Source organism: Oncorhynchus keta, chromosome 8 (assembly GCF_023373465.1).
Source record: "Oncorhynchus keta strain PuntledgeMale-10-30-2019 chromosome 8, Oket_V2, whole genome shotgun sequence".
Lineage (NCBI taxonomy): Eukaryota > Metazoa > Chordata > Actinopteri > Salmoniformes > Salmonidae > Oncorhynchus > Oncorhynchus keta.
This window is the reverse complement of record NC_068428.1, coordinates 37,696,884-37,768,972: the sequence shown is the minus strand read 5'-3', so window position 1 is coordinate 37,768,972 and position 72,089 is coordinate 37,696,884. Positions and strand designations below refer to the sequence as shown.

General features: G+C 47.0%; 1 protein-coding gene across 1 annotated transcript; it reads left to right on the top strand.

The window, feature by feature from the left end:
* Positions 1–25,902: 25,902 nt before the first annotated feature.
* LOC127931302 (keratin-associated protein 10-4-like) lies at positions 25,903–54,975 on the top strand (the record flags this gene model as incomplete). Its single annotated transcript, XM_052523332.1, has 5 exons — positions 25,903–26,056; positions 34,416–34,552; positions 42,762–42,894; positions 53,695–53,816; positions 54,838–54,975. Coding segments are annotated over 5 exons (684 nt in total), but the record flags the coding sequence as incomplete, so codon positions are not given.
* Positions 54,976–72,089: the final 17,114 nt, after the last annotated feature.

Below are 72,089 nucleotides of genomic sequence, written 5' to 3'. Positions count from 1 at the left end.
CGTATTGTTGAAAAGGAAGAAGGCATCTCAGCCTCTCAGTTTAGTCAAAGCAGCCATTTTGTGTATTTTTGGTGGCTAAATTGGTAAAAGTGTTGTGCTAGCAACTCCAAGGATGTGGGTTCAATATCCCACATTGATCACATACCTATACTAATAATGAATACACCCACTGTACTTTAAGTTCCTCTGGATAAAACTGTCTGTTAACTTGTCTGGCAGGCATACCCAGTGCTGTGACCTTGAGCTCAGGGCCATGTAATCCAACCCAGCGGGTGGTTAACTGTTGTGATTGACAGACTGTTTCCTCTTTTAGTCAAATATGCAGAAATAGATTACATAAATCTGCCCAAACAGATTGGATAATTATTATCTTAATTGACAGAAAATAACTATTTACATTCGCTAATGGTTTAAAAAAATATATTATAATAATAATTTACGACTGTGTAAACTCACTTGGCTCCCTGAATATGGAGGAATCTCTCCACAAACTTAATTCTACTTTAAGATGTATCCTCTCTTCTTCTCTTCTTCTCTTCTCTTCGCTCTTCTTCTCTCCTCTCCACTCCTTTCTTCTTCTCTTCTCTTTTCTTCTCTTCTTCTCCCCTCTCTTCTTCTCTCCTCTTTTCTTCTCTTCTCTTCTCTCATCTCCTCTCTTCTTCCCTTTTCTTTTCTTCTCTCCCCTCTTCTTCTCTTCTCTCCTCTTCTCTCCTCTCCTCTCTTCTTCTCTTCTCTCTTCTTCTCTCCTCTCTTCTGTCCTCCTCTCCTCTCTTCTTCTCTCCTCTTTTCTTCTCTTCTTCTCTACTCTTTTATTTTCTTATTTTCTCCTCTTCTCTCTCTCTTCCTCTCTCCTCTCCTCTCTTCTTCTCTTCTTTCCTCTTTTCTTCTATTTTCTTCTCTCCTCTCCTCTTTTCTTCTCTTCTTCTATCCTCTCTTTTCTTCTCTCCTCTCTTCTTCTCTTCTCTCCTCTCCCCTCCTCTCTTCTTCTCTTCTCTCCTCTCTTCTTCTCTTCTCTCCGCTCTTCTTCTCTTCTCTTTCTCTTCTTCTCTTCTCTCCTCTCTTCTCCTCTTCTCTCCTCTCCTCTCTTCTTCTCTTCTCTCTTCATCTCTTCTCTCCTCTCTTCTTCTCTTCTCTTCGTTCTTCTTCTCTCTTCTCCAATGCTCTCTTCTTCTCTTTTCTCCTTTCTTCTCTCCTCTTTTCTTCTCTTCTTCTCCCCTCTCTTCTTCTCTCCTCTTTTCTTCTCTTCTCTCATCTCCTCTCTTCTTCCCTTTTCTTTTCTTCTCTCCCCTCTTCTTCTCTTCTCTCCTCTTCTCTCTTCTCTTCTCTCTTCTTCTCATCTCTCCTCTCCACTCCTCTCCTCTTTTCTTCTCTTCTTCTATCCTCTCTTTTCTTCGCTCCTCTCTTCTTCTCTTCTCTCCTCTCCCCTCCTCTCTTCTTCTCTCCTCTCTTCTTCTCTTCTCTCCGCTCTCCTTCTCTTCTCTCCGCTCTTCTTCTCTTCTCTCCTCTCTTCTCCTCTTCTCTCCTCACTTCTTCTCTTCTCTCCGCTCTTCTTCTCTTCTCTCCTCTCTTCTCCTCTTCTCTCCTCACTTCTTCTCTTCTCTCCTCTCGTCTCTTCCTCTCTCGTCTCTTCTTCTCTCCTCTTTTCTCCTCTCCTCTCTTCTCTCCGCTCTTCTTCTCTTCTCTCCTCTCTTCTCCTCTTCTCTCCTCACTTCTTCTCTTCTCTCCTCTCGTCTCTTCTTCTCTCCTTTTTTCTTCTCTCCCCTCTTCTCTCTTCTTCTCTCTCTTCTCCTCTTCACACCTCTCTTCTTCTCTCCTCTCTTCTTCTCTCCTCTTTTCTTTTCTCCTCTTCTCTCTTCTCTCCTCTCTTGTTCTCTCCTCTCCTCTCTCTTCTCTCCTCTCTTGTTCTCTCCTCTCTTCTTCTCTTCTCTCCTCTCCTTCTCTCCTCTTTTCTTTTCATCTCTCCTGTCCTCTCTTTTTCTCCTCTTCTCCTCTTTACTTCTCTTCTTCTCTCCTCTCCTTCTCTCATCTTTTCTCCTCTTCTCTCTTCTTATCTCCTCTCTTCTCTCTTCTTCTCTCCTCTCTTCTTCTCTCCTTCTCTCCTCTTTTCTTCTCTTCTCCTCTCCTCTCTATTCCAAATGTCAAATGAAACACCAAATGAAACAAACGTAGTATGACAGCTTCACAGATTAATAAAAACATGACAGGTGATCATTGTAAATCTACAATAGAGTTTGTTCAATGTCTTACCACTACAGCCATACAGTAAAGGCAATCGTTCAACCCATTTGTGTTTTTATATATCCAAGTAGAACGTTTTTTTTTTTTCAGAAGTGATACCTTGAATAAGGAAGAAGGTTTTTTTCACCCCCCTGTACAGCAGTGTCTGGCACCATTCCGTCATAATCACCCAATAATCCCCAAAAAGCTGCTCTGTGGAAGATGATGATTAAACCTGACAAGTAGAATGAGTCGATATGACCTCAACACCTGGTTTAGAAAGGACAAGAGCATGCAATGTTCTGCAGCCAAACTACTGTACGGTATGGTACACGGCCAGGTAGGGTACAGTGTGTGTGTGTGTGTGTGTGTGTGTGTGTGTGTGTGTGTGTGTGTGTGTGTGTGTGTGTGTGTGTGTGTGTGTGTGTGTGTGTGTGTGTGTGTGTGTGTGTGTGTGTGTGGTGCGCGTGTGTGTGCGCTTTTGTTCACAAAAAGGAGATACCCCTCCATGGATCTATTTCCCTCCTGTCCCTCTAAAGCAGTATGGGCTGTAACCACAGCTACGACAGGTGCTGTCACAACAGGAAAATGATCCTGCAGCAACAGGAAATGTGAATTATTACGTGAATAATAATTAATGGACATTTTTTGTTAGGAAAAATCAAGGCCTAGATGAAATCACACCAAGCAACACCCACATGGCTGATGTTTTGAAGGGTCAAATCAGTGTGCAGCTGCTCTTGTGATCATCCTGACAAAGCCACGCCCCTCTCAGCCACATTAGAAGTTCAGAACAACAAAGGGCTATATAGAAATAACGACACTCAAAATGAAAAATCATTAAAAGAAATAATGAGGATTTATATCAGCCTAGTCGAGGTGCAGATTACCTATCAAATTCCAGTGTTACAAATTGTAAACAAGGCTGCATGGGATTTCTCTTAATGCGACTCCATGCAGCCAATGGCAATGTCTGCTTGAGGTATAATGTCAGGAGCCGCTTGTAGATTTGACAGTTGTAAAACAGTTCCAGCTCCAACACATCCGGTAATCAGATGTCAGCTGAAGCGGATCTGGTTGAATAGAGCCCCAAGTCTGACATTTTACAGAGGGAAAACAAATGAGAAGCCCTTTCAAACCTCAAATACACTACAAGCATTTCCTGCAAAACTGGTGTACTGTGTAGTGGCTGGTGGTGGTGTACTGTGTAGTGGCTGGTGGTGGTGTACTGTGTAGTGGCTGGTGGTGGTGTACTGTGTAGTGGCTGGTGGTGGTGTACTGTGTAGTGGCTGGTGGTGGTGTACTGTGTACTGGCTGGTAGTGTACTGTGTAGTGACTGGTGGTGGTGTACTGTGTAGTGGCTGGTGGTGGTGTACTGTGTAGTGGCTGGTGGTGGTGTACTGTGTAGTGGCTGGTGGTGGTGTACTGTGTACTGGCTGGTGGTGGTGTACTATGTAGTGGCTGGTGGTGGTGTACTGTGTACTGGCTGGTGGTGGTGTACTGTGTAGTGGCTGGTGGTGGTGTACTGTGTAGTGGCTGGTGGTGGTGTACTGTGTAATGGCTGGTGGTGGTGTACTGTGTAGTGGCTGGTGGTGGTGTACTGTGTAGTGGCTGGTGGTGGTGTACTGTGTACTGGCTGGTAGTGTACTGTGTAGTGGCTGGTGGTGGTGTACTGTGTAGTGGCTGGTGGTGGTGTACTGTGTAGTGGCTGGTGGTGGTGTACTGTGTAGTGGCTGGTGGTGGTGTACTGTGTACTGGCTGGTGGTGGTGTACTATGTAGTGGCTGGTGGTGGTGTACTGTGTAGTGGCTGGTGGTGGTGTACTGTGTAGTGGCTGGTGGTGGTGTACTGTGTAGTGGCTGGTGGTGGTGTACTGTGTACTGGCTGGTGGTGGTGTACTGTGTAGTGACTGGTGGTGGTGTACTGTGTACTGGCTGGTGGTGGTGTACTGTGTAGTGGATGGTGGTGGTGTACTGTGTAGTGGCTGGTGGTGGTGTACTGTATAATGGCTGGTGGTGGTGTACTGTGTAGTGCCTGGTGGTTTTGTACTGTGTAGTGGCTGGTGGTGGTGTACTGTGTACTGGCTGGTGGTGGTGTACTGTGTAGTGCCTGGTGGTTTTGTACTGTGTAGTGCCTGGTGGTGGTGTACTGTGTAGTGGCTGGTGGTGGTGTACTGTGTAGTGGCTGGTGGTGGTGTACTGTGTACTGGCTGGTAGTGTACTGTGTAATGGCTGGTGGTGGTGTACTGTGTAGTGCTGGTGGTGGTGTACTGTGTAGTGCCTGGTGGTGGTGTACTGTGTACTGGCTGGTGGTGGTGTACTGTGTACTGGCTGGTGGTGGTGTACTGTGTAGTGGCTGGTGGTGGTGTACTGTGTAGTGGCTGGTGGTGGTGTACTGTGTAGTGGCTGGTGGTGGTGTACTGTGTAATGGCTGGTGGTGGTGTACTGTGTAGTGCCTGGTGGTTTTGTACTGTGTAGTGGCTGGTGGTGGTGTACTGTGTACTGGCTGGTGGTGGTGTACTGTGTAGTGCCTGGTGGTTTTGTACTGTGTACTGGCTGGTGGTGGTGTACCTTGTAGTGGCTGGTGTGGTGTACTGTGTACTGGCTGGTGGTGGTGTACTGTGTAGTGCCTGGTGGTGGTGTACTGTGTACTGGCTGGTGGTGGTGTACTTTGTAATGGCTGGTGGTGGTGTACTGTGTAGTGGCTGGTGGTGGTGTACTGTGTACTGGCTGGTGGTGGTGTACTGTGTAGTGGCTGGTGGTGGTGTACTGTGTACTGGCTGGTGGTGGTGTACTGTGTAGTGGCTGGTGGTGGTGTACTGTGTACTGGCTGGTGGTGGTGTACTGTGTAGTGGCTGGTGGTGGTGTACTGTGTACTGGCTGGTGGTGGTGTACTGTGAAGTGGCTGGTGGTGGTGTACTGTGTACAGGCTGGTGGTGGTAATATACTGTGTAGTGGCTGGTGGTGGTGTACTGTGTAGTGGCTGGTGGTGGTGTACTGTGTAGTGGCTGGTGGTGGTGTACTGTGTAGTGGCTGGTGGTGGTGTACTGTGTACAGGCTGGTGGTGGTGTACTGTGTACTGGCTGGTGGTGGTGTACTGTGTAGTGGCTGGTGGTGGTGTACTGTGTAATGGCTGGTGGTGGTGTACTGTGTAGTGCCTGGTGGTGGTGTACTGTGTAGTGCCTGGTGGTGGTGTACTGTGTACTGGCTGGTGGTGGTGTACTGTGTAGTGGCTGGTGGTGGTGTACTGTGTAGTGGCTGGTGGTGGTGTACTGTGTAATGGCTGGTGGTGGTGTACTGTGTAGTGCCTGGTGGTGGTGTACTGTGTAGTGGCTGGTGGTGGTGTACTGTGTAGTGGCTGGTGGTGGTGTACTGTGTACTGGCTGGTAGTGTACTGTGTAGTGGCTGGTGGTGGTGTACTGTGTAGTGGCTGGTGGTGGTGTACTGTGTAGTGGCTGGTGGTGTACTGTGTAGTGGCTGGTGGTGGTGTACTGTGTAGTGGCTGGTGGTGGTGTACTGTGTAGTGGCTGGTGGTGGTGTACTGTGTAGTGGCTGGTGGTGGTGTGCTGTGTAGTGGCTGGTGGTGGGCTGGTGGTGTACTGTGTAGTGGCTGGTGGTGGTGTACTGTGTACTGGCTGGTGGTGGTGTACTGTGTAGTGGCTGGTGGTGGTGTACTGTGTACTGGCTGGTAGTGTACTGTGTAGTGGCTGGTGGTGGTGTACTGTGTAGTGGCTGGTGGTGGTGTACTGTGTAGTGGCTGGTGGTGTACTGTGTAGTGGCTGGTGGTGGTGTACTGTGTACTGGCTGGTGGTGGTGTACTGTGTAGTGGCTGGTGGTGGTGTACTGTGTAGTGGCTGGTGGTGGTGTACTGTGTAGTGGCTGGTGGTGGTGTACTGTGTACTGGCTGGTGGTGGTGTACTGTGAAGTGGCTGGTGGTGGTGTACTGTGAAGTGGCTGGTGGTGGTGTACTGTGTACAGGCTGGTGGTGGTAATATACTGTGTAGTGGCTGTGTACTGGTGGTGGTGTACTGTGTAGTGGCTGGTGGTGGTGTACTGTGTGGTGGCTGGTGGTGGTGTACTGTGTACAGGCTGGTGGTGGTGTACTGTGTAGTGGCTGGTGGTGGTGTACTGTGTACAGGCTGGTGGTGGTGCACTGTGTACAGGCTGGTGGTGGTGTACTGTGTAGTGGCTGGTGGTGGTGTACTGTGTAGTGGCTGGTGGTGGTGTACTGTGTAATGGCTGGTGGTGGTGTACTGTGTAGTGCCTGGTGGTGGTGTACTGTGTAGTGCCTGGTGGTGGTGTACTGTGTAGTGGCTGGTGGTGGTGTACTGTGTAGTGGCTGGTGGTGGTGTACTGTGTAGTGGCTGGTGGTGGTGTACTGTGTAGTGGCTGGTGGTGGTGTACTGTGTAGTGGCTGGTGGTGGTGTACTGTGTATTGGCTGGTAGTGTACTGTGTAGTGGCTGGTGGTGGTGTACTGTGTAGTGGCTGGTGGTGGTGTACTGTGTAGTGGCTGGTGGTGTACTGTGTAGTGGCTGGTGTTGGTGTACTTTGTAGTGGCTGGTGGTGGTGTACTTTGTAGTGGCTGGCTGGTAGTGTACTGTGTAGTGGCTGGTGGTGGTGTACTGTGTAGTGGCTGGTGGTGGTGTACTGTGTAGTGGCTGGTGGTGGTGTACTGTGTAGTGGCTGGTGGTGGTGTACTGTGTAGTGGCTGGTGGTGGTGTACTGTTTAGTGGCTGATGGTGGTGTACTGTGTAATGGCTGGTGGTGGTGTACTTTGTAGTGGCTGGTGGTGGTGTACTGTGTACTGGCTGGCTGGTGTACTGTGTAGTGGCTGGTGGTGGTGTACTGTGTAGTGGCTGGTGGTGGTGTACTGTGTAGTGGCTGGTGGTGGTGTACTGTGTAGTGCCTGGTGGTGGTGTACTGTGTACTGGCTGGTGGTGGTGTACTGTGTAGTGGCTGGTGGTGGTGTACTGTGTAGTGGCTGGTGGTGGTGTACTGTGTAGTGGCTGGTGGTGGTGTACTGTGTAGTGGCTGGTGGTGGTGTACTGTTATTATAGTACTGGTGTAGTGGCTGGTGGTGGTGTACTGTGTAGTGGCTGGTGGTGGTGTACTGTGTAGTGGCTGGTGGTGGTGTACTGTGTAGTGGCTGGTGGTGGTGTACTGTGTACTGGCTGGTAGTGTACTGTGTAGTGGCTGGTGGTGGTGTACTGTGTAGTGGCTGGTGGTGGTGTACTGTGTAGTGGCTGTTGGTGGTGTACTGTGTAGTGGCTGGTGGTGGTGTACTGTGTACTGGCTGGTGGTGGTGTACTATGTAGTGTCTGGTGGTGGTGTACTGTGTAGTGGCTGGTGGTGGTGTACTGTGTAGTGGCTGGTGGTGGTGTACTGTGTACTGGCTGGTGTGTACTGTGTAGTGGCTGGTGGTGGTGTACTGTGTAGTGGCTGGTGGTGGTGTACTGTGTAGTGGCTGGTGGTGGTGTACTGTGTAGTGGCTGGCTGGTAGTGTACTGTGTAGTGGCTGGTGGTGGTGTACTGTGTAGTGCCTGGTGGTGGTATACTGTGTAGTGCCTGGTGGTGGTGTACTGTGTAGTGGCTGGTGGTGGTGTACTGTGTAGTGGCTGGTGGTGGTGTAGTGGCTGTGTAGTGGTTGGTGGTGGTGTACTGTGTAATGGCTGGTGGTGGTGTACTGTGTAGTGGCTGGTGGTGGTGTACTGTGTAGTGGCTGGTGGTGGTGTTCTGTGTAATGGCTGGTGGTGTACTGTTTAGTGGCTGGTGGTGGTGTACTGTGTAGTGCCTGCTGGTGGTGTACTGTGTAGTGGCTGGTGGTGGTGTACTGTGTAGTGGCTGGTGGTGTACTGTGTAGTGGCTGGTGGTGGTGTACTGTGTAGTGGCTGGTGGTGGTGTCCTGTGTACTGGCTGGTGGTGGTGTACTGTGTAGTGGCTGGTGGTGGTGTACTGTGTAGTGGCTGGTGGTGGTGTACTGTGTACTGGCTGGTGGTGGTGTACTGTGTACTGGCTGGTGGTGGTGTACTGTGTAGTGGCTGGTGGTGGTGTACTGTGTGTGGTTGGCTGGTGGTGGTATACTGTGTACTGGCTGGTGGTGGTGTACTGTGTCGTGGCTGGTGGTGGTGTACTGTGGTGGTGTACTGTGTAGTGCCTGGTGGTTTTGTACTGTGTGGCTGGTGGTGGTGTACTGTGTAGTGGCTGGTGGTGGTGTACTGTGTACTGGCTGGTGGTGGTAGTACTGTGTAGTGGCTGGTGGTGGTGTACTGCTGGTAGTGGCTGGTGGTGGTGTACTGTGTACTGGCTGGTGGTGGTGTGGCTGTGTAGTGGCTGGTGGTGGTGTACTGTGTAGTGGCTGGTGGTGGTGTACTGTGTAGTGGCTGGTGGTGGTGTACTGTGTAGTGGCTGGTGGTGGTGTACTGTGTAGTGGCTGGTGGTGGTGTACTGTGTAGTGGCTGGTGGTGGTGTACTGTGTAGTGGCTGGTGGTGGTGTACTGTGTAGTGGCTGGTGGTGGTGTACTGTGTACTGGCTGGTGGTGGTGTACTGTGTAGTGGCTGGTGGTGGTGTACTGTGTAGTGGCTGGTGGTGGTGTACTGTGTAATGGCTGGTGGTGGTGTACTGTGTAGTGCCTGGTGGTTTTGTACTGTGTAGTGGCTGGTGGTGGTGTACTGTGTACTGGCTGGTGGTGGTGTACTGTGTAGTGCCTGGTGGTTTTGTACTGTGTAGTGCCTGGTGGTGGTGTACTGTGTAGTGGCTGGTGGTGGTGTACTGTGTAGTGGCTGGTGGTGGTGTACTGTGTGGCTGGCTGGTAGTGTACTGTGTAATGGCTGGTGGTGGTGTACTGTGTAGTGCCTGGTGGTGGTGTACTGTGTAGTGCCTGGCTGGTGGTGTACTGTGTAGTGGCTGGTGGTGGTGTACTGTGTAGTGGCTGGTGGTGGTGTACTGTGTAGTGGCTGGTGGTGGTGTACTGTGTAGTGGCTGGTGGTGGTGTACTGTGTAATGGCTGGTGGTGGTGTACTGTGTAGTGCCTGGTGGTTTTGTACTGTGTAGTGGCTGGTGGTGGTGTACTGTGTACTGGCTGGTGGTGGTGTACTGTGTAGTGCCTGGTGGTTTTGTACTGTGTACTGGCTGGTGGTGGTGTACCTTGTAGTGGCTGGTGGTGGTGTACTGTGTACTGGCTGGTGGTGGTGTACTGTGTAGTGCCTGGTGGTGGTGTACTGTGTACTGGCTGGTGGTGGTGTACTTTGTAATGGCTGGTGGTGGTGTACTGTGTAGTGGCTGGTGGTGGTGTACTGTGTAATTGCTGGTGGTGGTGTACTGTGTAGTGGCTGGTGGTGGTGTACTGTGTAGTGGCTGGTGGTGGTGTACTGTGAAGTGGCTGGTGGTGGTGTACTGTGTACAGGCTGGTGGTGGTAATATACTGTGTAGTGGCTGGTGGTGGTGTACTGTGTAGTGGCTGGTGGTGGTGTACTGTGTAGTGGCTGGTGGTGGTGTACTGTGTACTGTGTAGTGGCTGGTGGTGGTGTACTGTGTACAGGCTGGTGGTGGTGTACTGTGTAGTGGCTGGTGGTGGTGTAGTGGCTGTGTAATGGCTGGTGGTGGTGTACTGTGTAGTGCCTGGTGGTGGTGTACTGTGTAGTGCCTGGTGGTGGTGTACTGTGTACTGGCTGGTGGTGGTGTACTGTGTAGTGGCTGGTGGTGGTGTACTGTGTAGTGGCTGGTGGTGGTGTACTGTGTAATGGCTGGTGGTGGTGTACTGTGTAGTGGCTGGTGGTGATGTAGTGCCTGGTGGTGTGTACTGTGTAGTGGCTGGTGGTGGTGTACTGTGTAGTGGCTGGTGGTGGTGTACTGTGTACTGGCTGGTAGTGTACTGTGTAGTGGCTGGTGGTGGTGTACTGTGTAGTGGCTGGTGGTGGTGTACTGTGTAGTGGCTGGTGGTGTACTGTGTAGTGGCTGTGGTGGTGTACTGTGTACTGGCTGGTGGTGGTGTACTGTGTAGTGGCTGGTGGTGGTGTACTGTGTAGTGGCTGGTGGTGGTGTACTGTGTAGTGGCTGGTGGTGGTGTACTGTGTAATGGCTGGTGGTGGTGTACTGTGTAGTGGCTGGTGGTGGTGTACTGTGTAATGGCTGGTAGTGTACTGTGTAGTGCCTGGTGGCTTTTGTACTGTGTAGTGGCTGGTGGTGGTGTACTGTGTACTGGCTGGTGGTGGTGTACTGTGTAGTGCCTGGTGGTTTTGTACTGTGTACTGGCTGGTGGTGGTGTACCTTGTAGTGGCTGGTGGTGGTGTACTGTGTAATGGCTGGTGGTGGTGTACTGTGTAGTGCCTGGTGGTGGTGTACTGTGTAGTGCCTGGTGGTGGTGTACTGTGTACTGGCTGGTGGTGGTGTACTGTAGTGGCTGGTGGTGGTGTACTGTGTAGTGGCTGGTGGTGGTGTACTGTGTAGTGGCTGGTGGTGGTGTACTGTGTACTGGCTGGTGGTGGTGTACTGTGTAGTGGCTGGTGGTGGTGTACTTTGTAATGGCTGGTGGTGGTGTACTGTGTATTGGCTGGTGGTGGTGTACTGTGTACTGGCTGGTGGTGGTGTACTGTGAAGTGGCTGGTGGTGGTGTACTGTGAAGTGGCTGGTGGTGGTGTACTGTGTAGTGGCTGGTGGTGGTGTACTGTGTAGTGGCTGGTGGTGGTGTACTGTGTAGTGGCTGGTGGTGGTGTACTGTGTAGTGGCTGGTGGTGGTGTACTGTGTAGTGGCTGGTGGTGGTGTACTGTGTAGTGGCTGGTGGTGGTGTACTGTGTAGTGGCTGGTGGTGGTGTACTGTGTACTGGCTGGTGGTGGTGTACTGTGAAGTGGCTGGTGGTGGTGTACTGTGAAGTGGCTGGTGGTGGTGTACTGTGTACAGGCTGGTGGTGGTAATATACTGTGTAGTGGCTGGTGGTGGTGTACTGTGTAGTGGCTGGTGGTGGTGTACTGTGTAGTGGCTGGTGGTGGTGTACTGTGTACAGGCTGGTGGTGGTGTACTGTGTACAGGCTGGTGGTGGTGTACTGTGTAGTGGCTGGTGGTGGTGTACTGTGTAGTGGCTGGTGGTGGTGTACTGTGTAATGGCTGGTGGTGGTGTACTGTGTAGTGCCTGGTGGTGGTGTACTGTGTAGTGGCTGGTGGTGGTGTACTGTGTAGTGGCTGGTGGTGGTGTACTGTGTACTGGCTGGTATTGTGTACTGTGTAATGTCTGGTGGTGGTGTACTGTGTAGTGGCTGGTGGTGGTGTACTGTGTAGTGGCTGGTGGTGTACTGTGTAGTGGCTGGTGTTGGTGTACTTTGTAGTGGCTGGTGGTGGTGTACTGTGTACTGGCTGGTAGTGTACTGTGTAGTGGCTGGTGGTGGTGTACTGTGTAGTGGCTGGTGGTGGTGTACTGTGTAGTGGCTGGTGGTGGTGTACTGTGTAGTGGCTGGTGGTGGTGTACTGTGTAGTGGCTGGTGGTGGTGTACTGTTTAGTGGCTGATGGTGGTGTACTGTGTAATGGCTGGTGGTGGTGTACTTTGTAGTGGCTGGTGGTGGTGTACTGTGTACTGGCTGGTAGTGTACTGTGTAGTGGCTGGTGGTGGTGTACTGTGTAGTGGCTGGTGGTGGTGTACTGTGTAGTGGCTGGTGGTGGTGTACTGTGTAGTGCCTGGTGGTGGTGTACTGTGTACTGGCTGGTGGTGGTGTACTGTGTAGTGGCTGGTGGTGGTGTACTGTGTAGTGGCTGGTGGTGTACTGTGTAGTGGCTGGTGGTGTACTGTGTAGTGGCTGGTGGTGGTGTACTGTGTAATGGCTGGTGGTGGTGTACTGTGTAGTGCCTGGTGGTGGTGTACTGTGTAGTGCCTGGTGGTGGTGTACTGTGTACTGGCTGGTGGTGGTGTACTGTGTAGTGGCTGGTGGTGGTGTACTGTGTAGTGGCTGGTGGTGGTGTACTGTGTAGTGGCTGGTGGTGGTGTACTGTGTAATGGCTGGTGGTGGTGTACTGTGTAGTGCCTGGTGGTGGTGTACTGTGTAGTGGCTGGTGTAGGTGTACTGTGTAGTGGCTGGTGGTGGTGTACTGTGTACTGGCTGGTAGTGTACTGTGTAGTGGCTGGTGGTGGTGTACTGTGTAGTGGCTGGTGGTGGTGTACTGTGTAGTGGCTGGTGGTGGTGTACTGTGTACTGGCTGGTAGTGTACTGTGTAGTGGCTGGTGGTGGTGTACTGTGTTGTGGCTGGTCGTGGTGTACTGTGTAGTGGCTGGTGGTGGTGTACTGTGTAGTGGCTGGTGGTGGTGTACTGTGTACTGGCTGGTGGTGGTGTACTATGTAGTGGCTGGTGGTGGTGTACTGTGTAGTGGCTGGTGGTGGTGTACTGTGTAGTGGCTGGTGGTGGTGTACTGTGTACTGGCTGGTGGTGGTGTACTGTGTAGTGGCTGGTGGTGGTGTACTGTGTAGTGGCTGGTGGTGGTGTACTGTGTAGTGGATGGTGGTGGTGTACTGTGTACTGGCTGGTAGTGTACTGTGTAGTGGCTGGTGGTGGTGTACTGTGTAATGGCTGGTGGTGGTGTACTGTGTAGTGCCTGGTGGTGGTGTACTGTGTAGTGCCTGGTGGTGGTGTACTGTGTAGTGGCTGGTGGTGGTGTACTGTGTAGTGGCTGGTGGTGGTGTACTGTGTAGTGGTTGGTGGTGGTGTACTGTGTAATGGCTGGTGGTGGTGTACTGTGTAGTGGCTGGTGGTGGTGTACTGTGTAGTGGCTGGTGGTGGTGTTCTGTGTAATGGCTGGTGGTGTACTGTTTAGTGGCTGGTGGTGGTGTACTGTGTAGTGGCTGGTGGTGTACTGTGTAGTGGCTGGTGGTGGTGTACTGTGTAGTGGCTGGTGGTGTACTGTGTAGTGGCTAGTGGTGGTGTACTGTGTAGTGGCTGGTGGTGGTGTCCTGTGTACTGGCTGGTGGTGGTGTACTGTGTAGTGGCTGGTGGTGGTGTACTGTGTAGTGGCTGGTGGTGTACTGTGTAGTGGCTGGTGGTGGTGTACTGTGTAGTGGCTGGTGGTGTACTGTGTAGTGGCTGGTGGTGGTGTACTGTGTGTGGTTGGTGGTGGTGGTATACTGTGTACTGGCTGGTGGTGGTGTACTGTGTCGTGGCTGGTGGTGGTGTACTGTGTCGTGGCTGGTGGTGGTGTACTGTGTAGTGGCTGGTGGTGGTGTACTGTGTACTGCCTGGTGGTGGTAGTATACTGTGTAGTGGCTTGGTGGTGGTGTACTGTGTAGTGGCTGGTGGTGGTGTACTGTGTAGTGGCTGGTGGTGGTGTACTGTGTAATGGCTGGTGGTGGTGTACTGTGTAGTGGCTGGTGGTGTACTGTGTAATGGCTGGTCGTAGTGTAGTGGCTGGCTGGTGGTGTACTGTGTAGTGGCTGGTGGTGTATTGGCTGGCTGGTGGGTTACAGTGTAGTGAGTAGGGGACACAGTGCCATCTAGGTGTGGAGTAGGGAATGACGTGCAGTTTTTGGAGCCCCGTTCTCCACCTCTGCAGAATTGATGCAGACTTCTTCGGGGCATCTATTTTTTTAGTAAGAGAATTCTAGTCAAACATCTGCACTAGTCTGAATAATGGAAAAAGTCATCTGTATTAATATATAAAGCAGGAGGACTAAGTGAATGATAAGTAGACTGTTTACAAGACTTCCCAAGCATCAACACACAACAACACACAACTTTAGCTGCAGCTATATAACATTAACAGACCTGCAACAACACACAACTTTAGCTGCAGCTATATAACATTAACAGACCTGCAATAACACTCAAACAATCTGACGAACAGCGTTTGAATGAAGGTGAGACCCAGAGTGAGTTTAAACGACCATGTCAGCCAGAATGAGATTGGTATTGCTGCTCCACTGTGCAGAGAGAGAGAAAGAGAGAGAGAGACAGGTAAAAAATGCGTAGCCCAGGGATTGACATGGGTATGTTCTCGTGTGTGTGTGTGTGTGTGTGTGTGTGTGTGTGTGTGTGTGTGTGTGTGTGTGTGTGTGTGTGTGTGTGTGTGTGTGTGTGTGTGTGTGTGTGTGTGTGTGTGTGTGTGTGTGTGTGTGTGTGTGTGTGTGTGTGTGTGTGTGTGTGTGTGTGTGTGATCTGCAGCCAAACTACTGTGCTGTGTTCGTGTGTGGCTGACAGGCTGAGTTCTACCAAATGAAGCAATAAGCATTCCAGACCCAGCTTCAGTCTCTCAAGTCCCAACCCAGCCCACAGGCAGCCTCTGCTCAGACAGACAGACAGACAGACAGACAGACAGACAGACAGACAGACAGACAGACAGACAGACAGACAGACAGACACAGTAGCAGGGCCCACGTACATACCGTAGCAGTGAGCTGCAGTCGACATTAACTAGTCTCCATGGGCAGGCGTTTGCCTTCCACAATGTATCCAACGCTAAGGCATACACTGCTGTTGCCTGGAGTCGGGTATACGAGACGATACAGCAACCCACTCACTCACATGCGTCAGCATTGAATACAATCCACTCCCAGCTCAGCCCTACAGCCAGGGGGGCTTAAGGTAGTGCAGCACAACAAGCCTGTCTGATTTAGAGGGTTTGTAACATAAGCCAAATAGGTCTGTTGTGATGGGAGCACTCCGGGCTGTACTATGCTGCAAAGGCTTACGCCAGCAGCACCATGACAGTGTAACAGCCTCGGCTGTAATTCAGTACTATACGCCTTTTCAATATGTGATTCCAATGAGAGGCAACGAGTAACAACAACAGAGGGCTGGTGTATTTACAATGATATACTGGGTGGGTCGAGTCCTGAATGCCGATTGGCTGACAGCCGTGGTATATTTGTATATTTTTACATTTAACCTTTATTTAACTAGGCAAGTCAGTTAAGAACGAATTCTTATTTACAATGACGGCCTACCCCGACCCAAACCCGGACAACGCTGGGCCAATTGTGCGCCGCCCTATGGGACTCCCAATCACGGCCGAATGTGATACAGCATTGTTATATCAGGCTGTAAATCAGACCGTATACCACGGGTTTGACAAAACATGTATTTTTACTGCTCTAATGACATTGGTAACCAATTTATACAGTAATAGCAATAAGGCACCTCGGGGGTTTGTGATATATGGCCAGTGTAACACGGCTAAGGGCTGTATCCAGGCAATCCACATTGCGCCACGCTTAAGAACAGCCCTTAGCCGTGGTATATTGGCCATAGACCACACCCCCTCGGGCCTTATTGCTTAAATGACCAGTTAGGCGCTGCAGTATGCTATGGAGCTTGTCTTAGTGGAGTCCTGCAATGGTATGGTCCAATTTTGTGTATATGTGGGTATGCCATACAGCGTGTGTGTGTGTGTACGTGTGTGTGTGTGTGTGTGTGCGTGTGTGTGTGTGTGGGGGGGCATGTGGGGGGGGCATGTGTATGTGTGCACATTTCAGTGTGTGCATTTCAGTGTATGTCTGTGTTCACACGGGTGCGTGTTTTTGTGTGTGCATACACTACAGTGTGTGTGTGTGTGTTCACTATCAGTCACTAGCTGGCAGTGTTACAGACTCTGGTGTATCATCATTTAGGACGACACAGCTGTTATGACCTCACCATTCGGGACGACACAACTGTAATGACCTCATCATTCAGGACGACACAGCTGTAATGACCTCATCATTCAGGACGACACAGCTGTAATGACCTCATCGTTCAGGACGATACAGCTGTAATGACCTCATCATTCAGGACGACACAGCTGTAGTGACCTCATCATTCAGGACGACACAGCTGTAATGACCTCATCATTCAGGACGATACAGCTGTAATGACCTCATCATTCAGGACGACACAGCTGTAGTGACCTCATCATTCAGGACGACACAGCTGACCTAATGACCTCTTCATTCAGGACGACACAGCTGTAATGTAATGACCTCATCATTCAGGGACACAGCTGTAATGACCTCATCACAGCTGTAATGACCTCTTCATTCAGGACGACACAGCTGTAATGACCTCATCATTCAGGGCGACACAGCTGTAATGACCTCATCATTCAGGGACACAGCTGTAATGACCTCATCATTCAGGGCGACACAGCTGTAATGACCTCATCATTCAGGACGACACAGCTGTAATGACCTCATCATTCAGGGCGACACAGCTGTAATGACCTCATCATTCAGGAGCGTAATGACCTCACACAGCTGTAATGACCTCATCATTCAGGACGACACAGCTGTAATGACCTCATCATTCAGGACGACACAGCTGTAATGACCTCATCATTCAGGACGACACAGCTGTAATGACCTCATCATTCAGGACCTCTTCGACACAGCTGTAATGACCTCATCATTCAGGACGATCACAGCTGTAATGACCTCATCATTCAGGCGACACACGATACAGCTGTAATGACCTCATCATTCAGGACGACACAGCTGTAATGACCTCATCATTCAGGACGACACAGCTGTAATGACCTCATCATTCAGGACGACACAGCTGTAATGACCTCATCATTCAGGACGACACAGCTGTAATGACCTCATCATTCAGGACGACACAGCTGTAATGACCTCATCATTCAGGACGACACAGCTGTAATGACCTCATCATTCAGGACGACACAGCTGTAATGACCTCATCATTCAGGACGACACAGCTGTAATGACCTGATCTCTGATTTAATGGAGAGAAAGAAGAACCTTCCATAATTAATTCGGAATTGATTTGGATGCATCCCTGTTTTGAATATCCTTTAATTTAATTAATATAATTTACTGTCAGTTAGCTCTGACCAGATAGGTGTTTGTTTTTCACACATATGCAAATGAAGACAACTTACTCTGCAGTAAACTATTTAACGTAAGGTGTCTGTGGAAAACAAATTGCAGGAAAAGTCAGTCAGATTTTTTCCAGAACAAAACAAAATGATCCCGACTTGCTTGAATTATCTTTGCTGTCGCTGCTTAAAATAACAAACATGAATTTACACTGAACTAAAATTTCAACGCAACATGCAACAATTTCTAAGATTTTACTTAGCTAAAGTTTAGGAAATCAGTCCATTGAAATGAATGAATTAGGCCCTAATCTATGGATTTCCCATGACTGGGAATACAGATATGCTTCAGGTATCGGTCACTGATGCCTGAAAAAAAAGTTAGGGGCATGGATCAGAAAACCAGTCAGTATCTGGTGTAACCATTATCCTCATGCAGCGCGACACATCTCCTTCAAATAGAGCTGATCAGGCTGTGGATTGTGGCCTGTGGAATGTTGTCCCGCTCCTCTTCAATGGCTGTGCGAAGTTGGAACACGCTGTCGTACACGTCGATCCACAACATCCCAAACGTGCTCAATGGGTGACATGTCTGGTGAGTAAGCAGACCATGGAAGAATTGCGACATTTTCAGCTTCCAGGAATTGTGTACAGACCCTTGAGACATGGGGCCGTGCATTATCATGCTGAAACATGAGGTGATGGCAGCAGATGAATGGCACGACAATGGGCCTCAGGATCTCGTCACGGTATCTCTGTGCATTCAAATTGCCATTGATAAAATGCAATTGTGTTCATTGTCTGTAGCGAATGCCTGCCCATACCATAACCCCACCGCCACCATGGGGCACTCTGATCGCTTTCCCACACGACACCATATAAGCTGTCTGCCTACTGCCCGGTATTGTTGAAACACTTCTCCATCATGCCAGTGGCCATTTAAGGTGAGCATTTTCCCACTGAAGCCGAACTGCAGTCAGAACCTAGTGAGGATGACTAGCACGCAAATGAGATTCCTTAAGACAGTTTCTGACAGTTTGTGCAGAAATTCTTCGGTTGTGCAAACTAGCAGTTTCATTAGCTGGCTGGTCTCAGACGATCCCGCAGGTGAAGCCGGATGTGGAGGTCCTGGGCTGCCGTGGTTACATGTGGTCTGCAGTTGTGAGGCCGGTTGGACGTACTGCAAAATTATCTGAAACGATGTTGGATGTGGCTTATGGCTTATGGTAGAGAAATGAACATTCAATTCTCTGGCAACAGCTCTGGTGGACATTCCTGCAGTCAGCATGCAATTGAATGCTCACTCAAAACACGAGACATCTGTGGCATTGTGTTGTGTGACAAAACTGCACATTTCTGTGGCCTTTTGTTGTCCCCAGCACAAGGTGCAACTGTGTAATGATCATGCTGTTTAATCACATGTTAGGTGGATGGATTATCTTGGCAAAAGAGAAATGCTCACTAACAGGGTGGAGAACAAACTTGTGTACAAAATTTGAGAGAAATTTCAGCTCATGAAACATGGGAACAACACTTTTACATGTTGCGTTTATATTTGTGTTCAGTATAGATAGGATACACCCTTCTGGATCTGCCACCGGTAAGGGCTGAACTGTATAGGGAATGACTCAAATGTAAACGCTAAAACAAAAGTAATCTACCCCACACACCCAAAACAGACTTCTAAAGTTTATGAAGATAGGGAACTATAGAAGAGAGCATCTGAACTGATCACCCTTGAACAAGTGAACACAGCATTTTTCCTCTTAATTTAGAAGCAATATGGGACTGTCTGGTGCACTAGCGTAGACTGTAGTGTTCCGAAAAGCATAAAGGGCTAAATGTTTCATTCATTTCTATTCAGTTTGGTGTTATGCTGAGTAATATTCTGTGATCTATGTACCGAAAATAAAATCAATACAAATATGATCACAGAGAGTATGTCTGCAGATAGATAAATGTGTTAGAATCCTCCTAACACCTCTCAAAAGAGCTCTCTCTTGTACAGTATTTCTTCACTGGAGGATTCAATGTACTTGGCCTATATTCCATAATCTCATAAACCTCAAATCTATCTGTCCATGTAAACTGGGGTTTATTGAGAGGAAAGCCCAATACTTTTGACAGGGTTTGTCAGAGCTTCAGAAACGTCTGTTGCATTAGACATCTTCAGGGTAAAATAAGATTTCCAAACTCTTTTTAGCCACAAGCTGTGGTCCTACGTCCTAAGAATATCCATAGGCCAAGGCCTGTAGTTCACTTTAAATCGTGGATTTGAATGACAAACCACATCAGTCCAGCTAATAAATAATAGATTTTTATCAAAGTTTAGATGTAAAAACATGGTGAAGTTTAGATCAAGAAAAGTCTTCAGACATAAACGGAGTGTACAAAACAATAGGAACACCTGCCCTTTCCATGATAGACTGACCAGGTGAATCCAGGTGAAAGGTATGATCCCTTATTGAGGTCACCTGTTAAATCCACTTCAATCATTGTAGATGAAGCGGAGGAGGCAGGGTTAAAGAAGGATTTTGAAGACTTGAGACAATTGAGACAGGGATTGTGTATGTGTGCCATTCATCGGGTAAATGGGCAAGTCAAAATATTTAAGTGACTTTGAATGGGGTATGGTAGTAGGTTTGTCTCAAAAACTGCAACGCTGCTGGAGTTTTCACGCTCAACAGTTTCCCGTGTGTACCAAGAATGGTCCACCGCCCAAAGGACATCCAGCAAACTTGAAACAAATGTGGGAACCATTGGAGTCAACATGGGCCAGCATCCCTGTGGAACGCTTTCGACACCTTGTAGAGTCCATGCCCTGACGATTTGAGGCTGTACTGAGTGAAGAAGGGGGAAGTGCAACTCAATGTTAGCAATGTGTTCCTAATGTTTGGTATACTCAGTATACAGTGAGGTTTACAGAAACACTAATACCAGTATTCACGGTACTCAGCTTTAAAATGGTGAGGATGAGGCTTTAACTTTGTAAGTCCCTGAGGGAAACGCTGAGGCTAGGAAACACTGTCACCACCGATAAATCTACAATAGTTGAGAATTTCAATCAGCATTTCTCTACAGCTGGCTATGGTTTCCACCTGGCTACCCCTACCCCGGTCAACAGCTCTGCACCCCCCACAGCTACTTTCCAGGCCTCCCCCATTTCTCCTTCAACCAAATCCAGATAGCTGATGTTCTGAAAGAGCTGAAAGAGCTGAAAAATCTGGACCCCTACAAATCAGCTGGGCTAGACAATCTGGAACCTCTCTTTCTAAAATGATCTGCCCCAATTGTTGCAACCCCTATTACAAGCCTCTTCAATCTCTCTTTCGTATCGTCTGTGATCCCCAAAGATTGGAAAGCTGCCGAGGTCATCCCCCTCTTCAAAGTGGGAGACACTCCAGACCCAAACTGTTACAGACCTATATCCATCCTACCCTGCCTTTCCAAGGTCTTCGAAAGCCAAGTTAACAAACAGATCACCAACCATTTCGAATCCCACCGTACCTTCTCCGCTATGCATTCTGGTTTCGAGCTGGTCATGGGTGCATCTCAGCCATGCTCAAGGTCCTAAATGATATCATAACCGCCATCGATAAAAGACAGTACTGTGCAGCCATATTCATCGACCTGGTCAAGACTTTCGACTCTGTCAATCACCGCATTCTTATCGGCAGACTCAACAGCCTTGGTTTCTCAAATTACTGCCTAGCCTGGTTCACCCACTACTTCTCTGACAGAGTTCAGTGTGTCATATCGGGGGGCCTGTTGTCCGGACCTCTGGCAGTCTCTATGGGGGTGCCACAGGGTTCAATTCTCGGGCCGAGTCTTTTCTCTGTATACATCAATGATGTCACTCTCACTGCTGGTGACTCTCTGATCCATTTCTACGCAGAAGACACCATTCGGTATACTTATGGTCCTTCTTTGGACACAGTGTTATCAACCCTCCAGACGAGCTTCAATGCCATACAACACTCCTTCCGTGGCCTCCAACTGCCCTTAGATGCAAGTAAAACTAAATGCATGCTCTTCAACCGATCGCTGCCCGCACCTGCCCATCCATCTAACATCACTACTCTGGACGGTTCTGACTTAGAATATAATATACCCACCACTGCGACCTGTGTGCTCTTGTTGGCTGGCCCTCGCTTCATATTCTTCGCCAAACCCACTGGCTCCAGGTCATCTATAAGTATTTGCTAGGGTAAGCCCTGCCTTATTGCAGCTCACTGGTCACCATAGCAGCAGCAGGTATATCTCACAGGTCACCCCCAAAGCCAACTCCTCCTTTGGCCGCCTTTCCTTCCAGTTCTCTGCTGCCAATGACTGGAACGAATTGAAAAAATCACTGAAGTTGCAGACTCATATCTCCCTTACTAACTTTAAGCATCAGTTGTCAGAGCAGCTGACAGATCATTGCACCTGTACACAGCCCATCTGTAATGAGCCCACCCAACTAACTCATCCCCATATTGTTAGATTTTAATTTTGCTCCTTTGCACCCCAGTATCTATACTTGCACATTCATCTTCTATACATCTATCACTCCAGTGTTTATTTTCTATATTGTAATTATTTTGCCAATACGGCCTTACCTCCTTACGTCATTTGCACACACTGAATATAGACTTTTCTATTGTGTTATTGACTGTACGTTTGTTTATTCCATGTGTAACTCTGTGTTGTTGTTTGTGTCGCACTGCTTTGCTTTATCTTGGCCAGGTCGCAGTTGTAAATTAGAACTTGTTCTCAACTGGCCTACCTGGTCAAATAAAGGTGAAATAAATACAAATGTAAAAAAGGGAGAGAGAGAGTACCTGTGGTCCCAGGTGTGAAGTGCTACGTGCACCACACAGAACATCCCAGGTGTGAAGTGCTACGTGCACCACACAGAACATCCCAGGTGTGAAGTGCTACGTGCACCACACAGAACATCCCAGGTGTGAAGTGCTACGTGCACCACACAGAACATCCCAGGTGTGAAGTGCTACGTGCACCACACAGAACATCCCAGGTGTGAAGTGCTACGTGCACCACACAGAACATCCCAGGTGTGAAGTGCTACGTGCATCCCCACACAGAACATCCCAGGTGTGAAGTGCTACGTGCACCACACAGAACATCCCAGGTGTGAAGTGCAGAACATCCCAGGTGTGAAGTGTGCACCACACAGAACATCCCAGGTGTGAAGTGCTATCCCGTGCACCACACAGAACATCCCAGGTGTGAAGTGCTACGTGCACCACACAGAACATCCCAGGTGTGAAGTGCTACGTGCACCACACAGAACATCCCAGGTGTGAAGTGCTACGTGCACCACACAGAACATCCCAGGTGTGAAGTGCTACGTGCACCACACAGAACATCCCAGGTGTGAAGTGCTACGTGCACCACCACACAGAACATCCCAGGTGTGAAGTGCTACGTGCACCACACAGAACATCCCAGGTGTGAAGTGCTACGTGCACCACACAGAACATCCCAGGTGTGAAGTGCTACGTGCACCACACAGAACATCCCAGGTGTGAAGTGCTACGTGCACCACACAGAACATCCCAGGTGTGATCCCAGTGCTACGTGCACCACACAGAACATCCCAGGTGTGAAGTGCTACGTGCACCACACAGAACATCCCAGGTGTGAAGTGCTACGTGCACCACACAGAACATCCCAGGTGTGAAGTGCTACGTGCACCACACAGAACATCCCAGGTGTGAAGTGCTACGTGCACCACACAGAACATCCCAGGTGTGAAGTGCTACGTGCACCACACAGAACATCCCAGGTGTGAAGTGCTACGTGCACCACACAGAACATCCCAGGTGTGAAGTGCTACGTGCACCACACAGAACATCCCAGGTGTGAAGTGCTACGTGCACCACACAGAACATCCCAGGTGTGAAGTGCTACGTGCACCACACAGAACATCCCAGGTGTGAAGTGCTACGTGCACCACACAGAACATCCCACAGAACATCCCAGGTGTGAAGTGCTACGTGCACCACACAGAACATCCCGTGCACCACACAGAACATCCCAGGTGTGAAGTGCTACGTGCACCACACAGAACATCCCAGGTGTGAAGTGCTACGTGCACCACACAGAACATCCCAGGTGTGAAGTGCTGCACCACACAGAACATCCCGTGCACCACACAGAACATCCCAGGTGTGAAGTGCTACGTGCACCACACAGAACATCCCAGGTGTGAAGTGCTACGTGCACCACACAGAACATCCCGGGTGTGAAGTGCTACGTGCACCACACAGAACATCCCAGGTGTGAAGTGCTACGTGCACCACACAGAACATCCCAGGTGTGAAGTGCTACGTGCACCACACAGAACATCCCAGGTGTGAAGTGCTACGTGCACCACACAGAACATCCCGGGTGTGAAGTGCTACGTGCACCACACAGAACATCCCAGGTGTGAAGTGCTACGTGCACCACACAGAACATCCCAGGTGTGAAGTGCTACGTGCACCACACAGAACATCCCGTGCACCACACAGAACATCCCAGGTGTGAAGTGCTACGTGCACCACACAGAACATCCCAGGTGTGAAGTGCTACGTGCACCACACAGAACATCCCAGGTGTGAAGTGCTGAAGTGCACCACACAGAACATCCCAGGTGTGAAGTGCACCACACAGAACATCCCGTGCGTGCACCACACCACACAGAACATCCCAGGTGTGAAGTGCTACAGAACATCCCGTGCACCACACAGAACATCCCAGGTGTGAAGTGCTACGTGCACCACACAGAACATCCCAGGTGTGAAGTGCTACGTGCACCACACAGAACATCCCAGGTGTGAAGTGCTACGTGCACCACACAGAACATCCCAGGTGTGAAGTGCTACGTGCACCACACAGAACATCCCAGGTGTGGTGTGAAGTGCTGCACCACACAGAACATGCACCACACAGAACATCCCAGGTGTGAAGTGCTACGTGCACCACACAGAACATCCCAGGTGTGAAGTGCTACGTGCACCACACAGAACATCCCAGGTGTGAAGTGCTACATGCACCACACAGAACATCCCAGGTGTGAAGTGCTACGTGCACCACACAGAACATCCCGTGCACCACACAGAACATCCCAGGTGTGAAGTGCTACGTGCACCACACAGAACATCCCAGGTGTGAAGTGCTACGTGCACCACACAGAACATCCCAGGTGTGAAGTGCTACGTGCACCACACAGAACATCCCAGGTGTGAAGTGCTACATGCACCACACAGAACATCCCAGGTGTGAAGTGCTACGTGCACCACACAGAACATCCCAGGTGTGAAGTGCTACATGCACCACACAGAACATCCCAGGTGTGAAGTGCTACATGCACCACACAGAACATCCCAGGTGTGAAGTGAACATCCCTGAACATGCACCACACAGAACATCCCAGGTGTGAAGTGCTACGTGCACCACACAGAACATCCCAGGTGTGAAGTGCTACGTGCACCACACAGAACATCCCAGGTGTGAAGTGCTACGTGCACCACACAGAACATCCCAGGTGTGAAGTGCTACGTGCACCACACAGAACATCCCAGGTGTGAAGTGCTACGTGCACCACACAGAACATCCCGTGCACCACACAGAACATCCCAGGTGTGAAGTGCTACGTGCACCACACAGAACATCCCAGGGGTGAAGTGCTACGTGCACCACACAGAACATCCCAGGTGTGAAGTGCTACATGCACCACACAGAACATCCCAGGTGTGAAGTGCTACGTGCACCACACAGAACATCCCAGGTGTGAAGTGCTACGTGCACCACACAGAACATCCCAGGTGTGAAGTGCTACGTGCACCACACAGAACATAAATCCAATAACTTGTTTTTACTTTACAGCAGACATGTTGGTTCTTTTGAAGTGTGGAGGCAGTTGGTAGAAATACATTGAAGCTGTGGACATATAAACCTATGAGTCATTTTCTCAACAGATGGACTAAGGCAACAGCAATGGACATATCAGAGACTTCCGAGCCTTAGGCAGCAACACTTTACTTTGAAATGGATGAGGGAAATTAGCTTATTGCCATTTTTTTCTTCTTCACAAAATAAAATAAGTCCAGAAAACACTGCATACAAGCACATATAATACAAATATAAACATTTAAAACAGATTACGTTTGTGGTTGAATATAAAAACGAAATCATTGTGACTTGTCAAGGTGAATGAATGCACAGCACAGGCATAAAATAGCATATATATTGTTAATGCATAGGGCTATATACATTTTGCCTTACAGCTCACACTGCTCTATAGCTGCTCTATGTTCCCTACATACTTCAGCCTGAGAATGCCATCCTAGAAGTTGTTTGTGGTTACGTCAAAATGAGGAGTGTTGTACAAAACAAAGTCACGAGTGATTGGATCATCTGTAACCGATCAGAGTATCAAACCCAACCCATCGGTTTCTGGGACCAATCAGAATGGTTAGAATGCATTCGTCTGGGAGGTACTCAGATCTAGACTCATTGAGGAGAAGAAACTGGGGGTGAGTCAACAGGGGTAGCAGGGTTTTGCTCGAGTCCAACACTAATACAACTGATTCAACTAAGTAACCTATCATCAAGCTTGATTAGTTGAATCAGGTCTTAAAGCTAGGCTGGAAAAAACCTGCTCAGTGCTAATACTGTGGGTCCTCAGGACCAGTGGTAAGAGAGAACAGATACAATCAGTAATCTGTCCTGAAACAAATTGCTGCTAACTGCAATCATAGCGAAAGCCAAGAACCTAAATACTTTTGTTCCTCTACTTTCCTTAAATCAACTCCTTGTGGGAGTTGTGGGAGTCCAACGTAGCAGAGTCGGCAGATTAATGCACTTTAAGAAGTGGCTACAATGTGTGTGTGTGTGTGTGTGTGTGTGTGTGTGTGTGTGTGTGTGTGTGTGTGTGTGTGTGTGTGTGTGTGTGTGTGTGTGTGTGTGTGTGTGTGTGTGTGTGTGTGTGTGTGTGTGTGTGTGTGTGTGTGTGTGTGTGTGTGTGTGTGTGTGTGTGTGTGTGTGTGTGTGTGTGTGTGTGTGTACGATGTGCCTGCTGTGCTGGGGGAATAGACACACTGATGTCAATCTGATGCAAACAATGGGATGATGCTTCTCAGTTGGCCATGTGAGAAGATACATCTGATGATTAGGACTGACTGAAAGCTACTATCCTCTCTCTATCCTTGTGTTTGCCAACATTGGCTTGGATATATCCATACATGATGCAAATGTAATATTTCAAGGCCAGTTGTGGATAAACGATACACCCGGGCACTCAGCATAGTATCTGTAGAAAGCTGGAAAGCTTTCAGGGTGACCATATAAATACACAAAGAATCTCACTGCCGATAGTTACATATCACAGTGGAAGGCCGTTCCTTCAATTGCTTGAACAAAAGCAGTACTTGCTGCATGACAACACAGTAGCGACGAGCCTGCCTTTTCTTTTTGTAGGATCACAATGCTTATCAGCAGCCAACAACTTGACTTTGAGCCAATCTGAGAGCACAAACTCTTAAGTGGGGGGAGCCAACAGGAGTGACAACAAAAAGGAAAAGAAAGAGGGCCTTTTCTCCGTACAGATACAGTTGAAGTTGGAAGTTTACATACACCTTAGCCAAATATATTTAAACTCCGTTTTTCACAATTCCTGACATTAAATCCAAGTCAACATTCCCTGTCTTAGGTCAGTTAGGATCACCACTTTATTTTAAGAATGTGAAATGTCAAAATAATAGTAGAGAGAATGATTTTTTCCATCACATTCCAAGTGGGTCATAAGTTTACATACACTCAATTAGTATTTGGTAGCATTGCCTTTAAATGATTTAACTTGGGTCAAACATTTCGGGTAGCCTTCCACAAGCTTACCACAATAAGCTGGGTGAATTTTGTGCACCAGTCCCTCTTGCGGCAAAGCACCCCCACAACATGATGCTGCCACCCCCGTGCTTCACGTTTGGGATGGTGTTCTTTGGCTTGCAAGCCTCCCCCTTTGTCCTCCATACATAACGATGGTTGTTATTGCCAAACAGTTATATTTTTGTTTCATCAGACCAGAGGACAATTCTCCAAAATGTAAGATCTTTGTCCCCATGTGCAGTTGCAAACCGTAGTCTGGCTTTTGGCAGTTTTAGACCAGTGGCTTCTTCCTCTCTGAGCGGCCTTTCAGGTTATGTCGATATAGGACTCGTTTTACTGTGGATATAGATACTTTTGTACTAGTTTCCTGGGATTGATTTGCACCTTTCATCTCTAGGAGACAGAACGTGTCTCCTTCCTGAGCGGTATGATAGCTGCGTGGTGCCATGGTGTTTATACTTGCATACTATTGTTTGTACAGATGAACGTGGTACCTTCAGGCGTTTGGAAATTGCTCCCAAGGATGAACCAGACTAGTGGAGGTCTACATTTCTTTTCTGAGGTTTTGTCTGATTTCTTTTGATTTTCCCATGATGTCAAGCAAAGAGGTACTGAGTTTGAAGGTAGGCCTTGAAATACATCCACAGGTACACCTCCAATTGACTCAAATTATGTCAATTAGCCTATCAGAAGCTTCTCAAGCCATGACATAATTTTCAGGAATTTTCCAAGTTGTTTAAAGGCACAGTCAACTTAGTGTATGAAAACTTCTGACTCTCTGGAATTGTGATACAGTGAATTATAAGTGAAATAATCTGTCTGTAGTAAACAATTGTTGGAAAAATTACCTTGTGTCAAAGTAGATGTCCTAACGGACTTGCCAAAACCATAGTTCGTTAATGTGGAGTGGTTGAAAAACAAGTTTTAATAACTCCAACCTATGTGTATCTAAACTTCCGACTTCAACTGTAGGTAACGAGCCAGTCATACTTCATATGCAATGTATGCTATGGGATGGTAGATGGCTAAGTGCACAGATGCAATAACCACTGTAGCTAGTGCTGACGTTATAATTAAATCACAATGGATTGGTTTCTGTGAAACGGTTGCCTGTGTTAGCTGCTGTATTAGTGCAATGTCCTAGCTAACTAGCTAGCTAACTATGTTGTGCTAGCTAACGAATATGCTAACATTACCTAGCCAAACATTTGGCTATGGGCTGGCACTGGTAGTGTGGGATTGTGGAGAGTGAAATAAATAGTTTCTTCTTCATCTTGCTAGGTAGTTATTAAGATGTGGCCATCTTGTTAATATCAACACAGACTTTCTACAAAATAGCAACATTAGCGCAGCAACTAACATTGGAATCTAGACCATGAACTAAATAACACACACGGACATGCATTGACAAACAATATTAATGCCACCTGTGGCCAGGCTGAGTGGCTGATGACGTCAAGTTCTTTGCCGTGTGAACACAAAAGAGATTGACTGCTAACACTCTTTTTAGGGGTGCTAAGTATTGTCGGCAGGCATGTGTTTCACAATCCTACCGGTATTTCGGAGCTATAAGAAAATAAACAAAGTGATCTTCGAAAAGGCCAATTCTTAAAATTGCGTTGGAATAACAATGTTGTGTCCAACAGTTTTTTAAAAGCCTCTAGTTGGGTTTCTAGGTATTATAATGCTAATATTTGCTGTATGCATATCGATGAGTATTGTGGGTAATGTAGTCCAGTACCCTGCATTCCTGTATCTGTTGTTTGGACTTGTCCAGTTGGTGCTCCAATTATTATTGTTAATTTTTTACTTAACACTGTTCCAACAACTCCTTCTGCTGCTGAGACTCCTACAGACACAACATGGAAGCCATCTGACAGCAAACTGGCACAAATGGAAGCTGTCACTACACAAACCAGGCACAAAATGAAATCTGTCACTACACAAACCAGGCACAAAATGAAATCTGTCACTACTCGAACCAGGCACAAAATGAAATCTGTCACTACTCGAACCAGGCACAAAATGGAAACTGTCACTACACAAAACAGGCACAACGTGGAAACTGTCACTACACAAAACAGGCACAAAATAAAATGGTCCCAACGCAAAACAGGCACAAAATGGAAACTGTCACTTCACAAACCAGGCACAAAATGGAAACTGTCACGACACAAACCAGGCACAAAATGGAAACTGTCACGACACAAACCAGGCACAAAATGCAAACTGTCACAACATTTTTATTTTATTTCACCTTAATTTAACCAGGTAGGCCAGTTGAGAACAAGTTCTCATTTACAACTGCAACCTGGCCAAGATAAAGCACAGCAGTTCGACACATAGAACATCACAGAGTTACACATGGAATAAACAACCATACAGTCAATAATTTTTTTTATTTTTTAAATCTATATACAGTGAGTGCAAATGAGGTAAGATAAGGGAGGTAAGGTAATAAATAGGCCATAGTGGCGAGGTAATTACAATATAGCAATTAGACACTGGAATGGTAGATGTGCAGAAGATGAATGTGCAAGTAGAGATACTGGAGTACAAAGGAGCAAGATGAAAAAAAAAATACAGTAGGGGTTGAGGTAGTTGGATGTGCTGTTTACAGATGGCCTATGTACAGGTGCAGTTATCTGTGATCTGCTCTGACAGCTGGTGCTTAAAACTAGTGAGGGAGATATGGGTCTCCAGCTTCAGTGATTTTTGTGGTTTGTTCCAGTCATTGGCAGCAGAGAACTGGAAGGAAAGGTGGCCAAAGGAAGAATTGGCTTTGGGAGTGACCAGTGAGATATACCTGCTGGAGCGTGTGCTACGGGTGGGTGCTGCTATGGTGACCAGTGAGCTGAGATAAGTCGGGGCTTTACCAAGCAGAGACTTGTAGATGACCTGGAGTCAGGGTGTTTGGCGACGAGTATGAAGCGATGGCCAGCCAAGAAAGCATATATAAACCAGGCACAAAATGAAAACCATCACTACAGAAACTATGCATGAAATGGTCTGAAGTTCAAATTGTCCCTAAAGTAGTGATTTTCAACCTTTTAATAAGCAATTTGACATTACTTTTCACAATGTAAATTTGTTTATAATCATAATTATAACACTGAGAGGGCTTTAATCTGTTACATTCATTAGAAAATGTACTTACCTAGACACATAGGTTGGTGTAGTGATTGAAATTAAGAAAAATTGTTCAAACACTGCTAAAACTGCTATACATCACAGTTCTCCACCACAGGAAAACTGCTATACATCACAGTTCTCCACCACAGGAAAACTGCTATACATCACAGTTCTCCACCACAGGAAAACTGCTATACATCACAGGTCTCCACCACAGGCATACTGCTATACAGGGTGGCAAGTAGACTAGTGGTTAGAGCGCTGGGCCAATAACCGAAAGGTTGCCGGATCAAATCCCCGAGCTGACAAAGAAAAAATCTGTTCTTCTGCCCCTGAACAAGGCAGATAACCCACTGTCATGGTAAATACAAATTTGTTCTTAACTGACTTGCCAAGTTACATATACCACAGGTTACCTGCAACACATGATTAGTCTCCACCACAAGCAAAGTGCTATATGCCACAGGCAAACTTCACTGTGTTCTTGGGGACCTTTAATCCTGTCTCAGAGAACTACAGACAATTCCTTTGACGTCATGGCTTTTTCTTTTGCTCTGACACAAAGCATATTCAATCAATTGAATTTACCACAGGTGAACTCCAATCAAGTTGTATAAACATCTCAAGGATGATCAATGGAAACAGGATGCACCTGAGCTCAATTTCAAGTTTCATCGCGAAGGGTCTGAATATTTTTATAAATAAGGTATTTCTGTTTATTCTTTTTTATAAATTGGTAAACATTTCCAAACATCTGTTTTCGTTTTGTCATTATGGGGTATTGTGTGTAGAATGATGAGGGGATTTAATTTAATCCATTTTCAAATAATATTATATAACAAAATGTGGAAAAGGGTAAGGAGTAACTTTAAAAATGTTTCACTATTTTTATTTTTATGAAATTCACTGAGTACAGCACTTTGAGGTATCAGCTGATGTACGAAGGGCTATATAAATAAATTTGATTTGATTTGATTTGATTTGAGGATGGTCCTCCTCTTCCTCCTCTTCCTGCTCCGAGGATCATTCACTGCTGTAGACAGATAAAACAGTTAACAGTTTATTGTAGAATGAACAGAATAATATATGTTTGACTGTATTAGTGAGTGAAATAATGTCCAAGGACTAAACCACTAAGCAGTGAGTGAGTCAGTACAGCAGAATTGACAAAGTCAGAGTCAGTGAAATGAAGAGTGATTCAATAAACGAGCAACAGGGCACTGGAGAGAACACACTCCTCTCTCTCATCCTTCCACTCTCACCCCTCTCTTCTCCTCCCTCTCTCATCCCTCTCTTCTCTTCTTCTCCCTCTCTCATCTCTCTCCTCCCTCTGCTCTCATCTCTTCCCTCTCTCATCCCTCACTCAACTGACTGCTGAGTGATGTTGGTTTTCTGATGATGCATCAGTGACACGATGCGTCGTATGGCCTGCCACTCATACATCCACACACCTGCTAGATTACCCTCCCCTCTCCCTCTCTCCACTCCTCCCTCTCTCCCCCCAACTGCCTGTTGTTACGTTGTGATGCATGGTGGTGGTGTGTGTGTGTGTGTGTGTGTGTGTGTGTGTGTGCGTGCGTGCGTGCGTGCGTGCGTGCGTGCGCGCGTGCGTGCGCGCGTGTGTGCGTGCGCGCGTGTGTGTGTGTGTCTCAACTCGCCTGCTCATTCCTCTTAATTAAAAGGCCGGCTGGGTCTGAGGGAACTCATTAATTATAGCAGGTGCAGACGCATGGACACAGATGGGCCCCAGTGCACACACACACATACCATATATACAGTGTGGTCAGAAAATATTCAGACCTCTTGACTTTTTCCACATTTTGTTAACTTACAGCCACATTCAAAAATGTATTTTTATTCCTCAGCAATCTACACACAATACCCCATCATTTCAAAGCAAAAACAGAGTTTTATACATTTTTGCAAATATATACAAAATTACAAACATAAATACTATATTTACATTAGTATTCAGACTCTTTGCTATGAGACTTGAAATTGAGCTCAGGTGCATCCTGTTTCCATTGATCATCCTTGAGATGTTTCTACAACTTTATTGGAGTCCACCTGCGGTAAATTATATTTATTGGAAGTTATTTTGAAAGGCACCTGTCTATATACATAAGGTCCCACAGTTGAAAGTGCATGTCAGAGCAAAAACCAAGCCATGAGGTAAAAGGAATTGTCCACAGAGCTACGAGATAGGATTGTGTCGAGACACAGATCTGTGGAAGGGTACCAAGACCCTTCCTAGAGCCGGCCACCCGGCCAAACTGAGTAATCAGGGGAGAAGGACCTTGGTCAGGCAGGTGACCAAGAACCCAATGGTCACTCTGACAGAGCTCTAAAGTCCTTGTGTGGAGATGGGAGAACCTTCCAGAAGGACAACCATCTCTGTAGCGCACCACCAATCAGGCCTTAATGGGAGAGTGGCCAGATGGAAGCCACTCCTCAATAAAAGGCACATGACAGCCCGCTAAGACTCTCAAACCACGAGAAACAGGATTCTCTGGTCTGATGAAACCAAGATTGAACTATTTGGCCTGAATGCCAAGCATCGCGTCTGGAGGAAACCTGCCACATCCCTACGGTGAAGCATAGTGGTGTTAGAATCATGCTGTGAGGATGTTTTTCAGCGTCAGGGACCGGGAAACTAGTCAGGATCGAGGCAAAGATGAACAGAGTACAGTACAGAGAGATCCTTGATGAAAACCTGCTCCAGAGCTCTCAGGACCTCAGGCTGGGGCCAAGCGTTACCTTCCAACAGGACAACAATCCTAAGCACACAGCCAAGACAAAGCAGGAGTGGCTTCAGGACATGTCTCTGAATGTCCTTGAGTGGCCCAGCCAGAGCCCAGACTTAAACCTAATCGAACATCACTGGAGAGACCTGAAAATAGCAGTGCAGCGACGCTCCCCATCCACCCTGACAGAGCTTGAGAAAATCTACAGAGAAGAATGGGAGAAACTCCCCAAGTACAGATATGCCAAGCTTGCAGCATCATACCCAAAGAAGACTTGAGGATGTAATCGCTGCCAAAGGTGCTTCAACAAAGTACTGAGTAAAGGGGCTGAATACGTATGTAAATGTCATATTTCAGTTTTGAATCTTTTATAAATTAGCAAACATTTCTAAAAACCTTTTTTGCTTTGGCATTATGGGGTATTGTGTGAAGATTAATGAGGATTTTTAGTTGTTTTAATCCATTTTAGAATAAGGCTGTAACCTAACAAAAAAAGGAAAATGTCAAGGGGTCTGAATACCTTCTGAAGGTACCGTACATACATACACAAATGCATACACACACCACTTTGAGGAGAAAATGGAAAACATCCACTCCATGGAATGTCTGACAGGACTATCATGGGGTTGGGGAAGTTGATTAGGGATGTTGTGTGTTGATGTTCAATAGACGAGAGAGAGTCTATTTGTGTTAAATCTCTGCTGTCTCACCTGAATACTTCTCATCTTCCTTCCTCTGAGACTTCTCCAGGAGATCAGTGAGTGACTGAGAAACTTTTCCCATTCTGAACTACCTGATCCCAAATACAGCTCTTAGTCTCTCCAACTCTTGTACACTTGGTGAAATCAAATAGATTGTTGTGATTGCTGCTCCGTTTGTCTCCCTGCTTCATCGGTGCTGCCTGTTGTCTAGCCGAGCTGAGAGCTTGGGAGGCTGGCTGGGCTGGGAGGCTGAAAGGTTGGCTGGTCTGGGAGGCTGGCTGGTCTGGGAGGCTGGTTGGTCTGGGAGGCTGGCTGGTCTGGGAGGCTGGCTGGGAGGGAGAGAGCTGGCGCCAGACATACTCTGGCTGTCTAAATGGGCCTAAAAGACAAGGGGCTATGACTGAAACTCACCCTCTGTTTAATCTAAATCTGTAGAAGGCAATAACTATAATCCAATGGCTATCTACCACAGACGCTAGCCTATGTTTTAGTGAAGATTGGAAAGGTATGCCGAAAAAGAAAGTATGACGAAAACTTCCTCAGATCAGTACTGCGGTAGTGTTTTAGTTAGAGAGAAATGTTCACCAGGCCAGATAACTTCAGCAACTGAAAACTTCAACAGAAAAGTGCCACAGCAAAGTTTTAGTAAGAGGACAAAAGTACACCGGCAGCAACCTTCAGGAACCTTCAGCAAATGAAAACTTCCAAAATAAGTTAGGATGATCAAAGACTAGATGGGAGTGGACCCAGTGACACTAGGTAGAAGAAATACTCATATCTAATGTATTGCAGTTCGTTCCTAATGAGAGAGCATATTTTCCAGATGGGCCAAATTTGTTTTCTGTTGTTTTGTGCCAAATCCCTCCAAAGATAGACCACAGACAGTTACCAGCTTCTTTCCCAAGAGTGGGGTTAGACAGCATCATTATTAGGGTGTCTGGGCTCCACAATGCCCCGCTGTTACAGCCTGTGTGTGTGTGTGTGTGTGTGTGTGTGTGTGTGTGTGTGTGTGTGTGTGTGTGTGTGTGTGTGTGTGTGTGTGTGTGTGTGTGTGTGTGTGTGTGTGTGTGTGTGTGTGTGTGTGTGTGTGTGTGTGTGTGTGTGTTCCAGGCACACACAACACATCTGAATGAGACTACAGGCTGATTAGGCCCCTGTCTTTCTGTCTGTCTGCCTGCCTGTCTCTGTGTGAAGACGTTCTGGAGGGAGACAGAATTAGACTGAGATTCATGGCTGCTTGTTGTGATGAACCATGGTGAACCCTGAACTAACTCATTATCACAAGTTTAGTTTAGAAACTAAGAGAGAGAAGACAGCTTTCCTGTGTGGATGTGATTATGAGTAGAAATTACAGAAAAGTGAAATTACACTTGCATCACGAAAGACAAATTAACATACAATCATAGACACACACACAGAGACAGAGAGACAAATGAGAGAGAGAGAGAGAGAGAGAGAGAGAGAGAGAGAGAGAGAGAGAGAGAGAGAGAGAGAGAGAGAGAGAGAGAGATGAAAACAATGTACTGAGCAAATGTCAAATTGGCTTTTTACCAAATTACCGTACAACAGACCATGTATTTACCCTGCACACCCTAATTGACAACCAAACAAACCAAAACAAAGGCAAAGTCTTCTCATGCTTTGTTGATTTCAAAAAAGCCTTCGACTCAATCTGGCATGAGGGTCTGCTATACAGTGGTGTTGGGGGTAAAACATATGACATTATAAAATCCATGTACACAAACAACAAGTGTGCGGTTAAAATTGGCAAAAAACACACACATTTCTTCAAACAGGGTCGTGGGGTTAGACAGGGATGCAGCTTAAGCCCCACCCTCTTCAACATATATATCAACGAATTGGCGCGGGCACTAGAAAAGTCTGCAGCACCCGGCCTCCCCCTGCTAGAATCCGAAGTCAAATGTCTGCTGATGATCTGGTGCTTCTGTCAGCAACCAAGGAGGGCCTACAGCAGCACCTAGATCTTATGCACAGATTCTGTCAGACCTGGGCCCTGACAGTAAATCTCAGTAAGACCAAAATAATGGTGTTCCAAAAAAGGTCCAGTCACCAGGACCACAAATTCAAATTCCATCTAGACACTGTTGCCCTAGAGCACACAAAAAACTATACATACCTTGGCCTAAACATCAGCGCCACAGGTAACTTCCACAAAGCTGTGAACGATCTGAGAGACAAGGCAAGAAGGGCATTCTATGCCATCAAAAGAAACATAAATTTCAACATACCAATTAGGATTTGGCTAAAAATACTTGAATCAGTCATAGAGCCCATTGCCCTTTATGGTTGTGAGGTCTGGGGTCCGCTCACCAACCAAGACTTCACAAAATGGGTCAAACACCAAATTGAGACTCTGCACGCAGAATTCTGCAAAAATATCCTCCGTGTACAACGTAAAACACCAAATAATGCATGCAGAGCAGAATTAGGCTGATACCCACTAATTATCAAAATCCAGAAAAGAGCCATTAAATTCTAAAACCACCTAAAAGGAAGCGATTCACAAACCTTCCATAACAAAGCCATCACCTACAGAGATATGAACCTGGAGAAGAGTCCCCTAAGCAAGCTGGTCCTGGGGCTCTGTTCACAAACACACCCTACAGAGCCCCAGGACAACAGCACAATTAGACCCAACCAAATCATGAGAAAACAAAAAGATAATTACTTAACACATTGGAAAGAATTAACAAAAAAACAGAGCAAACTAGAATGCTATTTGGCCCTACACAGAGAGTACACAGCGGCAGAATACCTGACCACTGTGACTGACCCAAAATTAAGGAAAGCTTTGACTATGTACAGACTCAGTGAGCATAGCCTTGCTATTGAGAAAGGCCGCCGTAGGCAGACATGGCTCTCAAGAGAAGACAGGCTATGTGCTCACTGCCCACAAAATGAGGTGGAAACTGAGCTGCACTTCCTAACCTCCTGCCCAATGTATGACCATATTAGAGATACATATTTCCCCCAGATCACACAGATCCACAAAGAATTCGAAAACAAATCCAATTTTGAAAAACTCCCATATCTACTGGGTGAAATTCCACAGTGTGCCATCACAGCAGCAAGATTTGTGACCTGTTGCCACGAGAAAAGGGCAACCAGTGAAGAACAAACACCATTGTAAATACAACCCATATTTATGCTTATTTATTTTATCTTGTGTCCTTTAACTATTTGTACATTGTATATATATATATATATATATATATAATATGACATTTGTAATGTCTTTACTGTTTTGAAACTTCTGTATGTGTAATGTTTACTGTTCATTTTTGTTGTTTTTCACCTTTTAAATTCACTTTGTATGTTGTCTACCTCACTTGCTTTGGCAATGTTAACACATGTTTCCCATGCCAATAAAGCCCTTGAATTGAATTGAATTGAGAGAGAGAGAGAGAAATCACTCCCATAATGACCCAGGCTTTATCACATCTGTCCGTGTTCCTGTCCGTGTTCCCGTCATTGTAAATAATAATTTGTTCTTATCTAACTTGCATGTCAGGCAACTAGAAAATAATGTTGAGGAACAGAATCAGAACCAAAAACAAAAGTGATTTATACTGTTCCGGAACAGAACCATTATTATAAAACAATGGTAAACGGTTAAAACCTCTTAGGGAGGCTGCGAATTTTCGCAGCTTTTTGTTAAAAATCGCGCAACATTTCAGCGCCCTGCTACTCATGCCAGGAATATAGTATATGCATATGATTAGTATGTGTGGATAGAAAACACTCAGACGTTTCTAAAACTGGTTAAATCACAGCTGTGACTATAACAGAACGTGCGTTTCATCGAAAAGTGCAGGAAAATCTGATCACTGAAAATGGGAAAATATATCCATGCGCCACTTCAACCAATTGTTAAAAGTGACCCACATTAAATGGGGCCAAGGTTGCAATACCTACAGCTTCCACACGATGTCAACAGTCTTGTCATTTGTCTCGGATTTGTTTCTTGGTCAAACCGAAACAAAGCAGACGATTTCTTCCGGTCTCCGACAGGATGTTTTGGTTGAGAAATATCCGGACATGATTTCAAGACGTGGAGCTATAGAATGAATATACATCGCCCCGTGATCATTTTGATAGATTATTAACGTTTACTAATACCTAAAGTTGCATTACAAAAGTATTTCGAAGTGTTTTGTGAAAGTTTATCATCGACTTTTTTAATTTTTAAAAATGACGTTGCGTTATCAAACTTTTTTCCTTGATTACACAGTCTTCCTAGATCGATACCTAGGCTATATATGGACCGATTTAATAAAAAAAAATACCCAAATAAATGTTTATGGGACATCTAGGAGTGCCAAGAAAGAAGCTCGTCAAAGGTAATGAATGTTGTATATTTTATTTCTGTGTTTTGGGTAGCCCCCGGCTACCGCAAAATCTGTCGTGTTAGGTGACATTGCAGTATTTTGGGGGTACATGCTATCAGATAATAGCTTCTCATGCTTTCGCAGAAAAGCATTTTACAAATCTGACTTGGTGGATAGATTCACAACGAGTGTAGCTTTAATTCACTACCTTGAATGTGTATTTTAATGAAAGTTTTATGAAAGTTTGAGTTTTATCAAAAACTATAGGTGGCACTCTGAAATTCCGCTCAGTGCTGTTCCTTCATGGGGACTGTATTCTGCGTCAGCCTTAAGAAGTTTTAATAACATCCTTTTAAGTTCCAGGCATTTTTTACAGTCCCACAAAAAAAATGCAACAAAGTGACTATGCAAAGCCCTCACTGTCACTCAGAAACGTATTCTAGAAAAGATGGTACCGACAGATATGGCAGCTCTGCTTCTAGGTCCTAAGAATTCTAGTCTGACTCAGGAGGCATGCACACCATCCATCACTTCCTGGTATATGACTGGATAATGTTTAGTCTCTGGACAATAAAGTAGACAAGCTCAGGGTGAGGATCTCCTTCCAGAGAGACATCAGGGATTGTAATATACCCTGTTTCACAGAAAAAATGGCTCTTTCGCAATATACTGTCCCCATCCATACAACCAGCTGGGTTCTCAGTACATTGTGGAGACAGAAATAAAGAACCTTCCAGGAAGAAGAAAGGTGGGGGTGTATGTTTCATGATTAACTACTCATGGTGTGATTTTGGTAACATCCAGAAACTCAAGTCCTTTTGTTCACTTGACTTAGAGTACCTCAAAATCAAATGCCGACCGTATTACTTCCCAAGATATTTCTCCTTGGTTATAGTCACAGCCGTGAATATTCCCTCTCAATCCAATACCACGACGGCCCTCAAAGGACAGCACTGGACTTTATGCAAACTGGAAACTACACATCTTGAGGCCGCATTTATTGTAGCTGGGGATTTTAACAAAGCAAACACGAGGAAAACGCTACCGAAGTTCTATTAACACATTGACTTGTAGCACTCATGCTGACCATTGCTACTCAACTTTTCAAAATGCCTACAAGGCCCTCTCCCACCAAATCTGATCATGACTCCCTTCCTATAGGCAGAAACTCAAACAGGAAGTACCCGTACTAAGGTCAATTCAATGCTGGTCTGACCAATCGGCATCCATGCCTCAAGATTGTTTTGATCAAGCGGACTGGGATATTTTCCATCTAAGAATAACATAGACAAATAAACGGATACGGTGAGTGAGTTCATCGGGAAGTGTATAGGATCTGTGGTTCCCACTGTGACTATTAAAACATACCCAAACCAGAAACCATGGATACAGTATATGGCAGCATTTGCACAAAACTGAAAGCGCAAACCACCATATTTAACCATGGCAAGGTGACCGGGAATATGGCCGAATACAAACAGTGTAGTTATTCCCTTTATAAGGCAATCAAACAGGAAAAACGTCAACACAGAAACAAAGTGCAGGTGCAATTCAATAGCTCAGACATGAGATGTATGTGGTCTACAGACAATCATGGTCTACAAAGGGAAAACCAGCAATGTTGTGGACATCGACGTCTTGCTTCCGGACAAGCTAAACTCCTTCTTCACCCGCTTTGAGGATAACACAGCGCCACTGACGCAGCCCACTACCAAGGTCTGTGGGCTCTCCTTCTCCGTGGCCGACGTGAGTAAGAAATTTAAGCATGTTAACCCTCGCAAGGCTGCCGGCCCAGATTAATCAGTCCCCATGTTTGTCTCAGAGCAGTGCAAAACGGTGCTGAAATAATTGACTACACCCGGTTAGGCAGTTGCTTCAAATCCTAATGTAACAATTGGATGATGGTGGGACAGAACATAATAAGTATATAATATTAGCAAAATGATTTGGCCAACACTACAAATTTAACATGTTTAACACATATGATTAGGACATAATAAATTCAGTGACAATGAGATAATAACTTTGATCTGATTACGCTCATAAAATCACTACGTCTCTATTAAATTATTATTTTGTCTATTTCTCTGGGCGTTGATTGGTGGTCTCCATAACCTACTGTAGGCTACATTACTTTTGTTAATGTCAACATTTGTTCAGAACAATTTGCTTGAAAACAAGATAAAATGTCGCTCTCAAAATGTATCAAGAAGAATGGTTGAAAATCAAAGACTCCGAGAATTTACAGAGCGATATGCATTCATCTCTCCATATTTTCCCAATGACAAGCAAGTATGTATTATTTACAATGAAAATATTGCTGTTTACAAATAATTAAATCTCAGACTAATTATGAATCTAGGCATAGAACTTTCAGTGGCCTTCCCGCCCTATATAGAGGCCCGATGCAGGAACATTGAATCGTTAACTGCAAGCTGCACACACAGCTTTTTTTTTCGCAGACATATTCTGTCACTTAAACAGGTTAAATCTGCAGTTACAAGGAAGAGGGGAAACAGACGTGGACATGGTGGAGAAATTTGATTTTGACTTGTCACCGGGAAGGCTACTGCACTTCATCACACTGAAGAAACGACGGGCAGAGGGACCAGGCCGCAGCATTGTCACAGAGGTGATGGAAGATTTCATCAAGCAGCTGAGGGACATCTTCTCCACCAGATTTGAAGACAACAGCATGCCCAAGGATATCATTGCGTTTGTACATGATCCTCTCACATTCTGCACAGGTGGAGAATTCTCTTCCCCTGCTAAGAAAACAATACCTTCCCTGGATTAGGTTTTTTCAATTTCAATATATCCTTTATTTAACAAAATGACTCCAGCTGTCCATCACTACTGTGAATAAAAACAGGAACTTTTATTTAATTATAAGGAACTTTTATATTATTATAATGGACTTTTAATAATAATAATACTCCACAAGTACTGACCTGCTGCACCCTCTACAACCACTGTGATTATTATTATTTGGTCATCTATGAACATTTGAACATCTTGGCCTTGTACTGTTATAATCTCCACCCAGCACAACCAGAAGAGGACTGGCCACCCCTCAGAGCCTGGTTCCTCTCTAGGTTTCTTCCTAGGTTTTGACCTTTCTAGGGAGTTTTCTACATCTGCATTGCTTGCTGTTTGGGGTTTTAGGCTGGGTTTCTGTATAGCACTTTGTGACATTTGATATAAAAAAGTCATTTTTAAATCAATTTGATTGATTTATTTCTGTTCGCGGCAGGCACGGGTATTGAACCAGCATCTGTAGCAACACAGTTTGCACTGCGATGCAGTGTACCACACAGTGTACCACTGCACCACTCGGCAGGCCCCAGCCACAAGTTTTTAATGTTGATAAATTGCCTTGCACAAATGATCTACAGTAGTGGCCAAAAGTTTTGAGAATGACACAGATATTAATTTTCACAGTCTGCTGCCTCAGTTTGTATGATGGCAATTTGCTTATACTCCAGAATGTTATGAAGAGTGATCAGATGAATTGCAATTAATTGCAAAGTCCCTCTTTGCCATGCAAATGAACTGAATCTCAATAAAACATTTCCACTCCATTTCAGGTCAGGACCAGCTGACATCATGTCACAGTGAGGAGCTTGCTGCACTTTCTTTGGCGCCCTGAAGTCTTCTTCACAACAATTGAACCACTCTCCTTTTAACTTCTTGATGATCCGATAAATTTAGGTGCAATCTTACTGGCAGCAATATCCTTGCCTGTGAAGCCCTTTTTGTGCAAAGCAATGATGACGGCATGTGTTTCCTTGCAGGTAACCATGGTTTACAGAGGAAGAGCAAGCACCACCCTCCTTTTGAAGCTTCCAGTCTGTTATTGGAACTCACTCAGCATGACAGAGTGATCTCCAGCCTTGTCCTCATCAACACTCACACCTGTGTTAATGAGAGAGTTTAATATCCATGTCGTCATTCAGCCACGATTCCGTGAAGCATAGGATATTACAGTTTTTGATGTCCCGTTGGTAGGATATTCGTGATCGTACCTCATCCAGTTTATTGTCCAATGATTGCACGTTGGCGAGTAGTATTGATGGTAATGGCAGCTTTCCTAGTTGCCTTCTGCGGGTCCGGACGAGGCATCCGGCTCTTCTTCCTCTGCATCGCTTCCTTTTGCAAATAATTGGGATGTCCTGTGGGGTGTTTGGAGAATAAGTTTCTTTGTCACATACACATGGTTAGCAGATGTTAATACGAGTGTAGCGAAATGCTTGTGCTTCTAGTTCCGACAATGCAGTAATAACCAACGAGTAATCTAACCTAACAATTCCACAACTACCACCTTATACACACAAGTGTAAAGGGATAAAGAATATGTACATATTCCATGTGTAACTCTGTGTTGTTGTTTGTGTCGAACTGCTTTGCTTTATCTTGGTCAGGTCGCAGTTGTAAATGAGAACTTGTTCTCAACTGGCCTACCTGGTTAAGATAAATAATCAAAAAAAACAATCCCAAAACATCTCAACTGGGTTGAGGTCGGGTGATTGTGATTGTGGAGGCCAGATCATCTGATGCAGTACTCCATCACTCTCCTTCTTGGTCAAATAGCCCTTACACAGCCTGGAGATGGGTTGGGTCATTGTCCTGTTGAAAAACAAATGATTGTCCCACTAAGCGCAAACCAGATGGGATGGCATATGGCGGCAGAATGCTATGGTAGCCTTGAACTAAAAACAAATCATAGACAATGTCACCAGCAAAGCATCACACCTCATCAATCTGGCGTTGTTCACAAAACATCTTAGTTAGATCTTAGTAAAATTGCACGACTATGATCTCCTCAGCAAAAACGTACAAATTAATGACAGAATTCTTGAGTTATCTATATTGAGGAAGTGGCTACGGCATCTCAAAATGGACAAACGGTGCTATTGGAATAGAATATTGGAATAGGTAAAGTGTTTGTACGGAATAGGTAAAGATTCAAATGTATGTATGGAATGTGTGTGTGTGTGTGTGTGTGTGTGTGTGTGTGTGTGTGTGTGTGTGTGTGTGTGTGTGTGTGTGTGTGTGTGTGTGTGTGTGTGTGTGTGTGTGTGTGTCTGTGTGTGTCTGTGTGTTTTTCTGTGCCTTACCTTGAGTTTGTCCTGTGAGTCCTTGGGGAGTGCTCTATGTTCTATTCTACAGAGGTGAGGATGGACTCCTGTTCTGTTTTTAGATGAGACTGTCTGTCCTCTAGGCCAGCTACAGCCTCCTCGGACCCTCTACTACACTACTCTCTCGCAGCCACAAGAGAGAGAGAGAGAGAGAGAGAGAGAGAGAGAGACTTTGACTTTTGGTCTTGCTTTTATTGAAACATTCTTAATTCATTTAAAACTCACCCCCCACTCCTAAAATAAATAAAAAATAAAAAATAAATAAAAATACACAAAAACCATCTCCTACAACCGTATATCCAAAACATCTTCCCCAGCAATACAGACAGCCCCCCCAACACACCATATCTCCTCAAACATCTCCACACATTTGATCATTTTATAGAACTCAAACTCAACCCTAAGGCGCGTAGAGACCATCCCATGAAACAGTAGTAAAGGGTCTGTTATCCCCCCACCTTTGACCCTGTTCCTCCTTGTTAGCCAAATAGCTAACTTTGCCTGAGCAAACAGAAAATTCAACAAAACACATTTTTCTTTATCCTTACTCGAATACCTGTATCCCATTATAAACATCCCAACAGCAAAAACCACCCAACCTGTCACACAGACATTCCAACAGAGACATTAATGGCATTAACCTGGTGCACACAGAAAACACATGAATTACAGTTTCTTTCATTTGACAGAAAGGACACCCCTGCCCAATTCCCGGATCAACCCGTGCCAACCAGCTGTTAGTGGCCAGGGCTCCATGAAGAACCCTCCACTGGAGGTCCCCTGACCTCTTTGGTACTGGGGGTTTGTAGAGCGCCCTCCATCTAAAACCCACCATACTCTCCGCCCCACATACCCCCTGCCACTGATGTGCCTTCACTCCTGTTAGGCTTCTAATGCTCCTCACCTTAACGCAGAGGTTGTAGGGGGCTTTACCTCCCACCCCCTCAAACTCCCCCAGGCTCGGAGTGTTAAAATCGAACAAGTCCTCCAGACCCCCTTGCCAGTCTCCAGTCTCTGCCGTCACCTGCAGTGGCGGGAACATTGGTGGCCCCTCTCCCTTTGGCCTCTCAAACACCCCCCCTTACCGGCTCAGACAGTGCCTCCTGGACCTCCTCCAGGAATCTCTCCAGCAGCCTAAGAGACGTTATTCCTGTTTGTTGCGCCAAGACCTCCGGGGTTTTCCACCCCTCCTCTCCCAGCAGTCTCAGGTCACCCAGCCTTTGTAAACCCCCTGCCATCAGTTGCCTCTGCAGGGTGGCCGACTGAACCGATCTCAAAGGGATGGCTGGGTTGTGGAAGATGGGCTCCTCCCACACCCACTGCCCAGGCTCCACACCCCCTTCTCGTGTGGGCCTTAGCAGCTGCCAGGCCCTCAGCACCGCAGAGTAAAACTCTGAGAGACCTGCTGTACTCAGCCTCTCCAGCTTCATGAGGAACAGCTGCCGGTCCAACCCTAATCCGCCAGCTCTCCTCAGCAGCGCGCATGCTGGTTCCCTCCAGCCAACATCAGTGTGGTACAGCAGTCTCTGCACCGCCTTTAGTCTGAAAGCAGCCATCCTGCTCTCCAGTTCCACCAGGCCCTGTCCTCCTTCGTGGACGGTCATGTACAAAACTGCTGCCTTCAGCCAGTGATGTCCCGACCAAAAAAAAAAAAGTCCACCAGCTTGCGTTGCAGGTCTGCAAGCAGACCGGCGGGGGTTGAGGACAGCCAGTTTATGCCACAAGGAAGATGCCACCAGGTTGTTGATTATCAGCACCCTCCCTCTATATGACACTTGGGACAGGAGCCACCTCCACCTGGCCAGTCTTGACACCACTGCCTGTGTCAGCCCCTCCCAGTTCTTGCTGACCCACCTCTCCGAGCCCAGGTACACCCCCAACACTTTAAGCCCTTCACAACCCCACTGCAAACCCCTGGAAGCAGAGGAGGAGCCCTATCCCCCATGCCCCACATAACAGAGCTTTGCTCTTTCCCCAGTTTACCTTAGCTGATGAAGCTCCCTCATACACCTTCAGACTGGTCTCTAGTTCCTGCATATCTTGCCCATCCCTGACCATCACAGAAACATCATCTGCATATGCTGAGACTGCAATTCCTGTCACCACATCCATGCCTGTCCAGCACACTCCCCGCAGTCTCCTGCGTAGCAGTCCTAAAAAAGGCTCAATGGCTAGTGTGTACAGCTGCCCAGATAGAGGGCATCCTTGTCTAATGCCCCGTCTCACCCAGACTGGCCTACTGAGCCCCCTCCCACCTTAACCATACATGACGCCCCAGCATACAACAGCTTCACACAGGTCACAAAACTCTTCCCAAACCCAAACACAGACATCGCATTAAACAGATACTCATGATCCACTCTATCAAAAGCCTTCTCTTGATCTAAAGAGACCAGTCCAAAGTTCACATTAGAACCTCTCGACAAGTCCAACATGTCCCTAATCAAGAACAAGTTGTCCGTGATTGAGCGTCCCGGTACACAATATGTCTGGTCCTTGTGTATTATAGAGTCCAGATGGGACTTCAGTCTGTTAGAGAGGACCTTGGCAAAAATCTTGTAGTCCGCACAGAGTAACGCCACAGGCCTCCAGTTCTTAAGTTCACACAAGTCCCCTTTTTTGGGCAGGAGAGTCAGAGCCGCCCGACGGCAGCTCATCGGCAACTCTCCTACCCCTACGCATTCTCGCAACACGCAAAAGAAATCCTGTCCAATTGTTCCCAGAATTTTTGTAAAATTCCACTGGAAGTCCATCAACCCCGGGTGCACGACCGGGGGACATCTGGGTTACTGCCTCTGCCAGTTCATGTGACAACAGAGGAATGTCCATTTCATCCCTCTGTGCCCGAGAGAGCTTAGGGAGTCCTGCGAACAAGACCTGAGCACACATAGGATCACACATTTCTGCCCTATACAATTCAGTATAAAACTCCACAGTCCGCTCCCGCATCTCCCCACCACAGAGGTCACCCGCCCATCAGACAGCCGTAGACAATGCATACCCTTGGCTTCACTGCTCTGTCTTTCCAAACCAAAGAAGAAGGAGCTGGGAGCATCCATCTCCTTGAGCATGGAGAACCTAGCTCTTACAAGTGCTCCCTTTGCTATAACCTGGAAAAAACTGCCCAGGTCCCTACGTAGTCGGCTAAGTTAGCCTGGAGGCCTACATTGCCTTGCCCCACCATCTCTACCTCCATCTCACTAATACACCGCTCTAGTTCCCCCAACACTCTCCTAGCCTCTGAGGATGAGAGAGCTGTGTACTGTTGACAGAAAAGCCGAATTTGCACTTTCCCCACATCCCACCACTGACTCAGAGACTCATACTCCTCTCTTCGCTGCCCCCATCTTTCCCAAAAAGTCTGGAAACCTGAGCAAAAAGTGGCATCTTGTAAGAGCTTTACATTGAACTTCCAATAAGATGCCTGCCGGGGCCCTGGTGAAATAGACAGCCGAGCCATGGTTATGTGGTGATCCGAAAACCCCACTGGGAGAATGGTAGCACCCAGAAGCCTATTGCTCTGATTCCTGGACATGTAAAAACGATCAAGTCGAGCTGCACTCACCCTAGCCCCAAAAACCTTCACCCACGTATACTGTCTTGTGTTTGGATGTTTAGTTCTCCAAACATCCACTAGGTCAAACTGATTAAAGATGTCCCTTAACACTCCCACTGACACTGAATGAGGCTCTTCCCCATTTCTGTCTTTTGTAAAATCCATTGTACAGTTCCAGTCACCTCCGATCACCAGCGTCTCCTCAGGCGCTACTTGTGAGAGTTCCTGTCTAAGACTCCCAAATAGAACCCCTCTTTCTCTCCCTGTGTTAGGCGCATACACATTTATAAAGACAAAACACATGTTGTTAATTTCTGCTTTAACAACAAGCAACCTACCCCTACACACCTCCTTTGAGGAGCAAATTTTTACAGCCAGACCCGGTGCAAAAAGGACTGCCACCCCTGCACTAAGATTTGTCCCATGGCTCAACATACTTGCCCCTTTCCACCAGAGCCCCCAATCAACTTCATTCACCACATCACTATGCGTCTCCTGCAGAAACAACCCCTGTACTTGTTTATGTTTTACATATTCACTCAACACACTCCTCTTTCCCGCATCTCTGGCGCCATTTATATTGAGCGAACCTACCCGAAGAGTCTCCATAAGAAGTGGGAGAAAAGCCAGCAGAGAAATAGACCAATAGCAAAGCTCAAAAAGCCCCAGTGTCAGTAAGAAATTAAACATTTAAACAGTGTCTGAAGGTAAACCTTTACGCACAGTTGTGACCCACTTCCTCAACCTAAACCGTTTCTTGGGTGAGAGGACACCATGCCCCTCATTTCTCATAGCATGTTGTACTGATCTTACAAACTTTCTAGGATCAGGAAAAAAAAGCCTCAAGATTAACTTTTTTTCCCCTTAGTCTCATTCAGGAACCTTGTCAGTTCTCTCAACGTGTACTTAGACCCCTCTGGTTGACTGGCTGTCAGCTCCGGGCCAATTGAAGAGGAGTCTGAAAAAATACCTCCTCATCCTCTTCCTCAGACTCACTTTCCTCCTCTTCTCTATCTCCCACCCTGACCACCTGCCCCTTCTCTCTGGTTAGGGCCTCACCACAGCAACAGGCAACATTTCCATGGTGCCTTTGTCCACACCCTTTTCTTTTTCCTCTTGACACCCTCCTCCTCCTCCCCCAATCTCTTACACTTCCCCACTATACTCTCCTCATCCACTAGAATAACCTGACTAGACGCAGTATCATCTGCACCACCCTCCATAGCATGACTAGGGCCAGCCTCAGCTACAACACCCTCCATAGCATGACTAGGGCCAGCCTCAGCTACAACACCCTCCATAGCATGACTAGGGCCAGCCTCAGCTATACCACCCTCCATAGCATGTCTAGGCCCAGCCTCAGCTACCCCACCATCTCTAGCCTGACTAGACCCAGCCTCTGCTTCTCCACCATCTCTAGCCTGACTAGACCCAGCCTCATCTACACCACCATCTCTAGACTGACTAGGCCCAGCCTCTGCTGTCTGCATCTCCTTACCCCCTGCATTTTCACATCGATTTCCCCCCCTTGCGCTCGTACCCTCCCCTTGTCTATGGCCTTTATGTGGGCACGCAAAGCTCTTGTGCCCCAAATCCCCACATTCAAAACACCGTAGACTATCTGTGCTGGCAAAACCTGCATAGAGCCCTTCCCCATGCCTCACTTTAAAATGCACATTTAGCTGTTGCTCATTATTGTTCAGAAACATAAACACTTGCCTCCTGAATGAAACAACGTGCTTAATGGCATCTGCCTGAAAACCTGCTGACAGTACACGGAAACCGCTAGCAAACTTACCAAAACGACTCAGCTCTTTCCTAATTTGATCATCCGTAATAAACGGAGGCAAATTTGCCACTACAACTCTTGTTGAACCAACACATCCCTTACAAATATTCCGCTAGCAATTAGCCTACCGACCAAATTAGCCCTTTTCATGAACACAACCACAGCCTTGTTCATTCTAGAAGCAGAATGTATAAACTCAGCTCCTACCTGTTCACCGACCGCGAGCAGAACCTCCTCCACCTTAACTCCGTTCTCAGGAACACACCTGAAACCATGCTGTATCGACAGCGTCTCAGGCGCACTAGGCTGAGAAGCCATTGCGCACACTATACCTTGCAACCCCCGGAACGTTACTCTGTCCTCTTCCACCTAACTTTGAAAAAAAAAAAAAAATTGGATACCGCTAAAAACAAATATTGCATTAACCCTCCACCATAGAAAATAACATGTAAAGAAAATAATAGAATCAAGAAAGTTAGTTAGGATAGAGCTTTCCACACCAAACACTCAAACTCCAAAAACACCCAGCATGCACGAGAGAGAGAGAGAGAGAGAGAGAGAGAGAGAGAGAGAGAGAGAGAGAATGTGCACCCATTTGGGACCCCAGGATTGAGAAACACTGTTCTTGACCAGCCACAACTCACTCTGACCCCCTCCTTTGGTCCTCTCTTCCGACCCCCTCCTTTGGTCCTCTCTTCTGACCCCCTCCTTTGGTCCTCTCTTCTGACCCCCTCCTTTGCTCTTCTCTTCTGACCCCCTCCTTTGGTCCTCTCCTCTGACCCCCTCCTTTGGTCCTCTCCTCTGACCCCCTTTTCCTCTATTCTGACCCCTCCTTTGGTCTTCTTCTCTGACCCCCTCCTTTGGTCCTCTTCTCTGACCCCCTCCTTTGGTCCTCTTCTCTGACCCCCACTTTTGGTCCTCTCCTCTGACCCCCCTTTTGGTCCTCTCCTCTGACCCCATCCTTTGGTCCTCTCCTCTGACCCCCTCCTTTGGTCCTCTCCTCTGACCCCCTCCTTTGGTCCTCTCCTCTGACCTCCTATTTTGGTCCTCTCCTCTGGTCCTCTCCTCTGACCCCCTATTTTGATCCTCTCCTCTGGTCCTCTCCTCTTACCCCCTCCTTTGGTCCTCTCCTTTGACCCCTCTCCTTTGACCCCCTATTTTGGTCCTCTCCTCTGACCCCCTCCTTTCGTTCTCTTCTAGAGCCATGCACTTCACCTGGAAGGAGGAGACAACAGCATTATCAGTCAGAACAACTCTATGGCAACAGCATTATCAGCTGCTGTTCATTATCTAAAGCTACTAATCCAAGGCTTTGTGACTATTTCATTGTATTCCATATCTCTATCGGTTCAAAACTGTGAGAGACAGTTCAAGAAGAGGTTAGGCTATGCTCACACTTACACTAATGTTCCAGTCACAATAGACTCCAGAGACTGACCATCTTACCGAGAGCTAGACACACAACCTTAAACGTCTGACCTCTCTCCCTTTTTCCATTTAAGCCCCTTCTGAACTGTTCTACTGTCAACTCTTCCTCCCCTCCATAGTGAATGGAGTCGATACTCTCAGGATCTCTATGGGGACACATTAATCAATGCAGCCATGTGTGTGCATCTATCTGGGACAATACATGGAGTGTGGTAAGGGCTAATAAGGTTTGGAGCACTCAGTCAATACATTGACCTTGAGTTAGTTCAGTCAGATAAATAAACTGAGGCCCTGACAGAGGGGTTCTTTTGTACACTGTATAATACAGAGGTCATCAAGGGTGTGCAACCCAGCACGGACACACCTGATTCAGCCACTCAGCTGATGGTGTCAGGTGTGTTAGTGCTGGGCTGGAAGAAACGCCTGCACACCATGTAGTTCTCCAGGGTCCTCATTTAGAAACGTTTTTCTATGTACAAAATGTGCCCCCCAAAAACATGCGTGCGCCAGTTCACTTATCCTCCCGCTAACTAACCTTGGACCATGCTTGCACACCGTTTCCAGTGGTTGAACTATTGCATTGCAAGATGGGCAAGATCAGCCCAAAAGCCTTGAGCAGGGTTATATGGTGACACTCTACATATACAGAACAAAAGGACAGGAATCCTAACTAAATATAGTAACAAGATGCAGTCATTTGCCGTTATCGAGAGGAGCAAGCGTTCTGAAATAACTAAAAACAGGCATCTAATTTCCTATCGTTTATTTAATTTACATGATCATTGCGGAATAAATTCCTCACCGTTTCTGACTGTGATGGTTCCATCCTGGGTGAAATAGCCTATAGCTTCCATTCATCCCACCTGTCGTTTAGTTGGACACACTTCTCAGTAGTAAATAGATCAACTATTTCAAGTAGCCCTATTTTGCTCGGTGCGATTCGATCCGAAGTACCATTTAATGGTAGAACAGATGGTTCACCTTTTCCATAGACGTTTGTAGGCTACGTCTGAATACAGAAGTAGTCACGCGAGAAATCACCATCAGCATCTCTCATTTAATTGGGGCGGAAGGGTAGCCTAGTGGTTAGAGGCAGGTAGCCTAGTGGTTAGAGGCAGGTAGCCTAGTGGTTAGAGGCAGGTAGCCTAGTGGTTAGAGGCAGGTAGCCTAGTGGTTAGAGGCAGGTAGCCTAGTGGTTAGAGGCAGGTAGCCTAGTGGTTAGAGGCAGGTAGCCTAGTGGTTAGAGGCAGGTAGCCTAGTGGTTAGAGGCAGGTAGCCTAGTGGTTAGCGTGTTGGACTAGTAACCGGAAGGTTGCAAGTTCAAATCCCTGAGCTGACAAGGTACAAATCTGTTGTTCTGCCCCTGAAAAGGCAGTTAACCCACTGTTCCCAGGCTGTCATTGAAAATAAGAATTTGTTCTTTACTGACTTAGCCTAGTTAAATAAAGGTAAAATTGGGCCCATTAGGAGGGCTATTATAATATCATGCTGTTTCTCTATGCAGGTGACAGTTTATAAAACACAGTAGAATTGAACAGGTGAACAGAGTTGATCTTTTGCATTGAGTTGTGTAGGCTACTACTACAAGCAGACCTACTGTAGTAAAACAGACAATGTAGACAATTTTTCGGAATTCATGCGCAGTTCAGCATACAGGAAAAGGAGGATGGAGCACGCCCCCATTCTCATCGACTGGGCTGTAGTGGAGCAGGTTGAGAGCTTCAAGTTCCTTGGCATCCACATCACCAACAAACTAACATAGCCCAGGAGACTGAAAGGATTTGGCATGGATCCTCAGATCCTCAAAAGGTTTGACAGCTGCGCCACCGAGAGCATCCTGACGGGTTGCATCACAGCATGGTATGGCAAACGCTCAGCCTCCGATCGCAAGGCCCTACAGATGCAGGTGCGTACGGCCCAGTACATCACCGGGGAAAAGCTTCCTGCCATCCGGGACCTCTATACCAGACGGTGTCAGAGGAAGGCCCTAGAAATTGTCAAAGACCCCAGCCACCCTAGTCATAGACTGTTCTCTCTGCTACCACACGGCAAGCGGGACCGGAGCGCCAAGTCTAGGTCCAAGAGGCTTCTAAACAGCTTCTACCCCCAAACTATCAGACTCCTGAACAGTAATGTAATGTAACAGCTAATCAAATGGCTAAAATGGAAAAAGTGAATGCAAAACATTAAACAATCTGTTTACTGGTCCACAACAATTTGTTTTGGCCTAATTCCAATATTTCCAAAGTATTCAGCAAATAAGGTCGTACGGTACATGTGGAAAGGAGCGTTTGTGTTCTGTACTGTCCATACATGTATACATACCTTGTCTTCCATTTCCTGTTAGAGCAGTGTGTACTTCCTGTTGAGGTGTGAGTGTTACTCTTGTCCTCCGCTCAGTTCCACTGTCCAACTGTCCAGCTTCCCACGCAGAGCCCTCACCAGCTCCTTGTCCCCCTGGGAGAGGACAACGCAGGGCCATACCATAGATGGAGGATGGGAGAACACTATGTCCAGATAGTGTTTGATAACCCAGGCTAATGTTGGCTGAAGCGGGGTCCATTAATTCACAGAGATGTGTTCACATTTAACCACTTAGGATGTGAACATGAACCAATTTAAACAGGATAAAAGGAAGGATTTACAGCTAAGAGATTGAAGAGATTGAATGAGGCTCATTGGACAATAGAGAGATGTGTTTAAATTGGATGAGGTGGGCCACTGCGTCTGGAGTGGACCATGAAGATGGAATTGTTTTATCTTTATGGTCTGGAAATCTGTCTTCTAACGCGTGTTCTAAGGAACATTTGAGCCTTGTTCTAAGGAACATTTGAGCCTTGTTCTAAGGAACATTTGAGCCTTGTTCTAAGGAACATTTGAGCGTTGTTCTAAGGAACATTTGAGCCTTGTTGTAAGGAACATTTCAGCCTTGTTCTAAGGAATGTTTCAGCCTTGTTCTAAGGAACATTTCAGCCTTGTTCTAAGGAACATTTCAGCCTTGTTCTAAGGAACATTTGAGCCTTATTCTAAGGAACGTTTCAGCCTTGTTCTAAAGAACATTTCACCCTTGTTCTAAGGAACGTTTCAGCCTTGTTCTAAGGAACATTTCAGCCTTGTTCTAAGGAACCTTTGAGCCTTATTCTAAGGAACGTTTCAGCCTTGTTCTAAGGAACATTTCAGCCTTGTTCTAAGGAACATTTGAGCCTTATTCTAAGGGATGTTTCAGCCTTGTTCTAAGGAACATTTCAGCCTTGTTCTAAGGAACGTTTCAGCCTTGTTCTAAGGAACATTTGAGCCTTATTCTAAGGAACGTTTCAGCCTTGTTCTAAGGAACATTTGAGCCTTATTCTAAGGAACATTTGAGCCTTGTTCTGAGGAACGTTTCAGCCTTGTTCTAAGGAACATTTGAGCCTTGTTCTAAGGAACGTTTCAGCCTTGTTCTAAGGAATGTTTCAGCCTTGTTCTAAGGAACATTTCAGCCTTGTTCTAAGGAACATTTCAGCCTTGTTCTAAGGAACATTTGAGCCTTATTCTAAGGGATGTTTCAGCCTTGTTCTAAGGAACATTTCAGCCTTGTTCTAAGGAACGTTTCAGCCTTGTTCTAAGGAACATTTGAGCCTTATTCTAAGGAACGTTTCAGCCTTGTTCTAAGGAACATTTGAGCCTTATTCTAAGGAACATTTGAGCCTTGTTCTGAGGAACGTTTCAGCCTTGTTCTAAGGAACATTTCAGCCTTGTTCTAAGGAACGTTTCAGCCTTGTTCTAAGGAACATTTGAGCCTTGTTCTAAGGAACGTTTCAGCCTTGTTCTAAGGAACATTTCAGCCTTGTTCTGAGGAACGTTTCAGCCTTGTTCTAAGGAACATTTGAGCCTTATTCTAAGGAACGTTTCAGCCTTGTTCTAAGGAACATTTCAGCCTTGTTCTAAGGAACATTTCAGCCTTGTTTTAAGGAACGTTTCAGCCTTGTTCTAAGGAACGTTTCAGCCTTGCTCGGTGTGTGTGTGTGTGTGTGTGTGTGTGTGTGTGTGTGTGTGTGTGTGTGTGTGTGTGTGTGTGTGTGTGTGTGTGTGTGTGTGTGTGTGTGTGTGTGTGTGTGTGTATTCAGGGTGCCCAAGCCCCTATCTGAGCAGTCTTGCCCTGATACACCAGTCACACTGAAGGGAAGGGAGATAGAAGTAGTGTTTAAATATTCAGGCCTGGAGGGAGCCCCCTGTCCATCTATAGCCTGTAGGAGCCTACTGGGTTAGCTAACCACATTAGGAGAGAGGGGAGGCTGTCCCAGATTCACCCTAGCTCAAAGCACTTTGAGGTCTGGGACTGCATGGGTAGAGGAGTCAATTGAAATGATAATAAAGGAAAAGGGAGCTGAACATTTTACTTGAGAAATTCCCACTTCCACCTCATGGGACCAATGACAGATAATTATTAAAAACGTTTTAGTTGGGTTACTGGGTTACCTTTACTTTTTCATAAAACATTTTTGAACCACCAAGTTCCACTAAGGTTAATTACATGGACTCTTAGATGTTAAAGACAAATAGTGTTGCATACAACCCCAATCCCAATGTACTTGAAAATGTATCAATTTACCAATTAGGCACATTTAGGCATATTTAGGCACAATTAGGCAAGACTTGATACAAAATAATGTCCAATATTGCCATGCTTCACTGGATCGAGCTGAAACTTTGCAAACACACTGCTTCCATCTAGTGGCCAACATCTATATTACGCCTAAACTGAAATATATTATGGCCTTTCTCTTACATTTCAAAGATGATGGAACAAAACATGTTTTGTTTTGTATTATATTTTACCAGATCTAATGTGTTATATTCTCCTACATTCATTTCACATTTCCACAATCTTCAAATGGTACAGAGAATGTGCATATCCTTGCTTCAGGTCCAGAGCTACAGGCAGTTACATTTGGGTAATTTCAGGCGAGAATTGAAAAAAAAGGGTCCGATCCCTAAACCTAATTTCTGCTCTGAAAATTGACCCCTGAGCATAAGCTCTCAGAAATATCCACAGCTATTATAATCTAAAAAGGAGAAATGGAGAGTACAGTATACATGAACTATGAGATTAACCCCTACCTCTATCACATTCCTCTCCTTGTTACAGAGACGTAGTGTCTACTGTATCTCTCTGTCCTTATTGGCCCTGCCATCCTGCATCCTGGCTCTGAGACTGGCCAGTTCTCTCTGGTGCACCTCCCACTCCTATGCAGCTCCCTATAGGTCAGCTGGGCGCAGGCCGTAGTTGAAAATGGGCTTTGGATCTTCTCCTCCAATGCGATTTTATAAATTGTAGAAGAGATGGGCGCAATGAATCGAGGAAAGATGAATTGAGAATAAGCAAGTACCTCCTCGTGCCATGGCCTCAGCTGTCTCCTCCCGCCCCTGGTTCTACTCTCTGAGCCAGGCCTGCAGGACAGAGTGCCGCTGGGCCTCCTCTTCCAGGGCCTCCTTCCTCACCTCCTGCTTCAGGCCTAGGTTGCATGCCCACGTCTCCGACAGCCCGACGTCTTTACGGTGCACCTCCTTCCTTGCATTAGGCCAGATGCCACAGCAACTCTGTTAGCTCCCTACACACCCCCTCAGCCTGTTGGGTGAGGTCCTTCAGCTGGGCCTGGGACAGCCCTATGTCCTTACACACCTGGGGGAGGGAGGAGAGGGAAGGGAAGGGAGAGAGAGGAGAAGGAGACAAGAGTAGGAGAAGATGGAGAGAGGGAGGACAGGAAGGGAGAAGAAAGAGGAGGAGGAAGAGGAGGGCAATGAGAGCAGAAGGTGAGGAGAAAGAGGAGGAGGAGGGCAGTGAAAGCAGGAGGCGAGGAGAAAGAGGAGGAGGAAGAGGAGGGCAGTGAGAGCAGGAGGCGATGAGAAAGGAGGAGGAGGGCAGTGAAAGCAGGAGGCGAAGAGAAATGCAGAGGAGGAAGAGGAGGGCAGTGAGAGCAGGAGGCGAGGAGAAAGGAGGAGGAGGGCAGGGAAAGCAGGAGGTGAGGAGAAAGGAGGAGGAGGGCAGGGAAAGCAGGAGGTGAGGAGAAATGAGCAGGAGGGCAGGGAAAGCAGGAGGCGAGGAGAAAGAGGAAGAGGAGGGCAGGGAAAGCAGGAGACGAGGAGAAAGAGGAAGATGAGGGCAGGGAGAGCAGGAGGCGAGGAGAAAGAAGGAGGAGGGCAGGGAAAGCAGGAGGCGAGGAGAAAGAGGACAAGGAAGAGGAGGAAGAAGAGAAGGGCAGTGAGAGCAGGAGGCGAGGAAAAAGGAGGAGGATGAAGAGATGAAGAGAGGAATGTGAAGGGGATAAACACCAGATTGAACATAGATAGTAAAAAGCCAGGGCTCATTTCTTCTCAGTATTAAGGATATAGTCCAGGTTTGTTTAAGGCAGATTGGTTCTCATTGCGTTTGCTGATACCACTCTAAACTCATGCAGTCTCGCCTACGAGGGACTGACTTCGCAAGGCTTTGTCCCAGCTCAGAGCTCTACACCTAATCACTTAATTGAGCACTTAATTCTTTGCATCCTAATTGATTATTTTAGAGGAGAAATTGTTTGGGGTATTAATTCACATCACATAGTCAGAGAGCCAGGTGTCAGTCAGTCAGTCAGTCAGCTGCTGTTGATGGGAAGAGAGTTTGGAGGTGACAGACTAATTTAGCAGAAACAACAGGGAGGTGACTTTCACACTAATAATGACTGGATGACTGACTACAGCTAATCACTTGTTAACCTTTTTATCGGTCACCGAGAGGAGTACATTTTATCACTTTTCAACTCTGCAACAAGTCACATCCACAGTACATCTCACTGCCACTGTCTCCTCAGTTCCTCCATCTCCCTCTCCATCCTCTTACACTCTTCCCTCCACTGTCTGACTGCTTCCTGGTCTTCCTTCAGTTCCTCTCTCCTACTGGTGCTGTCTTGGACCTGGGTCTCTGTGTCCTCAGCCCTGATCAGGACATGGGCCCTCTCCGCAGCACCCTGATCAGGACATGGGCCCTCTCAACAGCACCCTGATCAGGGCATGGGACCTCTCCACAGCACCCTGATCAGGACATGGGCCCTCTCCGCAGCACCCTGATCAGGACATGGGCCCTCTCCGCAGCACCCTGATCAGGACATGGGCCCTCTCCGCAGCACCCTGATCAGGACATGGGCCTTCTCCGCAGCACCCTGATCAGGATATGGGCCCTCTCCGCAGCACCCTGATCAGGACATGGGCCCTCTCCGCAGCACCCTGATCAGGACATGGGCCCTCTCCGCAGCACCCTGATCAGGACATGGGCCCTCTCCGCAGCACCCTGATCAGGACATGGGCCCTCTCCGCAGCACCCTGATCAGGACATGGGCCCTCTCCGCAGCACCCTGATCAGGACATGGGCCCTCTCCGCAGCACCCTGATCAGGACATGGGCCCTCTCCGCAGCACCCTGATCAGGACATGGGCCCTCTCCACAGCACCCTGAACAGGACATGGGCCCTCTCAACAGCACCCTGATCAGGGCATGGGACCTCTCCACAGCACCCTGATCAGGACATGGGCCCTCTCCGCAGCACCCTGATCAGGACATGGGCCCTCTCCGCAGCACCCTGATCAGGACATGGGCCCTCTCCGCAGCACCCTGATCAGGACATGGGCCCTCTCCGCAGCACCCTGATCAGGACATGGGCCCTCTCCGCAGCACCCTGATCAGGACATGGGCCCTCTCCGCAGCACCCTAATCAGGACATGGGCCCTCTCCGCAGCACCCTGATCAGGACATGGGCCCTCTCCGCAGCACCCTGATCAGGACATGGGCCCTCTCTGCAGCACCCTGATCATATCATGATGGTCAGTCCCTGCATCCATAGCTCTGTCTATGAATTTGAGTTGGGTTACATTTCTCAAGCCCCATCCCTCAGCTTCTTACTGAAACAGTGGCGACGATGGTGCTTTGTTATCAATTTCAACAGCAGATTGCTGCTTTACTACCTCAGATTTTTCAATCTGGCTCTAAATTTATTTGTGTGCTCTTAGATTTTGCAATTTAGGAGCACATATGCTCATTGTAAAAAAATGTCACTGTAGAGCCCTGCATTTGCAAATACACACACACACACACACACACACACACACACACACACACACACACACACACACACACACACACACACACACACACACACACACACACACACACACACACACACACACACACACACACACACACACACACACACCTTAATCTTCTCAGTCTCTGATCTCAGCAGTTTGTTCTTGAGGGCCTCCTCAGTTTCCAGGGCCTGAGCATCCTGTCTCATCAGGGAACACACAAAGACACACACATACAGAGTAATGACTGACACATACACACACCCCAGCCTGCAGCCCTCTACATGTTGCATGTACCACATTCAAACTACGTGAGTCTTTGGGTTAGTTGATAAGCAAACACAGGAGGAGAGTATGACTAATGGTGTGACAGTAGCTAGCGGCAGATAGCCTAGAGGTTAGAGGGGGGCGGCAGATAGCCTAGAGGTTAGAGGGGGCAGATAGCCTAGTGGTTAGAGGGGGCAGATAGCCTAGAGGTTAGAGGGGGGCGGCAGATAGCCTAGAGGTTAGAGGGGGGCGGCAGATAGCCTAGAGGTTAGAGAGGGGCGGCAGATAGCCTAGTGGTTAGAGGGGGCAGATAGCCTAGTGGTTAGAGGGGGCGGCAGATAGCCTAGAGGTTAGAGGGGGGCGGCAGATAGCCTAGTGGTTAGAGGGGGCAGATAGCCTAGTGGTTAGAGGGGGCAGATAGCCTAGTGGTTAGAGGGGGGCGGCAGATAGTCTAGTGGTTAGAGGGGGCAGATAGCCTAGTGGTTAGAGGGGGCACATAGCCTAGTGGTTAGAGGGGGCAGATAGCCTAGTGGTTAGAGGGGGGCGGCAGATAGTCTAGTGGTTAGAGGGGGCAGATAGCCTAGTGGTTAGAGGGGGCAGATAGCCTAGTGGTTAGAGGGGGCAGATAGCCTAGTGGTTAGAGGGGGGCGGCAGATAGTCTAGTGGTTAGAGGGGGCAGATAGCCTAGTGGTTAGAGGGGGCAGATAGCCTAGTGGTTAGAGGGGGCACATAGCCTAGTGGTTAGAGGGGGCACATAGCCTAGTGGTTAGAGGGGGGCGGCAGATAGCCTAGTGGTTAGAGGGGGGTGGCAGATAGCCTAGTGGTTAGAGAGGGTTGGCAGGTAGCCTAGTGGTTAGAGGGGGGCGGCAGATAGTCTAGTGGTTATAGGGGGGCGGCAGATAGCCTAGTGGTTAGAGGGGGCACATAGCCTAGTGGTTAGAGGGGGCACATAGCCTAGTGGTTAGAGGGGGGCGGCAGATAGCCTAGTGGTTAGAGGGGGGTGGCAGATAGCCTAGTGGTTAGAGAGGGCTGGCAGGTAGCCTAGTGGTTAGAGGGGGACGGCAGATAGTCTAGTGGTTATAGGGGGGCGGCAGATAGCCTAGTGGTTAGAGGGGGCACATAGCCTAGTGGTTAGAGGGGGCACATAGCCTAGTGGTTAGAGGGGGGCGGCAGATAGCCTAGTGGTTAGAGGGGGGCGGCAGATAGCCTAGTGGTTAGAGGGGGCGGCAGATAGTCTAGTGGTTATAGGGGGCGGCAGATAGCCTAGTGGTTAGAGGGGCACATAGCCTAGTGGTTAGAGGGGGGCGGCAGATAGCCTAGTGGTTAGAGAATTGGGCCAGTCATCAAATGGTTGCTGGATCGGTTCCCCGAGCTGACAAGGTAAAAATCTGTCGTTCTGCCTGTGAACACAGCAGTAAACCCACTGTTCCCTGGTAGGGCGTAATTGTATATAAGAATGTGTTTTTAACTGACTTGCCAAGTGAAATAAAGGTTACATTCCATCTCCTCTGGATGCTAAACCCCTATTAGGGGTTTAGCATCCAATCCCACACACTCTTGTTACTGGTCCTATTAGGGGTTTAGCATCCAATCCCACACACTGCTGTTACTGGTCCTATTAGTGGCTTAGCATCCAATCCCACACACTGCTGTTACTGGTCCTATTAGGGGCTTAGCATCCAATCCCACACACTCCTGTTACTGGTCCTATTAGGGGTTTTAGCATCCAATCCCACACACTACTGTTACTGGTCCTATTAGGGTTTAGCATCCAATCCCACACACTACTGTTACTGGTCCTATTAGGGGTTTTAGCATCCAATCCCACACACTCCTGTTACTGGTCCTATTAGGGGTTTAGCATCCAATCCCACACACTCCTGTTACTGGTCCTATTAGGGGTTTAGCATCCAATCCCACACACTACTGTTACTGGTCCTATTAGGGGTTTAGCATCCAATCCCACACACTCCTGTTACTGGTCCTATTAGGGGTTTAGCATCCAATCCCACACACTCCTGTTACTGGTCCTATTGGGGGTTTAGCATCCAATCCCACACACTGCTGTTACTGGTCCTATTAGTGGCTTAGCATCCAATCCCACACACTGCTGTTACTGGTCCTATTAGGGGTTTAGCATCCAATCCCACACACTGCTGTTACTGGTCCTATTAGTGGCTTAGCATCCAATCCCACACACTGCTGTTACTGGTCCTATTAGGGGCTTAGCATCCAATCCCACACACTCCTGTTACTGGTCCTATTAGGGGTTTAGCATCCAATCCCACACACTGCTGTTACTGGTCCTATTAGTGGTATAGCATCCAATCCCACACACTACTGTTACTGGTCCTATTAGTGGTTTAGCATCCAATCCCACACACTACTGTTACTGGTCCTATTAGTGGTTTAGCATCCAATCCCACACACTGCTGTTACTGGTCCTATTAGTGGTTTAGCATCCAATCCCACACACTACTGTTACTGGTCCTATTAGTGGTTTAGCATCCAATCCCACACACTACTGTTACTGGTCCTATTAGTGGTTTAGCATCCAATCCCACACACTGCTGTTACTGGTCCTATTAGGGGTTTAGCATCCAATCCCACACACTACTGTTACTGGTCCTATTAGTGGTTTAGCATCCAATCCCACACACTACTGTTACTGGTCCTATTAGTGGTTTAGCATCCAATTCCACACACTACTGTTACTGGTCCTATTAGGGGTTTTAGCATCCAATCCCACACACTCCTGTTACTGGTCCTATTAGGGGTTTAGCATCCAATCCCACACACTCCTGTTACTGGTCCTATTAGGGGTTTAGCATCCAATCCCACACACTCCTGTTACTGGTCCTATTAGGGGTTTAGCATCCAATCCCACACACTGCTGTTACTGGTCCTATTAGGGGTTTAGCATCCAATCCCACACACTACTGTTACTGGTCCTATTAGGGGTTTAGCATCCAATCCCACACACTCCTGTTACTGGTCCTATTAGGGGTTTAGCATCCAATCCCACACACTCCTGTTACTGGTCCTATTGGGGGTTTAGCATCCAATCCCACACACTGCTGTTACTGGTCCTATTAGTGGCTTAGCATCCAATCCCACACACTGCTGTTACTGGTCCTATTAGGGGTTTAGCATCCAATCCCACACACTGCTGTTACTGGTCCTATTAGTGGCTTAGCATCCAATCCCACACACTGCTGTTACTGGTCCTATTAGGGGCTTAGCATCCAATCCCACACACTCCTGTTACTGGCCCTATTAGGGGTTTAGCATCCAATCCCATACACTCCTGTTACTGGTCCTATTAGGGGTTTAGCATCCAATCCCACACACTACTGTTACTGGTCCTATTAGTGGTTTAGCATCCAATCCCACACACTGCTGTTACTGGTCCTATTAGGGGTTTAGCATCCAATCCCACACACTGCTGTTACTGGTCCTATTAGGGGTTTAGCATCCAATCCCACACACTCCTGTTACTGGTCCTATTAGGGGTTTAGCATCCAATCCCACACACTGCTGTTACTGGTCCTATTAGGGGTTTAGCATCCAATCCCACACACTACTGTTACTGGTCCTATTAGTGGTTTAGCATCCAATCCCACACACTCCTGTTACTGGTCCTATTAGGGGTTTAGCATCCAATCCCACACACTGCTGTTACTGGTCCTATTAGGGGTTTAGCATCCAATCCCACACACTGCTGTTACTGGTCCTATTAGGGGTTTAGCATCCAATCCCACACACTACTGTTACTGGTCCTATTAGTGGTTTAGCATCCAATCCCACACACTACTGTTACTGGTCCTATTAGTGGTTTAGCATCCAATTCCACACACTACTGTTACTGGTCCTATTAGGGGTTTTAGCATCCAATCCCACACACTCCTGTTACTGGTCCTATTAGGGGTTTAGCATCCAATCCCACACACTCCTGTTACTGGTCCTATTAGGGGTTTAGCATCCAATCCCACACACTCCTGTTACTGGTCCTATTAGGGGTTTAGCATCCAATCCCACACACTGCTGTTACTGGTCCTATTAGGGGTTTAGCATCCAATCCCACACACTACTGTTACTGGTCCTATTAGTGGTTTAGCATCCAATCCCACACACTCCTGTTACTGGTCCTATTAGGGGTTTAGCATCCAATCCCACACACTGCTGTTACTGGTCCTATTAGGGGTTTAGCATCCAATCCCACACACTACTGTTACTGGTCCTATTAGTGGTTTAGCATCCAATCCCACACACTCCTGTTACTGGTCCTATTAGGGGTTTAGCATCCAATCCCACACACTACTGTTACTGGTCCTATTAGGGGTTTAGCATCCAATCCCACACACTCCTGTTACTGGTCCTATTAGGGGTTTAGCATCCAATCCCACACACTCCTGTTACTGGTCCTATTGGGGGTTTAGCATCCAATCCCACACACTGCTGTTACTGGTCCTATTAGTGGCTTAGCATCCAATCCCACACACTGCTGTTACTGGTCCTATTAGGGTTTAGCATCCAATCCCACACACTGCTGTTACTGGTCCTATTAGTGGCTTAGCATCCAATCCACACACTGCTGTTACTGGTCCTATTAGGGGCTTAGCATCCAATCCCACACACTCCTGTTACTGGCCCTATTAGGGTTTAGCATCCAATCCCATACACTCCTGTTACTGGTCCTATTAGGGGTTTAGCATCCAATCCCACACACTACTGTTACTGGTCCTATTAGTGGTTTAGCATCCAATCCCACACACTGCTGTTACTGGTCCTATTAGGGGTTTAGCATCCAATCCCACACACTGCTGTTACTGGTCCTATTAGGGGTTTAGCATCCAATCCCACACACTCCTGTTACTGGCCCTATTAGGGGTTTAGCATCCAATCCCACACACTCCTGTTACTGGTCCTATTGGGGGTTTAGCATCCAATCCCACACACTGCTGTTACTGGTCCTATTAGGGGTTTAGCATCCAATCCCACACACTACTGTTACTGGTCCTATTAGGGGTTTAGCATCCAATCCCACACACTTCTGTTTCTGGTCCTATTAGGGGTTTAGCATCCAATCCCACACACTGCTGTTACTGGTCCTATTAGGGGTTTAGCATCCAATCCCACACACTCCTGTTACTGGTCCTATTGGGGGTTTAGCATCCAATCCCACACACTGCTGTTACTGGTCCTATTAGTGGCTTAGCATCCAATCCCACACACTGCTGTTACTGGTCCTATTAGGGGTTTAGCATCCAATCCCACACACTGCTGTTACTGGTCCTATTAGTGGCTTAGCATCCAATCCCACACACTACTGTTACTGGTCCTATTAGGGGCTTAGCATCCAATCCCACACACTCCTGTTACTGGCCCTATTAGGGGTTTAGCATCCAATCCCATACACTCCTGTTACTGGTCCTATTAGGGGTTTAGCATCCAATCCCACACACTACTGTTACTGGTCCTATTAGTGGTTTAGCATCCAATCCCACACACTGCTGTTACTGGTCCTATTAGGGGTTTAGCATCCAATCCCACACACTGCTGTTACTGGTCCTATTAGGGGTTTAGCATCCAATCCCACACACTCCTGTTACTGGCCCTATTAGGGTTTAGCATCCAATCCCACACACTCCTGTTACTGGTCCTATTGGGGGTTTAGCATCCAATCCCACACACTGCTGTTACTGGTCCTATTAGGGGTTTAGCATCCAATCCCACACACTACTGTTACTGGTCCTATTAGGGGTTTAGCATCCAATCCCACACACTGCTGTTACTGGTCCTATTAGGGGTTTAGCATCCAATCCCACACACTCCTGTTACTGGTCCTATTAGTGGCTTTAGCATCCAATCCCACACACTACTGTTACTGGTCCTATTAGTGGCTTTAGCATCCAATCCCACACACTCCTGTTACTGGTCCTATTAGGGGCTTAGCATCCAATCCCACACACTGCTGTTACTGGTCCTATTAGGGGTTTAGCATCCAATCCCACACACTACTGTTACTGGTCCTATTAGGGGTTTAGCATCCAATCCCACACACTACTGTTACTGGTCCTATTAGTGGCTTAGCATCCAATCCCACACACTGCTGTTACTGGTCCTATTAGGGGTTTAGCATCCAATCCCACACACTGCTGTTACTGGTCCTATTAGGGGTTTAGCATCCAATCCCACACACTGCTGTTACTGGTCCTATTAGGGGTTTAGCATCCAATCCCACACACTCCTGTTACTGGCCCTATTAGGGGTTTAGCATCCAATCCCACACACTCCTGTTACTGGTCCTATTGGGGGTTTAGCATCCAATCCCACACACTGCTGTTACTGGTCCTATTAGGGGTTTAGCATCCAATCCCACACACTTCTGTTACTGGTCCTATTAGGGGTTTAGCATCCAATCCCACACACTGCTGTTACTGGTCCTATTAGGGGTTTAGCATCCAATCCCACACTCCTGTTACTGGTCCTATTGGGGTTTAGCATCCAATCCCACACACTGCTGTTACTGTTCCTATTAGTGGCTTAGCATCCAATCCCACACACTGCTGTTACTGGTCCTATTAGGGTTTAGCATCCAATCCCACACACTGCTGTTACTGGTCCTATTAGTGGCTTAGCATCCAATCCCACACACTACTGTTACTGGTCCTATTAGGGGCTTAGCATCCAATCCCACACACTCCTGTTACTGGCCCTATTAGGGGTTTAGCATCCAATCCCATACACTCCTGTTACTGGTCCTATTAGGGGTTTAGCATCCAATCCCACACACTACTGTTACTGGTCCTATTAGTGGTTTAGCATCCAATCCCACACACTGCTGTTACTGGTCCTATTAGGGGTTTAGCATCCAATCCCACACACTGCTGTTACTGGTCCTATTAGGGGTTTAGCATCCAATCCCACACACTCCTGTTACTGGCCCTATTAGGGGTTTAGCATCCAATCCCACACACTCCTGTTACTGGTCCTATTGGGGGTTTAGCATCCAATCCCACACACTGCTGTTACTGGTCCTATTAGTGGCTTAGCATCCAATCCCACACACTGCTGTTACTGGTCCTATTAGGGGTTAGCATTAGCACTGGTCCAATCCCACACACTACTGTTACTGGTCCTATTAGGGGTTTAGCATCCAATCCCACACACTCCTGTTACTGGCCCTATTAGGGGTTTAGCATCCAATCCCACACACTGCTGTTACTGGTCCTATTAGGGGTTTAGCATCCAATCCCACACACTCCTGTTACTGGCCCTATTAGGGTTTAGCATCCAATCCCACACACTCCTGTTACTGGTCCTATTGGGGGTTTAGCATCCAATCCCACACACTGCTGTTACTGGTCCTATTAGTGGCTTAGCATCCAATCCCACACACTGCTGTTACTGGTCCTATTAGGGTTTAGCATCCAATCCCACACACTGCTGTTACTGGTCCTATTAGTGGCTTAGCATCCAATCCCACACACTACTGTTACTGGTCCTATTAGGGCTTAGCATCCAATCCCACACACTCCTGTTACTGGCCCTATTAGGGGTTTAGCATCCAATCCCATACACTCCTGTTACTGGTCCTATTAGGGGTTTAGCATCCAATCCCACACACTACTGTTACTGGTCCTATTAGTGGTTTAGCATCCAATCCCACACACTGCTGTTACTGGTCCTATTAGGGGTTTAGCATCCAATCCCACACACTGCTGTTACTGGTCCTATTAGGGGTTTAGCATCCAATCCCACACACTCCTGTTACTGGTCCTATTAGGGGTTTAGCATCCAATCCCACACACTGCTGTTACTGGTCCTATTAGGGGTTTAGCATCCAATCCCACACACTACTGTTACTGGTCCTATTAGGGGTTTAGCATCCAATCCCACACACTTCTGTTTCTGGTCCTATTAGGGGTTTAGCATCCAATCCCACACACTGCTGTTACTGGTCCTATTAGGGGTTTAGCATCCAATCCCACACACTGCTGTTACTGGTCGTATTAGGGGTTTAGCATCCAATCCCACACACTACTGTTACTGGTCCTATTAGTGGCTTTAGCATCCAATCCCACACACTCCTGTTACTGGTCCTATTAGGGGCTTAGCATCCAATCCCACACACTGCTGTTACTGGTCCTATTAGGGTTTAGCATCCAATCCCACACACTACTGTTACTGGTCCTATTGGGGGTTTAGCATCCAATCCCACACACTCCTGTTACTGGTCCTATTAGTGGCTTAGCATCCAATCCCACACACTGCTGTTACTGGTCCTATTAGGGTTTAGCATCCAATCCCACACACTGCTGTTACTGGTCCTATTAGGGGTTTAGCATCCAATCCCACACACTCCTGTTACTGGTCCTATTAGTGGCTTTAGCATCCAATCCCACACACTACTGTTACTGGTCCTATTAGTGGCTTAGCATCCAATCCCACACACTCCTGTTACTGGTCCTATTAGGGGCTTAGCATCCAATCCCACACACTGCTGTTACTGGTCCTATTAGTGGTTTAGCATCCAATTCCACACACTACTGTTACTGGTCCTATTAGGGGTTTAGCATCCAATCCCACACACTCCTGTTACTGGTCCTATTAGGGGTTTAGCATCCAATCCCACACACTCCTGTTACTGGTCCTATTAGGGGTTTAGCATCCAATCCCCACACTCCTGTTACTGGTCCTATTAGGGGTTTAGCATCCAATCCCACACACTGCTGTTACTGGTCCTATTAGGGGTTTAGCATCCAATCCACACACTACTGTTACTGGTCCTATTAGTGGTTTAGCATCCAATCCCACACACTCCTGTTACTGGTCCTATTAGGGGTTTAGCATCCAATCCCACACACTGCTGTTACTGGTCCTATTAGTGGCTTAGCATCCAATCCCACACACTGCTGTTACTGGTCCTATTAGGGGTTTAGCATCCAATCCCACACACTTCTGTTTCTGGTCCTATTAGGGGTTTAGCATCCAATCCCACACACTGCTGTTACTGGTCCTATTAGGGGTTTAGCATCCAATCCCACACACTGCTGTTACTGGTCCTATTAGGGGTTTAGCATCCAATCCCACACACTCCTGTTACTGGTCCTATTAGTGGCTTTAGCATCCAATCCCACACACTACTGTTACTGGTCCTATTAGTGGCTTTAGCATCCAATCCCACACACTCCTGTTACTGGTCCTATTAGGGGCTTAGCATCCAATCCCACACACTGCTGTTACTGGTCCTATTAGGGGTTTAGCATCCAATCCCACACACTACTGTTACTGGTCCTATTAGGGGTTTAGCATCCAATCCCACACACTCCTGTTACTGGTCCTATTAGTGGCTTAGCATCCAATCCCACACACTGCTGTTACTGGTCCTATTAGGGGTTTAGCATCCAATCCCACACACTGCTGTTACTGGTCCTATTAGGGGTTTAGCATCCAATCCCACACACTCCTGTTACTGGTCCTATTAGTGGCTTTAGCATCCAATCCCACACACTACTGTTACTGGTCCTATTAGTGGCTTAGCATCCAATCCCACACACTCCTGTTACTGGTCCTATTAGGGGCTTAGCATCCAATCCCACACACTGCTGTTACTGGTCCTATTAGTGGTTTAGCATCCAATTCCACACACTACTGTTACTGGTCCTATTAGGGGTTTTAGCATCCAATCCCACACACTCCTGTTACTGGTCCTATTAGGGGTTTAGCATCCAATCCCACACACTCCTGTTACTGGTCCTATTAGGGGTTTAGCATCCAATCCCACACACTCCTGTTACTGGTCCTATTAGGGGCTTAGCATCCAATCCCACACACTGCTGTTACTGGTCCTATTAGGGGTTTAGCATCCAATCCCACACACTACTGTTACTGGTCCTATTAGTGGTTTAGCATCCAATCCCACACACTCCTGTTACTGGTCCTATTAGGGGTTTAGCATCCAATCCCACACACTGCTGTTACTGGTCCTATTAGTGGTTTAGCATCCAATCCCACACACTTCTGTTACTGGTCCTATTAGGGGTTTAGCATCCAATCCCACACACTACTGTTACTGGTCCTATTAGGGGTTTAGCATCCAATCCCACACACTCCTGTTACTGGCCCTATTAGGGGTTTAGCATCCAATCCCACACACTTCTGTTACTGGTCCTATTAGGGGTTTAGCATCCAATCCCACACACTACTGTTACTGGTCCTATTAGGGGTTTAGCATCCAATCCACACACTCCTGTTACTGGTCCTATTAGGGGTTTAGCATCCAATCCCACACACTCCTGTTACTGGTCCTATTGGGGGTTTAGCATCCAATCCACACACTGCTGTTACTGGTCCTATTAGTGGCTTAGCATCCAATCCCACACACTGCTGTTACTGGTCCTATTAGGGGTTTAGCATCCAATCCCACACACTGCTGTTACTGGTCCTATTAGTGGCTTAGCATCCAATCCCACACACTCCTGTTACTGGTCCTATTAGGGGCTTAGCATCCAATCCCACACACTCCTGTTACTGGCCCTATTAGGGGTTTAGCATCCAATCCCATACACTCCTGTTACTGGTCCTATTAGGGGTTTAGCATCCAATCCCACACACTACTGTTACTGGTCCTATTAGTGGTTTAGCATCCAATCCCACACACTGCTGTTACTGGTCCTATTAGGGGTTTAGCATCCAATCCCACACACTGCTGTTACTGGTCCTATTAGGGGTTTAGCATCCAATCCCACACACTCCTGTTACTGGCCCTATTAGGGGTTTAGCATCCAATCCCACACACTCCTGTTACTGGTCCTATTAGGGGTTTAGCATCCAATCCCACACACTGCTGTTACTGGTCCTATTAGGGGTTTAGCATCCAATCCCACACACTCCTGTTACTGGTCCTATTAGTGGCTTTAGCATCCAATCCCACACACTACTGTTACTGGTCCTATTAGTGGCTTAGCATCCAATCCCACACACTCCTGTTACTGGTCCTATTAGGGGCTTAGCATCCAATCCCACACACTGCTGTTACTGGTCCCATTAGGGGTTTAGCATCCAATCCCACACACTACTGTTACTGGTCCTATTAGTGGCTTTAGCATCCAATCCCACACACTACTGTTACTGGTCCTATTAGGGGTTTAGCATCCAATCCCACACACTACTGTTACTGGTCCTATTAGTGGCTTAGCATCCAATCCCACACACTCCTGTTACTGGTCCTATTAGTGGCTTAGCATCCAATCCCACACACTACTGTTACTGGTCCTATTAGGGGTTTAGCATCCAATCCCACACACTACTGTTACTGGTCTGTCCTGTGAAGGCTTAGTGATGTATTGCCGGACTGCAAGACACCCGTCCATAATTTCCACCCATTCATATCATCACTCTGAGTAGAGTAGACCCACTGGATTGTAGCGTCAGAATCAAACTAACCAGGACCTCTCCCTTCAGTAGTAAAAGAGGTGATTTCCTTCTTCATTTCCTCTCCCTTTTTTATTTAGCCTTAATTTGGGAACAAATTACATTATTTCCCAGAGCCCCGAGGGCAGCCTGGATTCTTAATGGAAGAAGAAGCTCCCTGCACAGTGGATAAAGATACAAATGACTTAAACACCTCTCGTGTCACTCCTTCTCTCTGTGGAGATGAGAGAGGAGGGGATGGCTAGGGTTGAACCTCAGCTAAACGCTGCACCCCGGTGGTAGCATTCTGAACTGGTCCTAAAGAACAAAACAAGTCAATCATGACATGGATAAATGCACGTGGGATGAGTTGATGTGAGAACAGCTAACGCGGTTTGTGTTAATGATAAGAGCAGTGGTGGAAAAAGTACTTCTTTGTAATACTCGAGTCAAAGTAAAGATGTGGTTCTTCTGTGGCTCAGTTGGTAGAGCATGGCGCTTGTAACGCCAGGGTAGTGGGTTCGATTCCCGGGACCACCCATACGTAGAATGTATGCACACATGACTGTAAGTCGCTTTGGATAAAAGCGTCAGCTAAATGGCATATATTATTATTATTATTATTATTATATATTAAGATGCCTTAATAGAAAATGACTCAAGTAACAGTGAAAGTCACCCAGTGAGGACTTGAGTAAAGGTCTAAAAGTATTTGGTTTTAAATACATTTAAGTATCAAAAGTAAATGGAATTGCTAAAATGTACTTAAATATCAAAAGTAAAAGTATAAATAATTTAAAATTCCTTATATAAAGCAAACCAGACAGCACAATTTTCTTGTATTTTTTGTGACAGATAGCCAGGTGTACACTCCAACACTCAGACATAATTTACAAACCAAGCATTTGTGTTTTAATGGGTCAGCCAGATCAGAGGCAGTAGGGATGACCAGGGATGTTCTCTGTTTAATGAGTCTGCCAGATCAGAGGCAGTAGGGATGACCAGGGATGTTCTCTGTTTAATGAGTCTGCCAGATCAGAGGCAGTAGGGATGACCAGGGATGTTCTCTGTTTAATGAGTCTGCCAGATCAGAGGCAGTAGGGATGACCAGGGATGTTCTCTGTTTAATGAGTCTGCCAGATCAGAGGCAGTAGGGATGACCAGGGATGTTCTCTGTTTAGTGAGTCTGCCAGATCAGAGGCAGTAGGGATGACCAGGGATGTTCTCTGTTTAGTGAGTCTGCCAGATCAGAGGCAGTAGGGATGACCAGGGATGTTCTCTGTTTAGTGAGTCTGCCAGATCAGAGGCAGTAGGGATGACCAGGGATGTTCTCTGTTTAGTGAGTCTGCCAGATCAGAGGCAGTAGGGATGACCAGGGATGTTCTCTGTTTAGTGAGTCTGCCAGATCAGAGGCAGTAGGGATGACCAGGGATGTTCTCTGTTTAGTGAGTCTGCCAGATCAGAGGCAGTAGGGATGACCAGGGATGTTCTCTGTTTAATGAGTCTGCCAGATCAGAGGCAGTAGGGATGACCAGGGATGTTCTCTGTTTAGTGAGTCTGCCAGATCAGAGGCAGTAGGGATGACCAGGGATGTTCTCTGTTTAGTGAGTCTGCCAGATCAGAGGCAGTAGGGATGACCAGGGATGTTCTCTGTTTAGTGAGTCTGCCAGATCAGAGGCAGTAGGGATGACCAGGGATGTTCTCTGTTTAGTGAGTCTGCCAGATCAGAGGCAGTAGGGATGACCAGGGATGTTCTCTGTTTAGTGAGTCTGCCAGATCAGAGGCAGTAGGGATGACCAGGGATGTTCTCTGTTTAGTGAGTCTGCCAGATCAGAGGCAGTAGGGATGACCAGGGATGTTCTCTGTTTAGTGAGTCTGCCAGATCAGAGGCAGTAGGGATGACCAGGGATGTTCTCTGTTTAGTGAGTCTGCCAGATCAGAGGCAGTAGGGATGACCAGGGATGTTCTCTGTTTAGTGAGTCTGCCAGATCAGAGGCAGTAGGGATGACCAGGGATGTTCTCTGTTTAGTGAGTCTGCCAGATCAGAGGCAGTAGGGATGACCAGGGATGTTCTCTGTTTAGTGAGTCTGCCAGATCAGAGGCAGTAGGGATGACCAGGGATGTTCTCTGTTTAGTGAGTCTGCCAGATCAGAGGCAGTAGGGATGACCAGGGATGTTCTCTGTTTAGTGAGTCCGCCAGATCAGAGGCAGTAGGGATGACCAGGGATGTTCTCTGTTTAGTGAGTCTGCCAGATCAGAGGCAGTAGGGATGACCAGGGATGTTCTCTTGATAAGTGTGTGAATTGGACCATTTTCCTGTCAAAATGTAACGAGTACTTTTGGGTGTCATGGAAAATGTATGGAGTAAAAAGTACATTATTGTCTTTAGGATGGTAGTGAAGTAAAAGTAGGCAAAAATATAAATAGTAAAGTAAAGTACAGATACCCCCCAAAAAACGCTTCAAGTGATGCTTTAAATGATGTTTTACCTAAGTACCTTACACCACTGATAAGAGGGTGAGATGGGTGATTATTTCAGAATGGTGGAGGTGGAGTTGGTGGGACGGTGCGATGTGGGAGGAATGAGGGTTATGTCAGG